The sequence below is a fragment of the Hordeum vulgare genome, chromosome 4H (assembly GCF_904849725.1).
Source record: "Hordeum vulgare subsp. vulgare chromosome 4H, MorexV3_pseudomolecules_assembly, whole genome shotgun sequence".
Taxonomy (NCBI): domain Eukaryota; kingdom Viridiplantae; phylum Streptophyta; class Magnoliopsida; order Poales; family Poaceae; genus Hordeum; species Hordeum vulgare.
This window is the reverse complement of record NC_058521.1, coordinates 162,581,776-162,653,864: the sequence shown is the minus strand read 5'-3', so window position 1 is coordinate 162,653,864 and position 72,089 is coordinate 162,581,776.

Sequence of the window (72,089 nt, the reverse complement as noted above, 5' to 3'; positions counted from 1 at the left end):
GGCAAACCATGACATTAGGAACGCCTAGCAGTCGCAGAGTGCTGACTACGATCTGGTTCAGTGCGGCATCCCTTACAGTTTAGAACCGAGGCTCCAAAGGCGTTTCGAGAAACATGGAGCATATGAGATGTTCGAGGAGCTTAAACTAGTTTTTCAAGCTCATGCCCGGGTCGAGAGATATGAGGTCTCCGACAAGTTCTTTAGCTGTAAGATGGAAGAGAATAGTTTTGTGAGTGAGCACATACTCAAAATGTCTGGGTTGCACAACCACTTGACTCAGCTAGGAGTTGAATCTCTGGATGACGCGGTCATTCACAGAATCCTCCAGTCACTTCCACCTAGCTATAAGGGCTTTGTGATGAACTACAACATGCAACGGATGGACAAGACCATTCCCGAGTTGTATTCAATGCTGAAATCTGTAGAGGTAGAAATCAAGAAAGAACATCAAGTTTTGATGGTGAATGAGACCACCAGTTTCAAGAAAGGCAAGGGTAAAAAGAACTTCAAGAAAGATGGAAAATTAGTTGCCGCACCCGGTGAACCAGTTGCCGGGAAGAAGCCAAAGAAAGGACCCAAGCCTGAGGCTGAGTGCTATTATTCCAAGGGAACCAGTCACTGGAAGCGGAACTGCCCCCAAGTACTTAGCAGATACGAAGGCCGACAGCGTCAAAGGTATATATGATATACATGTTATTGATGTGTACCTTACAAGCGCTCGTAGTTGCTCCTGGGTATTTGATGCTGGTATGGTTTCTCACATTTGCAAATCAAAACAGGAACTGCGGAATAAGCGGAGGCTAGCAAAGGACGAGGTGACGACGCGTGTCGCGAATGGTTCAATGGTCGATGTGATCGCCGTCGGCACGCTACCTCTACATATACCTTCGGGGTTAGTTTTAAACCTCAATAATTCTTGTTTAGTACCAGATTTGAGCATGAACATTGTATCGGGATCTTGTTTGATGCGAGATGGCTACTCACTTAAATCTGAGAATAATGGTTGTTCCATTTATATGAGTGATATGTTTTGTGGTCATGCCCCGCTGGTCAATGGTTTATTCTTGATGAATCTCAAACGTGATGTTATACATATTCATATTGTGAGTGCCAAAAGATGTAAGGTTGATAATGATAGTCCCACATATTTGTGGCACTGCCGCCTTGGTCATATCGTTGTCAAGCGCATGAAGAAACTCCATACAGATGGACTTTTGGAGTCTCTTGGTTTTGAATCATTTGACACATGCGAACCGTGCCTCATGGGAAAGATGACCAAGACTCCGTTCTCCGAAACAATGGAGCGAGCAACCAACTTGTTGGAAATAATACATACCGATGTATGCGGTCCAATGAGCGTGGAGGCTCGCGGTGTCACATCCCTAACCCTTAAGCAAGATAGCATTGTGCTCATGTCTTCTTTGCATTTGCATCTAAGAAGATTCAACAAAAACAACAAAGTGGCAAAGGAAAAACTCAAAACCCTAGCCACCATTTCAATTAAAGGAAATTTCAACTAGTTCAAAATCAATGAACCCAAAATGGCCTCAAGAAATGTTCAAACTTTCTGATAAATCATGAAAGTTAATGAGCATTGGAGAAAACTATTTTCTTGACACTTTAAGCATTTTAAATAAATGCAAAAGCTACTTGTTTCAAATTTAAAAATTGAAATCAGAAACTATAATTTTCCAAAAATGTTGAAAATCTTGGAAATGAGTGGGGATATTATAACAAATATTTCAGGAGGTCTAAAATAGTTTTTACTTTTTGTTTTGGAGCTGAATTAATTAGCAAAACAATAATTAGCAAAACAGAAAAAAAAACAGAGAAAATGGAAAAAAAAAACTTACCTGTCGCCTAAGCCTGGCCCGGCCCATCTCCCAGCTCGTCCCCTCCCTCGCGCCAGTAGGCAGCAGGAGGTGGCCGCCGCCCCCTCCGGCACGGCCACGCACCTGCGTGCCTGCCTGGCCGCCGCCTCGCGCTGGCGACGACGGGGATAAGCTCCCCAGAGCTTCCCCTATCCATTCCCCGCCTCGGTTCTCCTCCTCCTCCTGGATCTCCTCCTCCTCCTTGCTGCCGCCATTAGAGCCGAGCTCGAGCTCGAGCTGCCCGTGCCTCTGGCCATAGGATTCCCTCCGAGAGCACGCCATTAGCTCTGCCTCGTCGCCCTGGTCGTCTCTGCAAAAGCCGAAGCCTCCTCGAGCCCTGCAACGCCCGCAACACCATCGTCTTCCACCTCCGGCCGCCGGACCTCTCCCGTCGATTCGACGCCCCCAGGCCTTCCCCGAGCCGTCTAAGCTCTGCTCTGCATTCCCCGTGAGCATGCGGTCGTTTCCCCTAAGTTTCCCCCGTCGATCCCATCCTCTAGCTCTAGTTTCACCGGAGCCCGACGAGGACCGCCGCTGCCGCTCGTCGCTGGTAGCCCTCCGATGTTCAGCTCGTCCTTCCGAGGGCACCAGCAGCTCCAGGATGACGCGTAGATGCCGTAGCAGCTAAGAACCGAGCGTAGATCCCCTGATTCAAAGACCCCGAGGACGCCCGAGCTTCGGCCGCCGCTCCGGCTTGTCGCCGACGCCTCTTTCGGCGACCCTAGCCTCCGAGTTGGTCCTGCCAGATCGGCCACTTCGCGAGCATGCTGTAGCTGCCAACCGCGTGCGTTTTGGTGCTGTGCAGCACCGTCTAGGTCGCCTCCGGCGAGCCCTCCGCCGCGGGTCTGGTCGCCGGCGACCACCCTCCGGTGGGCGTTGACGTGGCCGACCATTAGGGCGTAATCGCCCTCCCCTCAGTCGCTGCCACAGGGCCCCACGCCTGGTCAAACCCCAATTAGGGGTTGGTCAGCGCGGGATTAGTCCCAGAGAGGCTGACCAGTGGGGCCCTCCAGTCAGGTTTGACCTGAACAGGTCGGCTGACCTGCTGACGTCAGCCTGATGCAATAAATAGAATTTCCAGTATAAAACTAATTCAGGAAATTGCTAAAAATTGTAAAAATCATAGAAATTAATCTGTAACTCCAATGAAAATAATTTATATATGAAAAAGTATCAGAAAAATTCAAGGATTCTGATTATGCTATTTTCAACTATGTTTGAAAAAGTTACAGAACCCTAAATTGTGAAATAAGGAATAATTCAATTCTTTTAATCACTTTATAAATGGAATTTGCAAAAATATTCAAATTTCATTATATATGCAATGATCACACACTGCCCTAATTAAAAATCAGTATCATAACATGACATTCATGCATGTTAACACCAAGTTGATCTGAGCATCAGGTCGAGTCAATTAAACCGGTATCCGAGAATACCCCGTTGAATTGCTATTCGAATGTGATTCAAATCAACTCTAAACCTAATACATGTTGAAAATAATAACTTATCACTTGTATTCTCATGCCATGCTCATGCATCATTTTGAGTGCATATGATTGTTATCGAATGTTGCCATTCTTTTCGGTAGGCTCCGCACCCCCGGATTCCACTGAATATCCGTCTGACGGATATCGTTCCTCCTCTGAGCAACAAGGCAAGCAACCCTTTTGATCATCCTTATAACTCCTATGTTCTTTCTCCTGCACCTATTTATTGCATTAGGATCAAATGCTTCAACTGCTTTTGCCACGATAGTTGGACCCACTTCCTTTGCATGACTTATCCTTGTCACAGTAAATAGCCGAACCTTGCAACCTAGCATACCTGGTAGTTGCTTGAGCTATGATGTGCCTTATCCTGCTATGCATGCTATGCTTAGAGTTGTGTATGGTCTGTCATCTGGGAGATGAACAGAAATGTGGAATGTGTTCGGTGAGCACAGGTTGTGTGTTGAACTTGATTTGGTAAAGGTAGCTGGTGTCCCAGCTACGATTTGGCCCTACGTCGGCTCTGTAGTATAGTCAGGCCATGTGCCTTCTAGTTGTCCTGTCTGTACCCAGACAGTTTATAACTCCTCCGCTGGCTTGTATTTGTATGACTGCTATATGGGTCGAAAGACCTTAATGTGTAATATTATGTGTGTAGCTCTTCCGAGCCTCTTGAATAAAGGTTGTATGTTTATGGTTATGTTGTGATGCCATCGATGTATCTATACATATCGGTATGCCATGCGTCCGTGTGTCATACTTGATATGTATGGGGTTCGAATACCTAGTCGTGAACTTTAGTAGCACTCCTTACAAGGAAATGCCCCTTTGTGATCCAACGAGCCTTGGTAGTCCGCTACTGCTCCGGACACATTGGTTGACCGGCATGTGTCCTTCTTAGCTGCTGTGTCTGTCCTCTTTGGGGAAATGTCACGCGACGTAATGGAGTCCTTGTTGCTTGCTACGACTCGTCTACGTTCGCTGATGACCGACACCTGCTTTGTTGGGTCATGTATGCCTGTCCTTCTGCGGAACTGCCACTTTGATTTATGACTAGACATGTCGATCCGGGTTCTTTGACATTGGATTGCTAGCGACACCTATCGCATACGTGAGTCAAAAGACGCAAACGGTTCCGGCTAAGGTAAGGTTGCAGCCGTGGAGTTAAGCGTGCGTGAGACCACAAAGGGATGCGATGTGTTACAGGCTGGATTCCTATGGCTTAGGATCGGGGTCCCGACAGCGTTGGTATCAGAGCCTGACTGACTGTAGGATTACTAAGCCAAACTGGTCGAAGTTGAGTCTAGAATTTCTTTAGTTATATATAAGGGAATTGTTTGTGGAAGGGAACGTAAGACTCTTGTTCTCTTCTCAAGATATTCTATTCTGGTCATCCTCGTCTCTTCTGCGGGAATTAAGGACTAGGTTACTCATCTTCTCCTAGGCTCGTGTTTCCGATCGGTAGCTTATAGGACTACGGGTCGAGAGATATTGGGTTTCTTTTATTCCTAGGAGGCAGGAAGTAAGTTTGGTGACCAAAGAGTTGAACTTGATAGTTGAGTGGTTACGCTATTCCACTTTGGGTTGTCTCAAATTTGTTTTGAGCATTTACAGCCGTTATGCTGCCCAATTTTGCATTCAGAGCTCTAATGCTTTTGCATTACTCTCTATTTACAGATGCCTGGCCGTCCTTCTCGTCACGTGGTACGTCTGACCAGGTGCATTGATGTACCGGGTCATACGGACATGCTGGTCAGGGTGATGTCGGTGTGCGGTTACCGCTGGTACCCTGAGTACACAGTGGAGGAACAGTACCGAGACTTCAACCAGAGCCCGTACATCTGCACTGTTAGGGTATTTCCAGACTACCCTGGAGCTGAGGAGCCAATCCATTGGTCCTATGGGTTGGGGGTCACTGTTGACATGGCAGTACAAGATGCTGCCTATTCAATGCTGACTATCATGAGAGCGAGACATGCACTGCTGCAGAATTCAGAGTTCTGCTATGTTCCGGCCTCTCAGCCTAGTGAAGAGGGATACCTCAGTGGAGTCTATTTTGATTCTTCTATGGAGGATCCACTTCTGCAGTCCACTGTTGAGATGCTAGAGAACAGAGACAGGGATGCTCGTGCTCTCCGCATGGAGCTTTATGCTACCCGTGCCCGCCTGTGGACAGCTTTGACGCAGCTGGCACCGGTAGTCCAGCCAGGGTATGGAGAGATGGAGATGCTGAACCCTGTTAGGAACCATCTTCCGGCTCACGTTGACTGGCCAGCTATAGGAGGAGTCACACCTCTTCGGGGACCCCTCTTACCACTAGTCAGGGGACGAAGACCACATCCGTGTCCTTATGGATCCCAGGGATCTCAGGCTAGAGTGTTTCCTGATCCGCAGGTTGAGCTTCCAGGTCATGGAGGTAATCTCTATGAGATGTTCTATGCGGATGCCTGAGCTGTGAGCGGAAGGATAGTATGGTAGTAGCCGTACGGTCACAGTCCTGCGTGACTTGTGAAGTATGGTAGTAATGTGAAACGAATTCCGGAGGCCTAGATAAATAATGTATAGGAAGCTTGTAAGCCTCTGATGAGTAGTTCCACCATTTCAGTAGTTTGCTCTTCGGGTAAGTTTGTACTGAACTATGTAAGGGTGTGTATGAACCATGGTGTATATATAGCAGTTGCTTGTTACCATGTTTTTCGGATATTCATTTCCGCATTCCGTGTGTTCAGTACATTCTTAATCCATAGCTAGTATTGATATGATATTGGTCTAAGCTATGATTTTGTTTGTCAGGATGGTGTTCACCGGGTTGAACCGTGCCCCTGCTCATGAGCAAGGTGAGGGTAGTCAAGCGTCGTAGGAAGACCTGCCTCACCCACCTTCTCTGGCAGAGGTGATGCTTGAGGCAGAAAGAAACAAAAGGGAGACCAGCCGACTGCTAGAGCGTATTGAGCAGAATACGGCTCGACAACCTAGGAATGCTGCAGTGTCCCTCAATGACTTTGTGAAGCTGAATCCTCCAAAGTTTCATCATTCCGTCGATCCCCTCGACGCTGATGACTGGCTGTGCAGCATCTCACGCAAGATTCGCTCAGGGAATGTGTCTGAGGCTGACAAGGTGACCTTTGCGGCGTATTTCCTGGAAGGACCCGCCAATCTGTGGTGGGAGAATTTTGAAGCTATGCGTCCCGCTGAACCAGTGGCCACATGGGCAGACTTCAGTGCAGCTTTTCGTCTGCACCATATTCCAGAGGGCCTGATGGACAGAAAGAGAGAGGAGTTATGTGCCTTCACTCAGGGCAAGTTGTCTGTGGATGCCTATAGCCGCGAGTTCGGTAACCTCGCCTGCTATGCAACAGAGGAGGTGTCTACTGATGCCAAGAAGCAAGCAAGATTCCGTAAGGGTCTGAGCCCTGAGCTCCGTCGTGACCTACGCCTCCATGAGTGTGCAAGTTTTCAAGCCCTAGTCAACAAGGCGATCAGTGCGGAGACTGCTCATTCTCACTACGAAGCCACAAGGAAGCACTCCCGTGACTTCAGCTCGTCTTCTGGTTCCGCGTTTCCAAAACGTAGGCTGTGGGTTCCAAACAGTTCTCTACCGCCAAGATACACTCCGAGGCCATCCTACGTGGCGCCTTAGACGAATCAGGCCAACCCTCCAGCAAAAGCTTATGGTGGTCCAGCTAGCAATGCGGCACCACGTGCCAACCAGGTGATATGTTACAAGTGTGGAGAACCAGGGCATTATTCCCGTGAGTGTCCTCAGAATGTGGGTGCCAAGCAACCCGGAAAGTCCATCGGGCAAGCCAGGTCGGGCAAACCGTTCTACGTGAAGCCAACTCCTGCACGTGGCCGTGTGAACTATGTGTCAGCAGAAGAAGCTGCACAGGATCCCGACGTCATGCTGGGTACGCTTCTTGTTAATCATCACCCAGCGTCCGTTCTCTTTGACACTGGGTCTTCTCATTCCTTCATTTCAGAAAGTTATGCACAGTTGCATAACATGTCATTTTGTGATATGCCAATCCCATTGGTTGTCCAAACCCCTGGTAGTAAATGGCAAACCTCTAGGATAACCTATGACAATGAAATTCTAGTAGACAGGCTAGTTTTTCTAGCCACATTGATAGCATTGAAATCTTCGGATATTAATATCATCTTGGGCATGGACTGGATGTCAGCTCACTATGCCAAGATTGATACTCATTCTAGAAATGTCCAGCTTACCCATCCCTCGGGTGAGATAGTAAATGTCTCTACTCGAGTTGCCAAATGCCAACTCTATTCCCTAAATACCAACCCTCTTCCGGAACTTGAAGACATTCCGGTAGTCCGTGACTTCCCGGATGTTTTTCCAGAGAAACTGCCAGGAATTCCACCTGACAGAGATGTAGAGTTTGTGATAGATCTTGTTCCGGGAACTGTTCCAATAGCCAGAAGACCTTATAAGATGGCACCCCTAGAGCTAGCCGAACTTAAGAAGCAATTAGATGAGGCCTTGAGCAAGGGTTTCATTCGTCCTAGCTCTTCTCCTTGGGCTTGTCCCGTCCTCTTCGTCAAGAAGAAAGACGGAACGGATCGGATGGTTGTAGATTACCGACCAGTTAACCTGGTCACCATAAAGAACAAGTATCCGCTCCCCAGGATCAACGATCTGTACGATCAGCTCGCTGGATCCTCAGTCTTCTCCAAAATGGATTTGAGGTTGGGATACCATCAAATCAAGATCAAGAACGGGGATATTCCAAAAACGGCTTTTGTTACTCGTTATGGCCAATATGAGTACACCGTTATGCCCTTCGGTTTAACCAATGCCCCAACCACTTTCTCTCGGCTGATGAATTCAATCTTTATGGAGTATTTGGATAAATTCGTCGTAGTATACCAAGATGATATTCTCATCTACTCAAAGAATGAACAAGAACATGCCGAGCATCTAAGGCTGGTATTGATGAAACTTCGAGAGCATCGCCTTTATGCCAAATTTTCAAAATGTGAATTCTCGTTACCAGAAGTGACCTATCTAGGTCACGTAATCTCTGGTAAGGGTATTGCTGTCAATCCCGAGAGAGTTCAAGCTGTCCTTGATTGGACTCAACCTGAATCGGTTAAGCAAGTTAGGAGTTTTCTTGGTCTAGCGAGCTATTGTCGCCGCTTCGTCGAGAATTTCTCCAAGGTTACAAAGCCTCTAACTGAACTCCTCAAGAAGGATAAAAAGTTCGAGTGGACACCACAGTGTGAGCATAGTTTTCAGGAACTGAAAAGACGCCTGACTTCCGCACCTATGTTGCTACCACCAGATTTTTCTAAGGACTTTGTTATCTATTGCGACGCCTCGCGACAAGGATTAGGTTGCATTCTCATGCAAGATCGTCATGTGATCGCATACGCATCTCGACAGTTGCGTCCACATGAGGATAATTATCCCACACATGACCTTGAGCTTGCAGCTGTGGTCCATGCACTAAAAACCTGGCGACATTATCTTTTGGGTAATCGTTCCGAAATATTCACTGATCACCAAAGTCTGAAATATATCTTCACCCAGCCGGATTTGAATCTCAGGCAAACACGGTGGGTTGAGTTGATCTCGGATTACGACATAGGGATAACTTACACCCCGGGGAAGGCCAATGTTATGGCCGATGCACTCAGTCGTAAATCTTATTGTAACAATTTGATGCTACAACAAGGTCAACCAGATCTCCATGAGGAATTTCGGAAGTTGAATCTTCATTTTGTTCCTCAAGGATTCCTTTCTACCCTGGTGGCGGAGCCTACTCTTAAGGATCAAATTATAGCTGGCCAAAAGCACGACAAGGGTATATCACGGATCAAGGAGAATATTTTTAGCGGAAACGCTAAAGAATTTTCCATGAATGATCAAGGTGTTGTGTTCTTCCAGAATCGTTTAGTGGTTCCTAAGAACCCACATCTAAGGCAGTTAATCCTTAAGGAGGCTCATGATTCTCCTCTCACCATTCATCCCGGTAGTACCAAGATGTATCAGGACCTACGCAGAGGTTCTGGTGGACTAGGATGAAGAGAGAAATTGCTGAGTTCGTTGCTAACTGCGACGTTTGTCGTCGAGTTAAGGCAGAACATCAAAGGCCTGCTGGCACCCTTCAACCTTTAGCTATTCCTGAATGGAAATGGGATAAAGTTAGCATGGATTTCATTACCGGATTTCCCAAGACCAAGAAAGGAAATAATGCTATCTTTGTGGTCATTGACCGTCTTTCCAAAGTGGCTCATTTTCTTCCTGTTCGTGAGAGTATAACAGCTAGCCAACTAGCAGAGTTATACATCTCTCGAATAGTGTCTCTTCATGGTGTTCCCCTGGAAATTAACTCGGACCGTGGAAGTATCTTTACTTCTCGCTTTTGGGAAAGTTTTCAGAATGCCATGGGGACTCACTTATCTTTTAGCACTGCCTTCCATCCTCAATCAAGTGGTCAAGTAGAAAGAGTGAATCAAATCCTAGAAGATATGCTCCGAGCTTCTGTTATTTCGTTCGGCATGAATTGGGAGAAGTGCCTTCCATTCGCCGAATTCGCTTATAACAATAGTTATCAATCAAGCTTGGGCAAAGCCCCTTTTGAAGTTCTCTATGGACGAAGATGTCGAACCCCTCTTAATTGGTCAGAAACCGGAGAGAGGCAACTCTTTGGTCCGGACATGATCCAGGATGCAGAAGAGCAGGTTCGCATTATTCGTGAAAAGTTGAAAACAGCCCAGTCTCGTCAAAAGAGCCAATATGATCGTCATCATAAGGCTGTGACCTTTGAAGTTGACGAGAAGGCTTACCTTCGGGTTACACCTTTGAAGGGTACCCATCGATTCGGTATCAAGGGCAAATTGGCTCCTAGTTACATTGGACCTTTTCGAATTCTTGCCAAACGAGGAGAAGTTGCCTACTAGTTGGAACTTCCTCCGCATCTTTCCAAGATTCATGATGTTTTCCACGTCTCGCAACTCAGGCGTTGCTTTTCGGATCCTATCCGTGAAGTGGACCACGAAACGCTTGATCTACAAGATAATCTTTCTTACCGAGAATACCCCGTGCGTATTCTTGATCAAGCTGAGCGTACCACTCGACGTCGAAACCTCAAGTTTCTTAAAGTTCAATGGTCAAATCATTCTGAAAAGGAGGCAACTTGGGAAAGAGAGGATCGTCTCCGACTTGAATATCCTGCGTTATTCCCGACGACTTCTAAATCTCGGGACGAGATTCTTTTGAGTGGGGGTGAGTTGTCACATCCCTAACCCTTAAGAAAGATAGCATTGTGCTCATATCTTCTTTGCATTTGCATCTAAGAAGTTTCAACAAAAACAACAAAGTGGCAAAGGAAAAACTCAACACCCTAGCCACCATTTCAATTAAAGGAAATTTCAACTAGTTCAAAATCAATGAACCCAAAATGGCCTCAAGAAATGTTCAAACTTTCTGATAAATCATGAAAGTAAATGAGCATTGGAGAAAACTATTTTCTTGACACTTTAAGCATTTTAAATAAATGCAAAAGCTACTGGTTTCAAATTTAAAAATTGAAATCAGAAACTATAAATTTCCAAAAATGTTGAAAATCTTGGAAATGAGTGGGCATATTATAACAAATATTTCAGGAGGTCTAAAATAGTTTTTACTTTTTGTTTTGGAGATGAATTAATTAGCAAAACAATAATTAGCAAAACAGAAAAACAAAAACAGAGAAAATGGAAAAAAACTTACCTGTCGCCTAAGCCTGGCCCGGCCCATCTCCCCGCTCGTCCCCTCCCTCGCGCCAGTAGGCAGCAGGAGGTGGCCGCCGCCCCCTCCGGCGCGGCCACGCACCTGCGTGCCTGCCTGGCCGCCGCCTCGCGCTGGCGACGACGGGGATAAGCTCCCCAGAGCTTCCCCTATACATTCCCCGCCTCGGTTCTCCTCCTCCTCCCGGATCTCCTCCTCCTCCTTGCTGCCGCCATTAGAGTCGAGCTCGAGCTCGAGCTGCCCGTGCCCCTGGCCATAGGATCCCCTCCGAGAGCATGCCATTAGCTCCGCCTCGTCGCCCTGGTCGTCTCTGCAGAAGCCGAAGCCTCCTCGAGCCCTGCAACGCCCGCAACGCCGTCGTCTTCCACCTCCGGCCGCCGGACCTCTCCCGTCGATTCGACGCCCCCAGGCCTTCCCCGAGCCGTCTAAGCTCTGCTCTGCACTCCCATGAGCATGCGGTCGTTTCCCCTAAGTTTCCCCCGTCGATCCCCTCCTCTAGCTCTAGTTTCACCGGAGCCCGACGAGGACCGCCGCTACCGCTCGTCGCCGGTAGCCCTCTGATGTTCAGCTCGTCCTTCCGAGGGCACGAGCAGCTCCAGGACGACGCGTAGATGCCGTAGCAGCTAAGAACCGAGCGTAGATCCCCTGATTCAAAGACCCCGAGGACGCCCGAGCTTTGTCCACCGCTCCGGCTCGTCGCCGACGCCTCTTCCGGCGACCCTAGCCTCCCAGTTGGTCCTGCCAGATCGGCCACTTTGCGAGCATGCTGTAGCTGCCAACCGCGTGCGTTTTGGTGCTGTGCAGCACCGTCTAGGTCGCCTCCGGCGAGCCCTCCGCCGCGGGTCTGGTCGCCGGCGACCACCCTCCGGTGGGCGTCGACGTGGCCGACCATTAGGGCGTAATCGCCCTCCCCTCAGTCGCTGCCAGAGGGCCCCACGCCTGGTCAAACCCCAATTAGGGGCTGGTCAGCGCGGGATTAGTCCCAGAGAGGCTGACCAGTGGGGCCCCCCTATCAGGTTTGACCTGAACAGGTCGGCTGACCTGCTGACGTCAGCCTTATGCAATAAATAGAATTTCCAGTATAAAACTAATTCAGGAAATTGCTATTTTCAACTATGTTTGAAAAAGTTACAGAACCCTAAATTGGGAAATAAGGAATAATTCAATTCTTTTAATCACTTTATAAATGGAATTTGCAAAAATATTCAAATTTCATTATATATGCAATGATCACACACTGCCCTTATTACAAATCAGTATCATAACATGACATTCATGCATGTTAACACCAAGTTGATCTCAGCATCAGGTCGAATCAATTAAACCGGTATCCGAGAATACCCCGTTTGAATTGGTATTCGAATGTGATTCAAATCAACTCTAAACCTAATACATGTTGAAAATAATAACTTATCACTTGCATTCTCATTCCATGCTCATGCATCATTTTGAGTGCATATGATTGTTATTGAATGTTGCCATTCTTTTCGGTAGGCTCCGCACCCCCGGATTCCACTGAATATCCGTCTGGCGGATATCGTTCCTCCTCTCAGCAACAAGGCAAGCAACCCTTTTGATCACCCCGATAACTCCTATGTTCTTGCTCCTGCACCTATTTATTGCATTAGGATCAAATGCTTCAACTACTTCTGCCACGATAGTTGGACCCACTTCCTTTGCATGACTTATCCTTGTCACAGTAAATAGGCGAACCTTGCAACCTAGCATACCTGGTAGTTTCTTGAGCTATGATGTGCCTTATCCTGCTATGCATGCTATGCTTAGAGTTGTGTATGGTCTGTCATCTGGGAGATGAACAGAAATGTGGAATGTGTTCGGTGAGCAAAGGTTGTGTGTTGAACTTGATTTGGTAAAGGTACCGGTGAAAGGCTGTGTAGGAGTACATGGCGGGTTGTTTCATTGGAACCGTCCTTAGGAACTGAGTTCCGTGTATGTAATCCAAGACTAGATACTACCACATGCTGGGCCCTGAAATATGACCCCGCTGGGCCTATTAATCGCGTAGTACTCGGTCCAGGAGTTGCAAGTAGTTTCTGGTGTTTATAGTAATGCTGGAGGCCGTGCATGGTGCTGACCTGAGAGGTGGGCCGTAATGCGGTAGGCAGTGGCACGGTGTACCAAGTGGCACCCGGATGGTGGGCTTTGGAACCCTGCGCATATCGTTTGAGGCCGTGGCGGAAACCTCGGCCGGACTTCCGTACGGGTTACTCTCAGATAGGCGATAAACCTGGACTAGGTACTAGTGTGGTTAACGGTCGTGGCCGACTCCCTCGCTGGGCTTCCGCTTGAAGGTTGCCGAGGTGCATGATGTGCACGTGGCGATAAGTGGCGAGAGCGTGTGTGACGAAGTACACCCCTGCAGGGTTATGATCAATTCGAATAGCCGCGTCCGCGGATATGGACTACTTGGAGACATATGTTGTTCATAGATAACTTCAATGGCTACTCATAAAATTCTCAAGATAAGCATGAGTGTCGTGGACGGCATTTCCGTATGGAGACGGAATGATTCCACGATAGTGTATTGTTGTGGTGTTAGTGGACTCGTGTGCGAGAAATCAAGTTGTCAAAACTAATTTCAAAAGTGCAAGTTGTCTAGCCATGAGTCAAATGTTGGCTTCTCGCATGAAACCCCACAATACTCTTTGATACATTGCATGAGTAGTTAGTTCTCCTAAAGTCTTGCTGAGTACCTTCGTACTCATGTTTGCTTAATAAATGTTGCAGTGGTTGTTAATGACCCTAATGGAGGGTTCTTTGTAGACATCGACGACGACGAGTAGCTGGTGTCCCAGCTACGATCTGGCCCTACGTCGGCTTTGTAGTATAGTCAGGCCATGTGCCTTCTAGTTGTCCTGTCTGTACCCAGACAGTTTATAACTCTTCCACTGGCTTGTATTTGTATGACTGCTATATGGGTCGAAAGACCTTAATGTGTAATATTATGTGTGTGGCTCTTCCGAGCCTCTTGAATAAAGGTTGTATGTTTATGGTTATGTTGTGATGCCATCGATGTATCTATACATATCGGTATGCCATGTGTACGTGTGTCATACTTGATATGTATGGGGTTCGAATACCTAGTCGTGAACTTTAGTAGCACTCCTTACAAGGAAATGCCCCTTTGTCATCCAACGAGCCTTGGTAGTCCGCTACTGCTCCGGACACATTGGTTGACCGGCATGTGTCCTTCTTAGCTGCTGTGTCTGTCCTCTTTGGGGAAATGTCACGCGACGTAATGGAGTCCTTGTAGCTTGCTACGACTCGTCTATGTTCACTGATGACCGAGACCTGCTTTGTTGGGTCATGTATGCCTGTCCTTGTGCGGAACTGCCACTTTGATTTATGACTAGACATGTCGATCCGGGTTCTTTGACATTGGATTGCTAGCGACACCTATCGCATACGTAAGTCAAAAGACGCAAACGGTCCCGGCTAAGGTAAGGCTGTAGCCGTGGAGTTAACCGTGCGTGAGACCACAAAGAGACGCGATGTGTTACAGGCTAGATTCCTATGGCTTAGGATCGGGGTCCCGACACGCGGTGGATATCGTTATGTTCTCATTCTCACTGATGATTTAAGTATATATGGGTATGTCTACTTGATGAAGCACAAGTCGAAAACCTTTGAAAGGTTCAAGGAATTTAATAGTGAGGTAGAGAATCAACGTGACAAGAAAATAAAGTTCCTACGATTCGATCGTGGAGGAGTATATTTGAGTCACGAGTTTGGCACACACTTAAGGAAATTTGGAATTGTTTCACAACTCACGCCGCCTGGCACACCGCAACGTAACGGTGTGTCTCAATGTCGTAATCACACTTTACTAGATATGGTGCGATCTATGATGTCTCTTACTGATTTACCGCTATCATTCTAGGGATATGCATTGGAAACTACAGCATCCACTATAAGTAGGGCACCGTCTAAATCTGTGGAGACGACACCGTATGAATTATGGTTTGGCAAGAAACCTAAGCTGTCATTTCTGAAAGTTTGGGGTTGCGGTGCTTATGTGAAGAAACTTCAACCTGAGAAGCTCAAAACCAAAGCGAAAAAGCGTCTTTAGAGGATACCCTAAGGAACTATTGGTACACCTTCTATCTTAGATCAGAAGGGAAGATCTTTGTTGTCAAGAATGGATTCTTTCTAGAGAAGGAGTTTCTCTCGAAAGAAGTAAGTGGGAGGAAAATAGAACTTGATGAGGTAATCGTACCTCCTCCCGAACCAAAGAGTAGCGCAGCACAAGAAAATGTTTCTGAGGTGCCTGCACCGGCAAGAGATCAAGTTAATGAAGATGATCATGATAGTTTGGATCAAGTTGCTATTGAACCTTGAAGGTCGCACAAGGACACGTTCCGCACGAGAGTGATACGACAACTCTCTCATGAAAATCATGTTGTTGGACAACAGTGAACCTTCGAACTATGAAGAAGCAATGGCGGGCCCGGATTCCAATAAATGGCTTCAGGCCATGAAATCCGAGATAGGATCCATGTATGAGAACAAAGTATGGACTTTGGTGGATTTTCCCGATGATCGGCGAGCCATAGAAAATAAATGGATCTTTAAGAAGAAGACTCACGTGGATGGTAATGTGACCATCTATAAGGCTCGAATTGTCGCTAAGGGTTATAGACAAGTTCAAGGGAATGACTATAATGAGACCTTCTCAACCGCAGCAATGCTGAAGTCGGTCCGAATCATGTAAGCAATTGCCGCATTTTATGATTATGAAATCTGGAAAATGGACATCAAAATGGCATTCCAGAACGACTTTCTTAAGGAAGAATTGTATATGATACAGCCGGAAGGAATTTTCGATCCTAGCAATGGTAACAAGGTATGCAAGCTCCAGTGCTCCGTCTATGGGCTGCTACAAGCCTCTTGGAGTTGGAACATTCACTTTGATGAGGTGATCAAAGCATTCGGATTTGTACATACTTATGAAGAAGCCTGTATTTACAAGAAAGTGAGTGGGAGCTCTGTAGCACCTCTCATATTATATGTGGATGACATATTGTTGATGGGAAATGATATCTAACTATTGGAAATCATAAAGGCCTATTTGAATATGAGTTTTTCAATGACGAACCTTGGAGAAGCTGCTTACATATTAGGCATCAATATCTATAGAGATAAATCTAGACGCCTCATAGGTATTTCAGAAACCACATACCTTGACAAGATATTGAAGAAGTTCAATATGGATAAGGCCAAGAAGGGGTTCTTGCTTGTATTAGAAGGTGTGAGGTTGAGTACGACTCAATGCCCAACCATGACAAAAGATAGAGAAAATATCATTACCATCCCCTATGCTTCAGCCATAGGCTCTATTATGTATGCCATCTTGTGTACCAGACCTGATGTGAACCTTGCCATAAGTTTGGTAGGCACGTACCAAATTGATCCATGAGTATATCACTGGACAGCGGTCAAGAACATCCTTAAGTACGTGAAAAGGACTAAAGATATGTTTCTCGTTTATGCAGGTGCCGAAGAGCTCGTCATAAAGGGTTACATCGATGCTAGCTTCAACACATATCCGGATGACTCCAAGTCACAAACCGGATACGTGTATATTTAGAATAATGGGGCAGTTAGCTGGTGTAGTTGCAAGCAAAGCGTTGTGGCAGCATCTACATGTGAAGCGGAGTACATAGCTGCTTCGGAAGAAGCACAAGAATGAGTCTAGATGTAGGAGTTCATCACCGACCTAGGAGTCATTCCCGGTGCGTCGGGCCCGATGACTCTCTTTTGTGACAACACTGGTGCTATTGTCATTGCCAAGGATCCCAAGTTTCACAAGAAGACCAAGCACATCATGTGCGGCTTCAACTCCATTCGTGGATACATCCAGAATGGAGATATAAATATTTGTAAAGTACGTATGGATCCGAATGTCGCAGATTCGTTGACTAAACCTCTTCCACGAGCGAAACATTATCAGCACCAGAACTCTATGGGTGTTTATCACAATGTAACTAGATTATTGATTCTAGTGCAAGTGGGAGACTGTTGGAAATATGCCCTAGAGGCAATAATAAAGTGGTTATTATTATATTTCCTAGTTCATGATAATCGTCTATTGTTCATGCTATAATTGTATTAACCTGAAACCGTAATACATGTGTGAATATATAGATCACAATGTGTCCCTAGTGAGTATCTAGTTGGCTAGCTCGTTGGTCAATAGATGATCATGGTTTCCTCATCGTGGACATTGGATGACATTGATACCGTGATCACATAATGAGGAGAATGATGTGATGGACAAGACCCAATCCTAAGCATAACACTAAAGATTTTGTAATGTCAACTATCATTTCCTTCGACCATGAGATTGTGCAACTCCATGATACTGTAAGAGTGCTTTGGGTGTATCAAACGCCACAACGTAACTGGGTGATTATAAAGGTGCACTACATGTATCTCCGAAAGTGTCTATTGGGTTGCTACAAATCGAGACTGGGATTTGTCACTCCGTGTGACGGAGAGGTATCTCTGTGCCCACTCGATAAGACATCATCGTAATGAGCTCATTGTGACTAAGAAGTTAGCCACGGGATGATGTGTTATGTATCGAGTAAAGAGACTTTCCGGTAACGATATTGAACAAGGTATAGGGATACCGACGATCGAATCTCGGGAATTATCATACCAGTTGACAAAGGGAATTGCATACGTGATTGATTGAATCCCCGACATCGTGGTTCATTCGATGAGATCATCATGGAACATGTGGGAGACAACATGGATATCCAGATATCGCTGTTGGTTATTGTCCGGAGAGGTGTCTCGGTCATGTCTGCATGGTTCCAGAAACCGTAGGGTCTACACACTTAAGGTTCGATGACGCTAGGGTTGTAATGGGAATAATATGTGGTTACCGAAGGTTGTTCGGAGTCCTGGATGAGATCCCGGAAGTCACGAGGAGCTCCGGAATGGTTCAGAGGTAAAGATTCATATATAGGAAGTGGAGTTTTTGATCGCCAGAAGTGTTTCGGGATTCGTCGGTGATGTACCGGGACCACCGGAAGGGTTCCGAGGATCCACAGGGAGGGGCCACGAGCCCCAAGAGTCTACATGGGCCAAAATTGGATGGGAACCAGCCCCTAGGTGGGCTGGTGCACCACCACTAATGTCACAAGGCGCAAGAGAGGGCTTATGGGGCCAACCCCTAGGCGTGGGTGTTCCCTTGGGTGCCAAGCCCAACCTAGGGCGCCACCCCCTCCTCCTCCTTGGCTGCCGCACGTCCTAGGGTTTCCCTAGGGGTGGCCGTCCCTCCTCCTCCCTCCTAAAAATAGTGGAGGGTTTTGGGGCTGCAAAGAACGCAATTCCACCTCTCCACGGCGCATCTCTACCTCCTCTCCTGCTCATCCTCCATAGCCCTTGGTGAAGCCCTGCCAGAGTACCACGCAGCTCGACCGTCACCACCCGGTCGTGCTGCCAGAGCTCTCCCTCATCCTCTCCTCTCTCCTTTCTGGATCAAGGCGTACGAGACTTCACCGGGTTGCATGTGTGTTGAACGCGGAGGCACCGTTGTTCGGTGCTTAGATCGGAATCTTGCACGATCTGAATTGCTGCGAGTAAAACTCCATCAACCGTGTTTTAGTAACGCTTCTTCTTAGCAATCTTCAAATGTATGAAGATGCTCTACCCCTTTGCTAGTTGTTGGTTTCTCCTAGATAGATCCTTCTGAAGTGTAGGTTTTTTTTGAAATGATTACGTTCCCCAACAAGAGGCTCCCGAACGAAGAGCAGTGGCCAAACAAGGCAAGAGGAAGCAATATGCCGATCATTACGTCTCCTTGGCTTGTATGCCAAGTATCCGGGAGAGTCCAACATGATTTGAACACCACCAATAATTATCGAATGGTTTAGGATTCCGGCCCATGAGGACAGATAACCGGCCCGAGGACCCCTTATTCCCGGACTCCCTCACCTTCCACGATCTAGGTCCATCGCTCCCACCGTCAGTCAGCTCGAATCAACGAAACATTCATGGCTGCTCAGGTCCGTTGCTTACACTCCATGTTCGATGATGATCGAACGAAGGGACCGACACTATGCACTCGTACATGGGTGAGGCAAACAGAAAAAACGGCAGGAAGCGAACAACAAGATGTCCGCGTGTATCTGAGTTGGCCAATGGGTGAACGACGCTGACATGCGGACCAGCTTGGCCCCCACGATGTTGACAAGGTGACACGGTCTCGCACCGCTCACGTGAAACCAAAAACACGACACAGAGGTGGCCCTGGCCACACCCGTGCTCCATGCATTACGAACCCTCGGAGGAAATAGGTCAGGTCTATGGTGCCCGGGCTGATTCGCGTCCGGGAGATTACTAGGAAGCGAGCCATGGAGGCTCTCAAGATATGAAGGGTGCACACGACATTATCTCCACCATAGACTCATCAGCGCGAGGTGTGATACTTCTCCAACTCATAGATAATTTATGAAGTATTCATGCCATGTCTGCCTATGTTTACAATACTTTTATATGGTTTTGATGCACTTAATATGATTTATTTAGAACTAGCCTGATCAGACGCTGTTTTCGGCACAATTACCATGGTGTTGTTTTGTGTAGAAATGGAAGTTCTCGGAATCGCCCGATGTTTTTTATAATTTTTTCTCAAAGAAATCAGCAATATCGAAGCAAAGAACCACCGGAGAGGAGCCACCAGTGGGCCGCAAGCTAATAGGGCAAGACCCCTAGGTCGTGCCCTCATAGCTTGTGAGGCCCACGTGGCCTCGTTTGGCATAATTCCAACGCTGAAAAATCTATATATAATGGAAACCCCGGAAATAAAGAGATAACTTCCACTCCACCGCTGCAACTCTCAGTATCGATGAAAAATGCATGTGGAGCCTTTCCAGTACCCTACCGAAGAGGAGAAATTATCTTCCGTGGCCATCTTCATCATCCCAGTGGAGGCCATTGCAAGGAGGTAGTAGTTCACCCTCGGGGTTGAGGTTTTTTACTAGTAGCTATGTGTTTAGTCTCTCTCTCTCTATCTTGTGTTCTTGAGATTTCACGATCTTGATGTATCACGGGCTTTGTTAATATAGTTGGATCATATGGTGTTCGTCCCTTGCTATTTATGTGATGGATTGTATCTTTTTCTTTGAGATATTGTTGTGTTGGATTGAATATTTTGGTTTGAGAACACTTGATGTATGTATTGCATGCGGATACGAGTAGTGACATTGGGGCATTCAAGTGATTCACTTGATATATGTTATGGCATCAACTTGCAGATTCCAGTGACCTAGGGGATCTACGCATAGGGGTTGATTGCATGTTTTCATACTACGTTCTCTCATACAAATCTTTGGGTGCTCCTTGAAGTTATTTGAGTTGCATTGAATATGATAGATCTGAAATTATTTGATGCATGTCGTATAGTTTACCCACGGATACTTGAGGTGACATTGGAGTATCTAGGTGACTTTAGGGTTGATTGATATGTATCATGGGTGTTATTCTTGTACGAACTGTAGGGGTGTTTGTGACACTTATAGGAATAAATCAAAATATTGATCACAAAGAATAGATTTGAGGTGGTTCTACTAGCTACACCAATTTCAGCTTAATGTTCTCCGCTAGATAGGAACATTGGAGTGATTCATTGTTGCACGTTGAGGGATGATCATATGATTCTACTATGTTGGCATTGTTGAGAGATTGCACTAGTGAAAGTATGAACCCTAGGCCTTATTACCAAGCATTTGTACAACGTTTTGTTCACTAGTTTAAACTTGCTACCTTGCTGTTTTTTTAGATTACAAAAACCTCTATCCACTTACCCATACTACACTTGTATCACCATGTCTTCGCCGAACTAGTGCACCTATACAATTTGCCATTGTATTGGGTCTATTCAGGACACAAGAGATTTTTTGTATTTTTTCTAGGGTTGTTTGAGAGAGACCAGCTTCATCCTACACCTCCCATGGATTGATAAACCTTAGGTCATCCACTTGAGAGAAAATTTCTACTTTCCTACAAAACTCAGCGCTTGGAGGCCCAACATAGTCTACAGGAATAACGTTGTGTAGTAGACATCAAGCTCTTTTCTAGTGTCGTTGCTGGGGAGGTGAGTGCTTGAAGGTACATATTTAGATCTTGCAATTAATTTTTTTAGTTTGTTGTTTTTCACTAGTTTGGTTTATAAAAGAAAACTACAAAAACTGGAATTTAGGTTGCCTCATTTGCTTCGTCTTTAAAATGTCTTTCCTAAAAATTATGGTTCAGAAAATTGTGCTCAATTTCTAGAGAAGAAATTTACAAAAATGCTAAATGTGAAATCCTTGAATGGTGAGCATGATAGTAATATTGTTACTATGAATTCTGTGAACATCCATGATACTAATGATATGCAAACCACAATATTGGGGATGCTATGTTTAATGAAGATGCTATTTTTAGTCCCCCAAGTTATGATGAGCAAATTTATCATGATGTAATTATGCCTCCTATATATGATGATTATCCTGATGATGTGTATGCTATGGAGAATAAAGATAACCATGAAAATTGTTATCGTGATTTTAATGTTTACATGGATTATATCAATCAAGTATCTCATGATAGTTATTTTGTTGAGTTTGCTCCCACTACTATGAATGATAAGAATTTTGCTTTTGTGGGTAGCAATAAAAATTCTATGCTTGTGCATCATGAAAATAATGCTTTATGTGATAGTTATTTTGGTTGAATTCCTTCACGATTCCACTAAAAATATTATTAGCGAGGAACATATGCTTGTAGGAATTGCAATAATATCAAGTTTCCTCCCTATGGGTTCAAAGTTTTTAAGTCATGCTTATTTTTCCTTCCTATGGAAGTTGACTATTACTACAATAAATTGTTTCCTTGAAAAATACCTATGCATAGGAAGTGGGTTAGACTTAAATGTTCTTGTCATGTGATTGATGATGCTCTCTTGCATGCCTCAGTTACTACTTTTTATACGAGCATCATTGAAATCATCATGCCTAGCTAAAAGGCATTAAAGAAAAGCGCTTGTTGGGGACAACCCATCACTTTTACTTTATGTTTTTGTGTGTTCACACGGTTAAGCTATTGTAGTAATCATGTTTAACAACTTTTATTTCAATAAAATACCTAGTAAAGCCTTTGGGATGGTGTGGATACTTTCTTGTTTGATTCTGTACAAAAACAGAAAAATTTACGTGAGTGCAGAATTTCTTTGATTTTAGTAGAGGTTCAACTTTTTTAATTTTTTACACAGTTTTTGTATGCAAATTATCTTCTATTTCCTTTTTTTAAATTAGAGTCAGGGAAGTATGGTGTCCATTCAGATCTTCACAGATTGTTCTGTTTTTGACAGATTCTATTTTGCATGCATAGTTTACTTATTTTAATGTTTCCATAGCTTATATTTGGTGATATAAATTATGGGAATTATAGAATATAGTAGGTATCATGTTGGAACAATTATTAATCTTGTCTTGATAGTACCTACCTGAATAATTTATTTTTATTATATTAACCCGTCTCATAAGGAGGTGCATAAGGTTTCAAGTTCTGTTACGTTTGTGTCATTAAAGTTTTCAAGTTTTGGGTGAGAGACCGACATGAGGTGCATAAGGAGCATCAAGAACCAAATATTGGGGATGCCCAATGCACCCCAATGTAATAGTCCAAGGAAAACTGAAGCGTCTAAGCTTGGGGATGCCCCGGAAGGCATCCCCTCTTTCATCTCCAACATTATCGGTATATCTTACTTGGAGCTATATTTCTATTCATCACATGATGTGTGTTTTGCTGGAGCACCATTCTCCCTTGTTAGCTGTTATTTATAATCTTGTTTTTAATAAAAAGTTCCAATAATTTCCTTTAGAATGCTTGAATTGCGCGTGTGATGTGTGCTGTACAAAAATAGAAACTTTTATTGTAGTATTTGAATTATCAGATTTTACTGGAACATGGGAAGTTTATGAAAATTTTAAACAGATCTATGATACAAATTATTTATTATGTCCTAAAGTTTCAGTATTTTTTGAGTTACAGAGGTACAATTTTTGAATTAAATGCTACATATTGTCCTGTTTAGACAGATTGTCGTCATAGTTTTGCAATCTACTATTCCTATTGTTTCCATAGCCTATATTGGTAGATATAAATTATGGAAATTATAGTAAATAGTAGATAATATTTTAAAATTATCATGCAACTTGTCTCGGCAGTACATGAAGTGTGGATTTATTCTCATGTGTACTAACCTATCTCGGGAATTCTTTTCAAGTTTTGTGTGGATGAAGTTTTTGAGATTTAGGTGAAACCGGGATATCAGACTATTGAAATTAATAAAAAAACTCAAGCTTGGGGATTCCCAAGGCACCCCAAGTAAATTGTACAAGAAGTCTCAAGCATCTAAGCTTGGGGATGCTACGGATCCCACCTCTCTTCGCCAATAACTTTTGGTTAGCCTATGTTGATTCTATGTTATTATTTGTCCACATGATATGTGATATTTTTGGAGTGCCTTTTTATTTAGTTTTCTGTTTAAATAAAATACTCAGATCTAAAAATATTTATTGAGAGAGAGAGAGAGTCCTCACATAGCTACTTATTTGTTTGACTATGCATTGATCTTCACTTATATCTTCTTGAGAGTAGTTTGATATTGACCCTTGCGCTTCACTTATATCCTAAGAGTAAGATGTGAATGAATGAAATATCGTAATTATGAAATTATCAATGTGATTTATGCTTAGTTGTACATTCACATATTTTTTATAAAGTAAAACCTATTGAAGTTCAATAATCATCAAATTGGTCATACAAGCAATTCATGAATGATTAGTATAAGAAAAAGAACTTACACATACACATATTTATCTTGGGCATCTTTTATGATTATGAATACCCATTAATTATTTCCAAACTTGATCAAATAGTTGAAGTTTGACAAGGAAGACAACATAATGGTTATGGTTGGGTATATTTGCATAGAAGTTATATTGTTATGGATCCTCCAACAAGTGGTGCTTGTTTAGAACCTGTTGCTAGCCAAAACTTCATACTAAGTAGTGTGCATCCAAATCCTTGAACTAAAATTTGTCCATGAGAGTCCACCATACCTACCCATATATGGTATTTGACTTCCATTCCAAGTAAATTTGCATGTGCCACCTCTAAACATTAATACAAATATCCGTTTTGTATGCGTGTACCGCACATGGAGCGACGGGCGGTCATTATCTTCCATGCCAAGCGAGTTATTCTCAAGATGAGTGTTTATTCACTTGTCATTGCACGAGATATGCTGCTGAAAAGGATTCCCAGTCTTGCATAATAAAAAATAAAATAAACAATAACCCCCTAGAAAGTTGATTGTTTGGAGGGCACTAGTGGATACGACTAGCCATGGAATGTGATCTAATGGTGGAGGGGGAGTAAATTTTCTATTCTATTTGGGAACCGCCAATAATGTGATTATCATGGAAGATGTTGAAAACTCTTGTCATAACGTTAACATGAAAGGCACACTACCCAAAATTACATATTCATTTCTATTTTAGAACAACAAGCTCTCGCACCTTTGCAAATCCCTGCTTCCCTCTGCGAAGTGACAATTTATTTACTTTAATGTTACTTACTTTTCATGCTGAGTGAACTTCTTACTCCAAACTCAATCTATTAGTTTCCTAGCACCTTGTGGTGGGGAAAGATCCAAACATATATATCCAGTCAAATATATTTGATCATGATTCATTATTGTTGACAATTATCTTTATGATAAATATGCTGGGAGGCAAAACTATAAGCCCATATCTTTCTATGTGTATGATGTATGTTGTTTGTTTGAAAAATATGCCTCTAGTATTAGCAATCATAGAAGACTATATGATAACTAAGTATGTGGAGCTCTTACTTAGACTTGATGATGCATTGAAATTGTTTGATGACTAAGAACATATGATGTTGATTTTCAAGAGAATGCATTATTTGAACCATGACTTGTGAATTGATTGCTACTCAACCATGATAATTTTTATGAAAATGTTGCTGGCTATGATGCTATAAAAAGCTATTAGAATTATCATTGACCAAACTTACTATGCTAGCATTCATGTTTCATAAGTTATTTCTTTTATCATTTACGTACTCGAGGACGATTACGAATTAAGCTTGGGGATGGTGATACGTCTCCAACGTACCGATAATTTATGAAGTTTTCATGCAAAGTTTGACTATGTTGACAATAATTTGATAGGGTTTTGATGCACTTTATATGATTTATATAGAACTAACCTAGAACAACGCTCTTTTAGCAAAATTACCATGGTGTTATCTTTGTGCAGAAAATGGAAGTTCTCAGAATCGCCCGAAACTATTTATATATTTTTCTAGTGGAAATAAGCAATATTGGATCGAAGAACCACCAGAGGGGAGCTACCAGTGGGCCATAAGATTACAAGGTGCGACCCCCCTAGGTCACGTGGCTTAGTTTGGTGTGATTCCAACGCTGAAAAATCCTATATATAGGATAAAACCCAAAAATAAAGAGAGAACTTCCACTCCGCCGCCGCAACTCTCTGTATCTATGAAAAGCCCATCTGCAGCCTTTCGAGTACCCTGCCAAAGAGGGGAAATCATCTCCAGTGGCCATCTTCATCATCCGTACGGAGGCCATGACGAGGAGGGAGTAGTGCACCCTCGGGGCTGAGGTTTTCTACTAGCAGCTATGTGTTTAATATCTCTCTCCTGTCCTTGAGATGCCACGATCTTGATGTATCACGAGCTTTGCTAATATATTTGGATCATTGTCGATGCGGGTGTGCACACGGTCATCTGTGGGACCTTTGGGACCATTTGTGGTTCGGCGGGGAGGTCGTATCGCACAAAGAGCAGAGAGTACGAAGCAACACGATGATGAGACTCAGGGGTTTTACCCAGGTTCAGGCCAATGTCAAGCGTAAAACCCTACTCCTGATTTGGTGGATTAATTGGGAAGATGAAGTTTTCCCGAAGCTCTACCACGGCAAGGGTGGCTGGGGAGAGCTAGCACGCGAGTACACTTACATTTGGGTCTAATCCCCTAGGGATCAAATCTACCAAGTGTCGAATCTCCAAGTATTAGAGTACCCAAGGATCTAAATCCTCTGCTAGATTGCCTCGGGCCTCATTTTATAGCTCAAGGGGCATTCACAATGGCAAGTGACATGATCAGATAGCTAATAGTGCTATCATACCTAACTTTGTCTCTTAAGATAGAGCACCATAATGCGGTCATGGCTTGGGGTCTTGACACGCCTCTGGATGGGTGTCAACAGGTTGTAATCTGCCTTCCAACGTGGCACCATGTAGCCAGCGAGAGCCACCTAGCCACCTAGGGGCTCGACACGTCATCGACAAGTGACTGGTGTAGCAATGAAGTGGACCTCTGGCTGGTTGGCTCACACCTGCCGAGGAGGCGCCTTGCCGGGTCTTGGTGAGGATGATTGTGTCTTTGCTCCCGACAGGTTCCAGGGGTTCTTGGCACATCTTGGGCTGTTGGTGTTGGTGGTTTCTCTTGAGAGGTGATGCTCTCAATGCTTGTGCACAAGTCAGGGGCACTAGGTACCCCATTATTAGTGCATCGACGTTTGCCCCCGGGCCTGGCCCATACGCGGTCGCCTAGCTCTGTTGGGTCAAGATCAAAGTTCGTGCATGAGTGTGCAATTCGCAAAGTGGCAACCGCCATCCCACTATTCCACACCTACCCAACAGCTCATGCCGTTTCCTCCACGCGCGCCGCATGCATTGCGGGAATCTCGCGGCGGGTGCACTGGCTTGAAGGCCTAGTCATGGCAGAAGTTGCAGCGTTGTGGATTGGGCTGATGGGGAGGTTACATGTTCGCCTGTGATGGTCGGCAACGACATAGGTGGAGATGGGCGGTGACATTTGAGCCCTCCCTGTAAAAGTGGGAGGGGTGCGGTAGATGATGCTCATCCATTCTTCTCCTCTTCTCCAACCTAGGGTTGCCTGGTTTGCTTTTCTCTTCTTGCTGTTCGAGGTGGCTTTGGTTCTTGGCCATGGTGGGGAAGCATGGGTGTCCCCCATCTGCCGTGGGGGGAGCAAGAGCTTCCCGTACGGATCATGCAACCGCTTTAGTTGTGGTGCCGAAGGTCTGCACCAGCGCTCAAGGCGGGGGCGTTGGAAGGGCCCGGGGCTGCCGAGGAGCTTGCGGCACACGGGGATGGAGCGTTATGCGTGACCCTCCTCCGGTGACACCGGTGCTGCCCCTGCCGGGGCGAACGGAAGGCATGGTGTTGGAGTTCGTCGCCAGGATGCATGGTACTCTTTGCGATCGTTTGTGCCTCCCTCAATCTTTCGTCAATGATATGGAGGTTGACAAGCCATAGGTAATGTGGCTCCACGTACATGGTTGCCGCAACAGTGTTGTGTACGCTGAAGCTGAATATCCAGCACCCCGTGTCATGCTCTTGAGGCGTGGGTGAAAGACCTTCGCACATGCTCATAACTTCATGGCGGGGCATGTTCTTCGCATCAAGCTGGTGGAGGCACACATTCCTTCCGCCGGGATCTCTGGGCACTAGGGAGCTCGTCTTGGCTGCTGCGAAGAAAGCTCGAGTGATGCTGAAAGTTCCTCCTCGAGCGACAGTGCTGACGGGGATGGCGATAGCGAATCTCCGGCCATCAAGTCCGAGTACGACGGTTCGGGCTCCAGCTCACCGGTGTCGACCGGTCACACCATTATTGTTAGCTCACGCCTTTCCCTACCCGACAAGATGGTCTTGCCGATGATCGGTGGGCCAGACGCTGCCTCATCTTCTAGCTAGGCCCCGACATACCTCATGGACTTTGGCTTCGTCTTCACCACCGGTGGGTACGACGAGCCTCGTCCATCTGGTCCTGGCGGGTGAGGTTGGGCTTCTGTTCGGGCCTCTCCATGCCTTCTTCTTTTCATCCATCCAATCCCTGAGAGGAGAGGGGCAAGAAAGGCATTCTGGGGAACTTATCTTTTTATAAATAAAAAGGTTGTAGTCCTTTACTAAATTTTTACTAGTGGAATTGTAATCTATTTTATCCATGTTTTACTGAAAAAATGGATAAATGATCGTCGTTCATCTTCCTCAAGTACTATCCCTTCGTCCTTCTATTCACATTGTGTCGTATGTTTCTGCCACACGGGGTTTCTTCCCGGGTTGGCGCGAGGCAGAAGTGTCGAAGGAGGAGCAAGCCCCCTCGCGACACACGATCATCGTCCCCTGGAAAGGTCCCTTGTCGGTATCAGCGCGGTCCTCCCCCCGACGTTAATGAGCGACAAGAGACGAAAAGGTGGCTTGTCCCGAGAAGGGCCCCTATCATGCACACAGTTACAACGCACACAACTGAAAAAGGAGTGGCAAGGATTTTCTCAAAGGAAAGAATGGAACTACACTTCAGATAAGGTAGTTTAAACTAATCTCCTTAGGAGAAAGCCCCCTTGAAGGTGCGATGGTTCCTTGTTCTTGTCTTTGCGTTGTCTCCCGTTCATCGGGAGGCGGAACATACAGAGCAAAGGAGAGGCTCCGTCCTCTTGAAGAGAGGGTAGACCCGGTAACAAGGACAACAAGTCCATCAAGCACTCTTAATAACTAGTAAACTAGGGCAATAGTGAAATCATAACAAAATAAATGTGTAATGCATGATGCATATGCAAATGATGATAGGATGCAACGCCTAGCTTTGTTTATGCACAGGGTCTGCGCCTGGCTTTGTGCAAAGGGTTACATGCACCTTCGACAAGCCTTGTACAAAAGGTGGTTGCCAGGGATTGATGACCCACAAGTATAGGGGATCTATCGTAGTCCTTTCGATAAGTAAGAGTGTCGAACCCAACGAGGAGGAGAAGGATCTGACAAGTGGTTTTCAGCAAGGTAATATCTGCAAGCACTGAAATAATAGGTAACAAGTAGTTGTATGGTGAGATGATTCGTAGCAAGTAGAAAGTAACTAAAGTAACAACGGTGCAACAAAGTGGCCCAATCCCTTTTGTAGCAAGGGACAAGCCTGGACAAAGTCTTATAGGAGGTAAAACGCTCCCGACGACACACGGGAATTTCTGTCATGCTAGTTTTCATCATGTTCATATGATTCGCGTTTGTTACTTTGATAGTTTGATATGTGGGTGGACCGGTGCTTGGGTACTGCCCTTACTTGGACAAGCATCCCACTTATGATTAACCCCTCTCGCAAGCATCCGCAACTACGAAAGAAGAATTAAGACAAAGTCTAACCATATCATTAAACTAGTGGATGCAAATCAACCCCTTACGAAGCAACGCATAAACTAGGGTTTAAGCTTCTGTCACTCTAGCAACCCATCATCTACATACTACTTCCCAATGCCTTCCTCTAGGCCCAAATAATGGTGAAATGTTATGTAGTCGACGTTCACATAACACCACTAGAGGAAAAACAACATACAACACATCAAATTACCGAACGAATACCAAATTCACATGACTACTTATAGCATGACTTATCCCATGTCATCAGGAACAAAAGTAACTACTCACAAAGTGTAATCATATTCATGACCAGAGAGGTAATGACTAGCATCAAAGATCTGAACCTAAACTCTTCCACCAAGTAATCCAACTAGCATCAACTACAAAGAGTAATTAACACTACTCGCAACCTTACAAGTACCAATCGGAGTTGCGAGACAGAGATTGGTTACAAGAGATGAACTAGGGTTTGGAGATGAGATGGTGCTGATGAAGATGTTGATGGTGATGAGTCCCCTTCGATGAGAGGAGTGTTGGTGATGACGATGGCGACGATTTTCCCCTACGGGAGGGAAGTTTCCCCGGCAGGATCGTCATGCCGGAGCTCTAGATTGGTTCTGCTCAAGTTCCGCCTCGTGGCGGCGGCGAATCCTCTGAAAAACCTCCTCCTGATTTTTTCCAGACCGAAACCCTTCTTGTAGCAAAAGAGGGGGCCAGTGGAACAGCAGGGAGCTCACAAGCCCCATAGGCGCGGCTAGGGGGGTGGCCGCGCCTAGCAGGCTTGTGGCCACGTGCTGGCGCCCCTCTGGCACTTCTTCGGCCCAATATTTTTTATAAATCCCAAAAAAATCCACGTTGATTTTCAGGGCTTTTCGAGTTGCGCAGAATAGGCATCCCAAACTTTCTCCTTTTTCAGGCCAGAATTCCAGCTGCCGGGATTCTCCCTCTTCATGTAAACCTTGCAAATTAAGAGAGAAAAGGCATAAGTATTGTACCTTGAAGTGTAATAACAGCCCAAAAAGTGATAAATATCAACATGAAAGCATGATGCAAAATGGACGTATCAACTCCCCCGAGCTTAGACCTCGCTTGTCCTCAAGCGAAAGGCTAGATCAATAAACATGCCCACATGTTTAGGGAGAGAGGTGTCGACAAAACAAGATGCGAACATGCATGCATCATGATCATGATCAGAACAGCAATACCAACATATAACCTCTCATGCTAAAGTGATAATTCCTTCACAAAGTAAGGTATGGATCAAGAACCTTACCGAGAATTAACAACCGATAGCCTTTAGTCATTGAAGCAATTGCAATTTATCACAACATCGGACAGAGTCAAATAAGAGCTTGTAAAGAAAATCCACATACTCAATCATCCTTTTGTCTTCTACAATTGCTACAACTCACGTGGTACTCATGAGATCAAAGTTTCAGTCAGACACAGAGAAAGATAGGGGCTTATAGTTTCGCCTCCCAACTGCTTACCTCAAGGGTAATGTCAACAATAATAATTTATGAATACTTACTTCCAAGTTGACAGATGTATATAGATCTTTCCCAAGCATATTACGTTTAGCCAAGATAAAGGCAAAATAGGGAATTGGTGAAGATCACCATGACTCTTTCAAGGGCAAAAAGTAAAGGTACAAAATAGGCCCTTCGCAGAGGGAAGCAAAGGTTGTCTTGCGCTTTTGAGGTTCGGATGAGTGTCCTCTTAGTGCGGAGGAACGTCACTTTATATTGCCTCCTGTGATAAAGAACTTTGTTATGCAGTATGTTGCTTTTATGTCTTCCTCATCACAGGTTCGTACAAAGCTTATTTTCCACACACTAATAGATCATACATATTAGGGAGCAATTTTTATTGCTTGCATTGATGACACCTTACTTGAGGGATCTTATTCAATCCATAGGTAGGTATGGTGGACTCTCATGGCAAAACTGGGTTGAAGGTTTGTGGGTGCACAAGTAGTATCTCTACTTGGTGTGAGAGTTTTGGCTAATATGAGGTGGAAGAAATCGTCACATGCTAAGGGATCTCTAATCATATAACATTGTTCAGAAGCAAGCAAACACAATTCATTATGTTGTCTTCCTTGTCCAACATCTACTTCTAAGCATGTAATAGTTTAGTGAGTGTTCCCAATCATAGATGGTGTCAAAGATGATATATTTATATGTGAACCTCTACTTCTGTATCACTTCCTATTAATTTCAACAATGACCAAGGTCTACGTTTGTCTACCCTCAACAAGTTTCAATCATCATTCTTTTTATATGTGAAGCCATCACTTCCCATAAGATCATTACATGATTTGTCATGCTTTTGTTCTTTTCTCATCCGTTTGATCATGGCATGAGGCAAGGCCCTTAACTAAGACACTCTTTATTATATGGCTCACGAGCTCGAATACATCGGGGTGACACAAAGCAAAACTCAAGCCTAAAACACTAAGACCTTTAATCTACTAGAGAAAGAGAAAACTGAAAAGGAACAAACTAAAACAAAGGTAAAGGCAAAAGATGTGATGGCGATACGATACCGGGGCAACTCCCCCAAGCTTGGAACAAGCCAAGGGGATTGCCCATACCCATGCTTAGTTGTCTCCCTTTGGAGGTGATGGTGATGGAGTAGTTGCAACCTTTGATTCCAAGAGGGCCATCAATCTTTTATTTATACCTTGGAGATCTATGATATGTTTCTCCAGCAAAACAACTTCACGAGTGAGATAAGTATTGCGAGCATGAGTTGTTTCACAAAACCTCAAGAGTTCGATCAAGGATGGAGATAGTAGGTGCAGGTAGGGTTGGAGGAAATCCACCTCTTCAACTTCTTCCTTGTTGAACACAGATTGTACTTCGTCCCACGCCTGATTCTTCTCCTTAGTTTTGCCCTTGGTTTTGTTAGGTAGCCTTTCCCTGTCCTCCATGACCTCCATTCTTTTCGGATCAGCATTTACTTCTCCATAGACTTGAGGGAGATTGTTCTTCCCCACAGATTCCTGAGACGAAATCTTGCTCTAAATCCGCGGCAGAAAACAAGCTCGAAACGAAAACAGAGGAAATTTGTGTGATACGAGGGTCAGACCTTTTGGGAGAATATATAATGATTTTTTTCAAACCAGAAGGAGTACTCCACACGAAAACGAAGACCAGGAGGCACACGAGGTGGCCACAAGCCCCCCAGGCGCGGCCAGGGGGTGGCCCACGCCTGGCAGGCTTGTCGCCTCCTCGTGCGCTTTTCGGACTACTTCAAATTTTTCTATTTTTCTAAATATTCCAAAACGGAGAAAAATTTCTACTGGAAAAGTTCTGGAGTCTGTTTTCTTACCGAATCACATACCTCTTCGTTTCCGGAGTCTGAAACAGGCTGATAAATATCCCTTAGATATTCTTCCGGAGTTATGGTATTGAAAATATTACTTTCAACATTTATGGGACTACCTGAGATATAATGCTTGATTCTCTGCCCATTTACCACTCTCGGAAAATTACCTTCTGTGTTGTTGATCTTGATAGCACCGGAACGATATACTTCCTCAACAATATAGGGAACTTCCCATTTAGAGAGAAGCTTGCCTGCAAAAAATCTTAAACGAGAATTACATAGCAAGACATAATCACCTACATTGAACTCGCGCTTTTGTATCCTCTTATCATGCCACCTCTTAACCTTTCCTTTGAACGACTTGGCATTCTCATATGCCTGAGTTCTCCATTCATCAAGCGAGCTAATGTCAAATAACCTCTTCTCACCAGCAAGTTTGAAATCAAAGTTGAGCTCTTTGATTGCCCAATAAGCTTTATGCTCTAGCTCAAGAGGTAAATGACATGCTTTATCGTACACGATTTTGTACGGAGACATGCCCATGGGATTCTTATAGGCAGTTCTATAAGCCCACAGTGCATCATCGAGCTTCTTAGACCAATATATTGACAGTCTTTTGCATAATTAGTTTAATCTCTCTATTACTTAGCTCTACTTGACCACTGGACTGAGGGTGATAGGGAGACGGAATTCTATGGTTGACATCGTACTTAGCAAGCGTTTTATGGAAAGCACCATGAATGAAATGTGAACCACCGTTGGTCATTAGATATCTAAGGACTCCAAATCGAGGGAAAATAACTTCTTTAAGCATCCTGATAAAGGTGTTGTGATCAACACTACTAGTGGGGACAGCTTCTACCCACTTAGTGACGTAATCATCAGCAACTAAGATATGAGTATACCCGTTGGATTTTGGAAAAGGTCCCATATAATCAAAGCCCCAGACATCAAATGGTTCAATGACAAGTGAATAGTTCATAGGCATTTCCTGACGTTTACTGATATTACCTATTCTTTGACATTCGTCACAAGACAAGACAAACTTACGGGCATCCTTGAAAAGAGTGGGCCGATAGAAACCTGATTGCAATACCTTGTGTGTAGTTCTATCACTACACGAATCAGCTATTTTGACGACAGGTATAATCTTTGCCGTCAGCAAATCGTCGGGATTGACGGCAAACGGGAAGTTTGCCGTCATGGGCAGACGGCAAACAACTACTACCGCCAAAAATCATAGAAAGCAGACGGCAAAAAAAAACACGGCAAAAAATAGTTTTGCCGTCAACTATTTGGATAGATGACGGCAAAGGCACGATTTTTGTCGTCTACTTACGCTATGGATGACGGCAAAAAGATGTCCACGGCTGCGGCTAACTGACCTAAATGGCAGGCTGTTTTGCCATCTTGCATTCGCGAGGGCAGGCGACAAAAATTAATCTTTGCCGTGTGGTACGTCGTATAGAAGACGACAAAGTGTAAAAAACAACCAGCGCGCTACCTCTCGCGAGTGAAAAAAGACCACACTGGATAAAAAAACACCACAGCTAGCGCGCACCAGCGCCCCTCCCTCTCGCGACTGAAAATAGCTAGGGTTCGACCGCGAGCCTCCCAGCCGCCGCCGGTGTCCTCCGCCGTCGTGAGCCTCCTAGCCGCTGTCGCGAGCCTCTCCGCCGCCGCCGGTGCCCTCCGCCGTCGCGAGCCGTTGCCAGTGCCCTGCCCGGCTGCCGCCACCGGTGCTCTCCTAGCCGCTGTCATCCGTCTGCAGACACCATGGAGCCGGCGGTGCGCGTGCAGCTGGCAGGGCTCGGTGAGGACAACCGTCAGGAGGGGCTATGTAGGCGGCCGTCGCCCCATCCGCTCCGTCCTCTCCTCGAGGCCCAGTTCGAGCAGGCAACATGGAGATCCCAAATTCACGGCGGATCTGGCTCGACCACCTCTTTCCCCAGGTACATCCCCCTTCTCTTGCTCCCCTCCCCTCCCCTCCTCTCTTATGTGTGAATCCGCCTCCGCCTCTGCCTCGTTTCGGAAGTTCAGGGTAGGTGGTGGCACTGACTCGTTTGTGTGTGTGTGTGCACGCGCGCGTGTGTAATTGACGTAGGTGCAAGATGTTCCCCGACGTTGAGGCCACCACCGGGGCCGCCGCCATGGTCATGCCCAGCGCCTCCCACAAGGGGTACGTATGAGCTTTCAACTCCCCCCGTGTCCTTTCTGTACGCTCCATCTTAACTGAAAATTGAATGGCCACCTGTTGTTGATTGGCGTACGTACGTGCAGGAGCTCCGGTGGGTTCGAGATGGCCGGCGGGGAGACCGGCGGCTGCGACTGCACCACGTGCAAGTGTGGTACCGCGTGCGGCTGCTCCTGCTGCAGCTGCAACTGAGCCGGCGCCTAGGAGGCCGGCCGGCAGAGGTGAGTACGAGGATGAGAGGAGGACAAGCAACCAACCAAGCAAGCACCATCACCAGTTCGCCACCAAACCAATCTCAATTTCACTACCCTCAGTCGCACGTTCTGTATGCAGGTAGCCTGGAGTACACAACAACATTTTTTTGAATCATGCATCTAGTTTCTCATCCTAACGAACCACTGTGAATATCGGCAACACTACGCAGGTGCTGAAGGAGTGCATCAAGATCAACTGCGCGGTGAACGATGGCATCATCAACCTCGTGGATGTGGTGCGTTATTTTCGTGTGGTTTTTGAATATTTCTCATCTTCTACCGGTTCATCATTGAGCTCTCCCTATGACCGGATTATCTTTATAATGCTAGAATGATTTCGTTTTCCCTGTGTTTTCTTCAGCCACCGGCGTCGTTTCTTGAGACGATGGAAGAGTACATCAGAGAAGCTCTTAGGGCTGGTCAGGTTGCAAACAAGACCATTGTGAGTCATTAAGCATAACAAATGTTCAATAGATTTTTGAAAAATGCCACGTTGCAAATATGACCATTGTGAGTCATCAGAGAAGCTCCCGGAGCAATTATTTCAATAAAATCTTCTCTGATCTCAAAAGTGCTTATGAGCAAAAAAGGGTTCTCAGTGTCAGTTACCGCTGAAACTGAAAAAATGTCACTAAATTCGGTTTTTAATTGAATCTTCTTTTCTTTGGTTTTAGGTTGTGGCAGGAACAACCATATCTGGTCTGCTGGCCAATTTTAATGTGTGTCTGCTCTTGCTGTCATAAGACTTTTGCCCTCCGAAATTGCTTGATGAAAGCCTGATCCACTTATCCATATTTGGTTTATGCAGTTCTTGTTTATGCGAAGAAGCGCCGAGACAGCTCCTAGTGTCCTTTGTTGTTGGCAGTTGTGAGCATCTTCTTCTCCATATTTGTGCTTGTTCAGAATTGTTGGCTAGAAACACCTGAACATTCATTTTGGAGTACTCCAATAGCAGTAGTAAATATCACCATTTTGATTCAAATTCAGTTGACAATAACTTGTTCACATTACTGCCAAATATTGAGAGAGTTGTTGCCAAATTCAGGTTGATGAGATGAATGTGGGCATCAACCGACCTCAGCAGCAGCTCCAAGAATAGCCTTCACCTGGGTGTGCCGTGTGCAGCACCACCACCACTAGTAGCAGCAGCTCTAGGATAAGGCCTAGAGGTGGAGTGGAGGAGTGTCGTGTGTAGCAGCAGCACCACCAGTAGTAGCAGCAGCTCGGGAGAGGAGGATCGCCTGGGCCTAGAAGTGGAGGCGCTTGGACCTGGGTGCAGTCTTGGAGGTGGAGGCGCCAGGATCTAGGTGGAGGTGGATGTGGAGGTTGAGGACAGGGCCGGAGGTGGAGGTCGAGGGCGAGGCCGGACCACCAGAGGTGGGAGGTAAAGGTGGAGGTCGAGGGCGGGGCCGGAGGTGGAGGTCGAGGGCGAGGCCGGACCGCCGGAGGTGGGAGGTGGAGGTGGAGGTCGAGAACGAGGTCGGACCGTTGGAGGTGGGAGGTGGAGGTGGAGGTTGAGGACGAGGCCGGACCGCTGGAGGTGGGAGGAGGAGGTCGAGGGCGGGGCCGGAGGTGGAGGTCGAGGACGAGGTCGGACTGCCGGAGGTGGAGGGGTGGAGGCGGCGGTGCAGGGCGAGGACGGGAGCCCAAGCGGAGGTGGACGACCCTGAGGAAGAAGACGGACAGATTAAGAATTTGAACTGGGGGCATAAATGTCCATTTACCCTTTTTCACCTGGTCGGAACATAATCCCCAGCGACTTATAATTCGGAACGGAGGGAGTATTATGTAGTAATGCCAAATATTATGACATGGATGTGCTATATATATAATGGGATATGGATTATGTTATATGATGTATGAATGTGCTATGGATTATGTTATATGTTGTATGTATGTGTTATGGTGGGTGTTATATGCTATATGTATGTGTTATGGTTTGTGATATATCTGTGGATTATGGATGTGTTATGGTGTGTGCTATAGTGTATTTATGTTGTTATATTATCTATTTCTGCTGCTGAATTGTCTATTTATGTTGTTAATCTATCTGTGTTGTTGTTTATTTAGCAGCCTCTTTGCCGTCATGTTCATGACGGCAAAATAATACGATTAATTTGCCGTCTTGTACACGTTCGGCAGACGGCAAAGATATCGTGTGGTTTGCCGTCTTGTACAAATTTGGCAAACGGCAAAAATCTTAGGTGTTTTGCCGTCTTGTACACGGTCGGCAGACGGCAAAAATGACTAACATCGTCCGTTAGCTATGTCGTTCCGTCTTCCTACCGAATATTTGCCGTCTACCAGCCAAGAAGATGGCAAAATAATTTCACTAACGGCAAAAAATTTGCTGACTGCTCTCCCAACCGCTGACGGCAAAGACACCCTTTGCGGGCACATAGGCTGACGACATTGTTTGCCGTCATGGGATGACGGCAAAAAATTTGCCGTCTGTAATTCTTTCTTTGCCGTCTGTAGCGTCCTGACGGCAAAATGCCCGATTCCTGTAGTGTATCTCCCGCATGGTGTCCTCCGTAGGCCTCGAAGTGACACTTCTATAGGATCTGTCCCTGTTCATGTTCAGGTACACAACGTCTAATAACACCATCTTCTCCTTCCTTATAAAGGTGAGGATCATCCCAAAAGTAATGTCTCAAGTCAAAGAAGAATTTCTTCTTTTGCTGGTATGTGAAACTAGGTGGTATATATTTGGCAACGATATAATTTGCGTAATCAGCATACCACGGTACACTACGTTGTGGGTCATCAAGAACATTCTCCAACCTAGACAAGTTATCTGCTACGGGGTTATCAACACCCTTCATGTCGACAACGTGCAAATCAAATTCTTGTAGCAAGAGAACCCATCTGGTAAGTCTAGGTTTAGCATATTTCTTCTCCATGAGGTACTTAATAGCAGCATGATCAGTGTGAATAGTGACTTTCGAATCAACTTTGTAAGATCTGAACTTTTCACATGCAAACACAACTGCTAAAAATTCCTTTTCCATAGTAGCATAGTTTCTTTGGGCACTGTCTAGAGTTTTATTAGCATAGTGAATAACATTCAACTTCTTATCAACTCTTTTCCCTAGGACAACACCAACAACATAATCACTAGCATCACACATGATTTCAAAAGGTAAGTTCCAATCAGGTGGTTGAACAATAGGCGCAGTTATCAAGGCCTTCTTAAGTATTTACAAGGCTTCCTCACAATCATCGTCAAAAACAAAAGGAACATCCTTTTGCAAGAGATTGGTAAGAGGCCTAGAAATCTTAGAGAAGTCTTTAATGAACCTTCTATAGAAACCAGCATGACCAAGGAAACTTCTTATACCTTCGATATCTGTGGGGTATGGCATTTTCTCGATTGCATCAACCTTAGCCTTATCGACTTCAATACCTCTGTCAGAAATTTTATGTCCTAAGACGATGCCTTCATTAACCATAAAGTGGCACTTCTCCCAATTCAAGACAAGATTGGTATCATTAGATCTCTGCAAGACTCGATCAAGGTTGCTGAGGCAATCATCAAAAGAAGACCCATAAACGGAGAAGTCATCCATGAAAACCTCAACAATCTTTTCACAAAAGTCAGAGAATATAGCCATCATACATCTTTGCAGGGTGGCAGGTGCATTACATAAGCCAAAAGGCATACGTCTATAAGCAAAGGTACCGAAAGGGTAGGTGAAAGTGGTTTTCTCGTGATCAGCTTGTGCAACTGGTATTTGGGAGAAACCAGAATAACCGTCTAGAAAGCAGAAGTGTGTGTGTTTCGACAGTCTTTCTAGCATTTGGTCGATAAAAGGCAACGGGTAATGATCTTTCCTAGTGGCTTTATTCAATTTCCTAAAAATAAATCACCATCCTATAGAGTGGGACTAATGCCCTTAAGATCATCAAGAGTATATCCAATAGCAGCACGGTGCTTCCTCAGAATTTTTAGTAAATTCATTTCTTCATGCTCTGAGAGGCTAGCACTAATAATAACAGGATATATCTCTTTTTCATCAAGATAACCATACTTAAGAGTATCTGGCAACTGTTTAAGCTCGAACACAGGATCACCCTTTGGTGGGGGTGGATCCCCAAGCAGTTCAACAGGCAAATTATTCTTAAGTATAGGATATTGTTCTAAGACAACTCTATCTATCTCATCCCTTTCATCCATATGCATATCATTTTCATGCTCAAGCAAGTATTTCTCTAAAGGATCAGTAGGAGGCACGGCTATAGAAGCTAAGGCAATAGTTTCATCCTTACTAGGCAACTCTTTTTCATGAGGTTGTCTACCAAACTTGGAGAAATTGAACTCGTGTGACACATCTTCAAAGCCAACAGTGATAGTTTGCTTCCCACAGTCAATATGAGTATTGACAGTATTGAGAAAGGGTATACCAAATATGATGTGACAAAAGCTATCTAGTGCGGTAGCAAGAACGAGGAAATCAGCAGGATACTTCATTTTACCACACAAGACTTCAACATCTCTAACAATTCCTAGAGGGCTGATATTATTTCTATTGGCAAGCTGAATAGTGAGATCAATAGGCTCTATCTCAATAGGTGCAGTCTCGTCTTTGATGTCATCATATAAGGATTGAGTTATTGCACTAACACTAGCACCCACGTCACATAAACCATGATAACAATGATCTCCTATCTTAACAGAAACAACAGGCGTGGCAACAACAGGCCTATGTTTGTCTCTAGCGTGTGGTTTACCAATTCTAGCAGCATCTTCATAGAAGTGAATATCATGGCCATCAACATTGTCGTACAGGAGATCTTTGATAATACCAATGCTAGGTTCAACTCTAATTTGCTCAGGGGTGTAGGTGTTCTAATGTAGCATCTACGTATCACAGTTGAAGCTTTAGAATGATCCTTTCTCCTAACACGGAAAGGTGGTTTCTCAATGTAAGCACTGGGAACAATAGGATCATTATAGGCAATGACTTTCTCTTCATCTAGATTGGGTTGAACTACATTGACTTCTAAGGGAGGATGACATTTAAACCACTTCTCTTTGGGGAGATCAATATGAGCAGCAAAAGATTCACACAATGAAGATACTATCTCAGAGTCAAGTCCATACTTAGCGCTAAAATCACAAAAAGTATTTGTTTCAACAAAGGATTTAACGCAATCAAACTTGAAATACATACCTGACTCCTTACCTGCATCAAGCTCCCAATCTTCAGAGTTGTGCTTAATTCTCTCCAATAAATTCCATTTGAAGCCAATATCTCTCTTCATAAATGAACCGGTACAAGAAGTGTTAAGCATGGTGCGATCATCATGAGAAAGCCGAGGATAGAAGTTCTGAATGATAATTTCTCTCGAGAGCTCGTGGTTGGGGCATGAATATAACATTGATTTAAGCCTCCCCCAAGCTTGAGCGATGCTTTCTCTGTCACAAGGCCTAAAATTATAAATATAATTCCGATCACGATGTACTAGATGCATAGGATAAAACTTTTGATGAAATTCCAATTTCAACCGATTGTAGTTCCATGATCCAGTATCATCACATAGCCTATACCATGTCAACGCCTTATACCTCAAAGATAAGGGAAAGACCTTCTTCTTGACCTCATCCTCGGGCAAACCCGCAATCTTAAATAAACCACAAACTTCATCTACATAGATTAGATGCAAGTCTGGATGTGATGTTCCATCCCCTGTAAAAGGATTAGCCAACAGTTTCTCAAGCATACCCGAAGGAAATTCATAGGAAATATTTTCAGTAGGTGCAACAGGTTGAGGAGCAACTCTTTGTGCTTCCGTTCGAGGAGAATATACACCGAACAAGCCCCTCAAAGGATTAGTTTCCATAGTGACAAGTGACGATTTCAGCACACTATATGAATGTTTCCTTACCAAGTTCCACTTACCAAAGGCGCTTCACTCCCCGGCAACGGCGCCAGTAAAGAGTCTTGATGACCCACAAGTATAGGGGATCTATCGTAGTCCTTTCGATAAGTAAGAGTGTCGAACCCAACGAGGAGCAGAAGGATCTGACAAGTGGTTTTCAGCAAGGTGATATCTGCAAGCACTGAAATTATAGGTAACAAGTAGTTGTGTGGTGAGATGATTGGTAGCAAGTAGCAAGTAACAAAAGTAACAACGGTGCAGCAAAGTGTCCCAACCCCTTTTGTAGCAAGGGACAAGCCTGGAAAAAGTCTTATAGGAGGTAAAATGCTCCCGAGGACACACGGGAATTTCTGTCATGCTAGTTTTCATCATGTTCATATGATTCATGTTCGTTACTTTCATATTTTGATATGTGAGTGGACCGGTGCTTGGGTACTGCCCTTACTTGGACAAGCATCCCACTTATGATTAACCCCTATCGCAAGCATCCGCAACTACGAAAGAAGAATTAAGACAAAGTCTAACCATAGAATTAAACTAGTGGATCCAAATCAGCCCCTTAAGAAGCAACACATAAACTAGGGTTTAAGCTTCGTCACTCTAGCAACCCATCAGCTACTTACTACTTCCCAATGCCTTACTCTAGGAGCAAATAATGGTGAAGTGTGATGTAGTCGACGTGCACATAACACCACTAGAGGAAAAACAACATACAACACATCAAATTACCGAACGAATACCAAATTCACATGACTACTTATATCATGACTTATCCCATGTCCTCGGGAACAAAAGTAACTACTCACAAAGCATAATCATATTCATGACCAGAGAGGTAATGAGTATCATCAAAGATCTGAACATAAACTCTTCCACCAAGTAATCCAACTAGCATCAACTACAAAGAGTAATTAACACAACTGACAACCTTACAAGTACGAATTGGAGTCGCGAGACGGAGATTGGTTACAGGAGATGAACTAGGGTTTGGAGATGAGATGGTGCTGATGAAGATGTTGATGGTGATGAGTCCCCTCCGATGAGAGGAGTGTTGGTGATGACGATGGCGACGATTTCCCCCTCCGGGAGGGATGTTTCCGCGGCAGGATCGTCCTGCCGGAGCTCTGGATTGGTTCTGCTCAAGTTCCGCCTTGTGGGGGCGGCGAATCCTCCGAAAAGCCTCCTCCTGATTTTTTCCATACTAAAACCCTTCTTGTAGCAAAAGAGGGGGGCCAGTGGGCCAGCAGGGAGCTCACAAGCCCCCTAGGCATTGCTAGGGGGGTGGTCGCGCCTAGCAGGCTTGTGGCCACCTGCTGGCGCCCCTCTGGCACTTCTTCGGCCCAGTATTTTTTGTAAATCCCGAAAAATATCCACGTTGATTTTCATGGCTTTTGGAGTTGCGCAGAATAGGCATCTCAAACTTGCTCCTTTTTCAGACCAGAATTCCAGCTGCCGGCATTCTCCCTCTTCATGTATACCTTGCAAAATAAGAGAGAAAAGGCATAAGTATTGTACCTTGAAGTGTAATAACAGCCCAAAAAGTGATAAATATCAACATGAAAGCATGTGCAAAATGGACCTATCAGGGACTAGGCCCGGCAACCTTGCCTTATGAGTAGAAATTACAAAGATGCTCAATATTCCATGAGTTAAGCACTTTTATGCCATCTCCAGTCTCTAGACGGACTGCACCAGGCCTGGTGACTTGTACTACCCGGTAAGGGCCTTCCCACTTTGGCGTCAACTTGTTGGAACCCTTGGTGGATTGAGCGCGCTTAAGGACAAGGTCGCCTTCCTGAAAGCTCCGGGCATGGACCCTGTGGCTATGATAGCGGCGTAGGGCGTGCTGGTAGCGTGCAACATGCATAGTAGCCCAGAGACAATCTTTCTCGAGGAGCATGGCATTGTCATGCCGCATCTGTGGTTGCTCCACTTCATCATAGGCAAGCACTCGAGATGACCCGTATATGAGTTCCATGGGGATAAATTCCTCTGCCCATATACATAGGAGAAAGGTGTCTCGCCAGTAGCTCGATTTGGTGTCGTTCTGAGGGACCAAAGAACCACCGGCAGCTCATCAATCCAGCGCTTGCTGCATCTTCGCATTCTATAGAACGTTCTCATTCTGAGACCTCACAACACCTTCGCATTCATCCTCTCGACTTGCATGTTGGTCCTTGGGTGAGCAACAAAGGCAAAGGAGACCTTACTTCCAAGGCTTTGGACTTACTGCAAGAACGTGCGACACGTGAATTGAGTCTCGTTGTTAGTGATTATTTTGTTGGGTATTCCAAAACGGCACACCAGTCCATTCATAAACTTGATAGCTAACTGCTAGGTCACCTTGCTCACTTGCTCTACCTCAGGACATATCGTGAACTTGTCAATTACTACGTACAAGAACTCGAACCCCCGGCAACTCGGGGGAAGCGGCCGAGGATATCGAGCCCCCAGGCCGAGAATGGACATCATAAAGGGATCATTTGGAGGGCTTGCGGCGGCTGATGGATGTTCTTGGCATGAAATTGGCAGGCTTCACATTTGGTGACTAGCTGAGTCGCATCTTGGAGGGCTGTGGGCTAATAGAAACCCTAGCAAAAAGCTTTCCTGACAAGGGCCCTTGAACCTATGTGCGACCCACACATGCCTCCGTGAATCTCTGCCAATAGTCATAGTCCTTGTTCCCAGCAGATGCACCTTAATTTCACACCGTTGGGTCTTCTTCTATATAGAGTGTTGTCGTCAAACTGGTACGTACTAGACCAGTAGATTACTCTTTGGGCCTCTTCTTGTTCTTTGAGAAGTTCTCCTACCTGAAGGAATTGGACGATGTGCTACACCCAATGCGGAGCCCATGGCTCGATGGCAGGGACTAAAGAAATTTCCGTGTTTGTGAGAGCACTTGCCTCTATCGCGAGAACCTAGGGTTACGCGGGAGGGAGCAACTTACCATGCGGAACGGAACTGCCTCTCGCAACTTCTGTACTTGGGGCTTTAGGAAGCTCTACGGGGAAATGTTTGTCGGAGTTCAGGTTTCTTCTCTTCTTGGTCATCGTCGAGGGCGACACGAAGGGTTGAGTGAGGTGAAGGACAAAAACACCTGGTTCCACAGGACGCTTCTGCGCGACACACTTTGACAGATCATCCACAATGCTGTTTTCTACACGTGGCACATGTTCTCCGTGCAGCTCGTCAAAGCGTTCTTCCATCTTCCTGACTTCGTGGAGGCGTGCTTCCCAGAGTCCTTGTCGGTGTTTCCGCTAGACTTCTTCTCCTTCTTATGGCTTCTGGCAGGAGCAGATTCTCCTGCGGCTTTAGCTGCCACCGCGTCTCGATACATATGATCTACGCAAATGACGGCGTCCTTCTTATCGGATGGGATGGAGAATACTCCCATGAGGTCTGGCAGCTTCAGAACATTGTAAGCATAGTGGGATGCTGCCGTGAATTTTGCCATGGATGAGCGACCAAGGATTCCATTGTATGGTAGGGAGAGCACGACCACATCTAATATGACCTTCTCAGTCCGGTAGTTGAGCTCTCCACCAAATGTAACTGACAATGTTATGTTTCCCATTGGCTGGCCTATGCGGGGGTTGATTCATTGGAATGAACCCGTCGACTTGAGCTTGCTATCAGGGATCAGCAACATCTTGACCACCTCGAGGGAAATCAGATTCATCCCTACCCCATTGTCAACTAACATCTTGTGACCTTCAGGTTGCAAACAGTCGGGGAAACAAACAGTGGTAGACATAAGACCACAGTAACGCGGTCAGGGTGATTCTCTCTATCAAAGATGATAGGCGTGCGGGGCCATTTGAGTGGTCTTCGAGACCCTACCGCTGCCTCCATGGCATTAACTTCGCGCACCCAGTGATGGAGAGGAGTGCAAGGATGCACCCCCGTCAATGCACATGGCATCGGTTGCCCTCTGGAACTCCGTGTCGCTGGAATCCTCTCCATCGTTATCGTTGTCACTTGCGTCGTCATCTTCCTTCCTCTCGCGGCCTCTGGCACACCTTTACTTTTGTTGCGGGGCCTTGCCGCGGCGGCCCGCTTTGCCACCCCAGCCCTTCTCGATAGAATTATTATCTTGGCCATTCTCCTTGTCGCGCTTCTCGTATTCAGCCTTCTGCTTCTCAGCAAGCTGCTCGACTTGGTGGCATTCATGGAGACCGTAGCCCTTGGTGCGATGGATCTTGCAGTATGCCCCGTCAGACTTTCGGGCTTTCTCTGTCGCGGTGGCCTCCCGGCAATCAGCACACGTGGCAGCACCCTTGCTAGGGGTCTCGGCTTTCGCCTTCTTGCCAGCACTGAGACTGACACAGCCTACAACGGCTAGCACTGCCTTGCCCTTGTGCTTCTTCTTGCACTTCTGGTTCCTCCCCTTCAATCCAAGGGCATCGTCGTCGTCATCGGAGTTGACTTTGATACCTGCCTCCTCTCCGGGGAGTCACCTTCCTTCTTCAACGCATGCACACTTGTCCACCAACGTGTACATATCGTTGACAGTCTTGGGGAGTTTGACGATCATCTTGACCTGCATTCTCCTATTGCGCATGTTCGAGTGGAACGTGGCAATCACAACTGCGACGTGTATCGCTGGAATGTTGAGGTGCACTCTGCTGAACTCTGTATGTATTTCCCCAAGGTTTCGCCCTCCTTCGGCGGGAGGACCTGCAAGTCCTTGGGTTGTCCTGTGTTCTGGTGCCACCCGTGAAGGTGCCAACAAACTCGTTGCTCAGGTCAAGCCATCATGCAATGGAATTTTCCGACAGGTGCATCAGCCATGATCTCACATTTGGCTTGAGCTCCAAAGGGAAATAGTTGGCGAGTACCTTCTCATATCTTCCTCCGGCGGCGTGGACGGTAATTGTGTAGATGCCCAAGAACTCTGTCGGGTTGATCTTTTCGTCATAATTTTCCATCAATTCGGTTTTGAAAGCCAGACTCGATGGCCAGTGGACCCGATGTAGCTCACGGGTGAAAGGCGGGACACCCGACCTCGTAATGTAGGTTTCCACCAGCACTGGGCCCGGGGTTGCTAGCATTTACGTCGTCATGTTTGTTGGATTGACGGTGTGCTTCTCGGCGTCGTTCGATGGTGGTACGGGCAGCCTCTTTCTGTCGGTCTTCCAGGACACGTCGCTCTTCTACGACGGGGCGGCGCTGCTTGCTTTGATTTGCTAGATTTGGCGAAGCCAATCAAACTTTGGATGGTGGCTCTGCACCCGTGCATCTCGTCAGCCGCTGGTGGGAAGTTTATCAGCAGCTGAGCCCGTGCCATTGCCTCCGCGTCCGTGTCCGGCACGGGCAAAGAGGCGGACCACGACGTTGCTGGACTTCTGGTGGAACTAGGAGGAGCCTTGTCGCGTCCTTGTCACCGCACGCCGGTAACAGTGGTGGCCTGACATGGGGGATGCTGGGCTCGTGGATCCATGGGGCACGCGTCCATCTTGTTCTGGATGAGGCACGCGTCTAGAAGCCGTGCGTGTGGCCGGTGAAGCTAGTGGACCACGGTTTTCCTCGGACTGGGCACCGCTCTTGCAAGCACGGTTACTGATGCGGCGGATGCATGGGTCACGGGTGTCCCTTTCGCCCATAGCACCAGGGCAAGCTCGCTAGGATGTCGCTGTTGCTCGCCACCGGCGCCCCTCATTCCGGCTTCGACTGCACGGGACACGATGGCGGTGCCTCGCCCGCGGTTCCCGCGTTGCCTCATGCCACCGCAGCTCCAGTAGCGTCCGCAGCTGCAAGCGTCGTGGCCTTCGAAGTAGAAGGATGAGCGTCTACGCCGGTATTCTTCTTTGGAGCCATCATAAAAAAGGAAAGCAGCGGTGAATATTAGCATGCTGCTTGTATCCTTAGGTTTGCACGAACGAACCCCCCTGCCTGGCGTGCCAATGTTGTCGGTGCAGGTGTGCACGCGGTCACCTATGGGACATTTGGGCCCCTTTTTGGTTCAACGGGGAGGTCGTATCGCACAAAGAATAGACAGTACGAAGCAACACAATGATGAGACATGGGGGTTTTACCCAAGGTCGGGCTGCTACGAAGCATTAAACCTTACTCCTGCCTTGATGGATTAACTGGGGAATATGAAGTTTGCATGGAGCTATACAACGCAAGGGTTGCCGGGGAGAGCTAGCACACGCGTACACTTACACTTGGCTCTAATCCCTCGGGGTCCTAATCTACCAAGTGTCAAATCTCCATGTGTTCGAATACCCGAAGATCTGAATCCTTTGCTAGGTTGCCTCGGTCCTCCTTTTATAGCTCAAGGGGCGTCCAAAGTGGCAACTGACATGATCAGATAGCTAACAGTGCTATCATACCTAACTTTGGCACTTAAGACAAAGCGCCATAAATGTGGCCTAAGGTGGCGAGCTGGGGAGCGCTCCCTGCAGGCTTGTGCCACCTATGAGCTGGCCATGTGAAAGCACAATAACTCCCTAGGGTGGTACTAATAATTGATCACAACATATCCATCATTGAACTAATACGTTTTTCAAGTACATTTCAGAAAAAGTGCAAGATATGTTATGGATTAAGGTTTATGTAGAGATGCTCCTGGATGGAAGAAAGGAACAATGTTGGCTCAAGCTTCAAGCTAGAAGACTCTTCATTTTATATTTTGTGAGAAATCAATTTTGAGTCCAAAGGAAAGCCAATACTATTAAAAGGGGTGAGGTAGTACAATGAATTGATTGCCCAAATTCTCAAAGTTAGCCACCAAAAAACACAGTCATTTTCCCATATATCCACTCTGTCAAGATCCACATACACAAACTCGGTGTCAGCAATATTTCCATATCGGACCCACTAAGTTTGACCTCAGAGAGAAACCCTAGCTATTCACACCAAATCAGTGCAACCGAAACCAAGTCGGTGCTACCGAGTTCAGTGTGACCAACATTCTGTTGCTAGGATACCTAAAACCAAAATTTTCGAGTTTGAGTATCGGTGCAACCGAGTTTGGACATCTGACCGTTAGTCACCTTTTCATTGCCACCGAGTTTCATATATTGGTCTCACCGAGATTCAAAAGCTCACACCTTTGTGTTAATCGGTACCACCGAGTTTTCAACTTCGGTGTCGCCGAGTTTGCCCTTTTGTGTGTAACAATTGGATTCTGGCTGCTGTCTATATATACCCCTTCACCCACCTATCATTTGTGGGGGAAGCACTTAGAACACACACTTCACTGCCAGATCCATTTTCTGAGAGAGAACCACCTACTCATGTATTGAGACCAAGATATTCCAATCCAATCATTTGAAACTTGATCTCAAGCATCCCCAAACTACTTTCCACCAAATAAACATTTTCTGCCCATGCATATTCCTTGAGAGAGTGACTTGTGTTGAAGAGACTATCTTTGGAAGCACAAGAGCAAGGAGTTCATTGATCTACCTCATCTATTACCTTTTGGAGGGTGGTTCCTCCTAGATTGGTTAGGTGTCACTTGGTAGCCTCCTACTTCGTGTTGTGGAATTGAACCAAGATGTTTGTAAGGGCAAGGAGATCGCCTACTTCGTCAAGATCTACCCTGAGTAAGTCTAGTCCTTCGTGGAGGGAAGCAATGGTGGAATATACAAGTCCGCTTCTTTGTGGATCCTCCGTGGGTGGAGCCCTCCGTGGAGTCTCGCAGCCGTAACCCTCGGTGGGTTGAAGTCTCCACTAACATGGACATACGATAGCGCCACCTATCGGAACCATGCCAAAAATCGCCATGTCAACCTCATGCATTTTATGTCCCTACCTTACTCCTCTACTTTACACTTGCATGTTTTACTTTCCTCTACTATACTATTAGAATTACATGTGTAGGGTGTACTTGACATGTTATAACTGTCGTAGCTACCTCTCAAGTAAAATTGGGAAAAGGAAAAAAATATCCTGTCAAGTAGTCTAATCACCCCCCCTCTAGACATACTTTCGATCCTACACCATGGCTTGGGGTATTGACACGCCTTTTGACGGGTATCGACAGGTTGTAACCTGACTTCTGGCGCGGCTCCATGTAGCCAGCGAGAGCCACCTAACCACCTGGGGGCTGGACACCTCATCGACAAGTGACTGGTGTAGTAATGAGGTGGAGCGGTGGCAGGTTGGCTCAGACCTGTAGGGGAGGCGCCTTGCCGGGTCTTGGTGACTATGACTCTGTCTTCGCCCCCGGTAGGTGCCAGGGGTTCTTGACACATCTTGGGCTATTGGTGTTGCTGGTTGCTCTTGAGAGGTGATATTCTCAATGTTTGTGGACAAGTCAGGGGCACTAGGTACCGCATTATTAGTGCACCACAATCATACGGTGTTTGTCCCTTGCTATTGTTGTGATGAATTGAATATTTCTCTTCGAGATGTCGTTATGTTGGATTGAATATTTTGGTCTGAGAACACTTGATGTATGTCTTGCATGCGGATACCCGTAGTGACATTGGGGGTATTCAAGTGATTCACTTGATATATGTTATGGTATCAACTTGCAGATTCCGTTGACCTTGGGGATCTTTACATAGGGGTTGATTGCATGTTTTCATACTAATTCTCCGATATAAATCTTGTGGTGCTCCTTGAAGTTCTTTGTGTTGTATTGAATATGATAGATCTGAAATTGTTTGATGCATGTCATATAATTTACCCATGGATACTTGAGGTGACATTGGAGTATCTAGGTGACATTAGGGTTGATTGATATGTATCTTGGGTGTTATTCTAGTACGAATGCTAGGTCTGTTTGTGACACTTATAGTAATAGCTCAAAAGATTGATGAGAAAGAATAACATTGAGGGGGTTCTACTACCTACACCAATTTATCTTATTGTTGTCTGGTAGATAGGAACTTTGGAGTGATTCTTTGTTGCACGTTGTGGGATGATCATATGATTCTACTATGTTAGCGTTGTTGAGAGATTGAACTTGTGAAAGTATGAATCCTAGGCCTTATTACCAAGCACTTATACAACATTTTGTTTGCTATTTTACACTTGCTACCTTGCTGTTTTTTAATTTTCACATTACAAAAATCTATATCTACTATTCATACTACACTTGTATCATCATTCTTCCCCGAACTAGTGCACCTATACAATTTTCACTTGTATTGTCTGTGTTTGGGACACAAGAGATTTTTCGTATTTGATTGCATGGTTGTTTGATTGACACCATCTTTATCCTACACCTCCCATGGCTTGATAAACCTTAGGTCATCCACTTGAGGGAAAATTGCTACTGTCCTACAAAACTCTGCGCTTGGAGGCCCAACATAGTCTATAAGAATAAATTTATCTAATAGACATGAAGGTGCAACAAGATACGCTCCACACACACCACATCTGGCACTACCGAACCAGCCCGTTGGAGCAGAAGACGTCGACAAGCGGGTGCGGTTGGACCGTAGCGCTCGACTGACCACAAGACATCACACATGGCATGAAGAAAGCTATTGCATGTCGGTGCCACATCATCCGAGTAGATCAGACGGCACGGGGAGCCCCTTAGAGCCCTCCGTGCCATGCTACCACGAAATAGACTGCCCGGAGGACACTCTTGTCCGTGAAGCCCCCTGGGAAGCATGTACTACAACATACTTTATATGAATTATTTTTTGGTATTTTTTGTTGTTGTCATTTTACATCTTTTTGAAATTTTCATTTTTTTATTTTTAATGATATTGTATGAAAAGTTGCTTGAGCTTTGTAAGTTTCACAGGAGACACTTCAGTTCTTATGTACACCACAAATTTCCATAACTCTGAAATTTTTACCACAATATTTATGAGTCATAGCACAACATGCCAAGCATTATATTTTTCGGACTTCATTTAGATCTTGTAAAAATGAAAAGGCCATTTACCTCACTATAACCAGATAAGAAGAACATCGACACAAACTCACTATACAATTGAAAGAGGCAATGTAGCAAAGAACAAATACATAGGTTGTAGGCATGGTTGGCCTGCGCCCGATGGAACTTGGTCTCCTTATCCTCCACCGGCATGTACGTGAAGTGCACACGGACCTCGGCAATGGTGAGGCCAGCATGCACCATCAAGGAGGGTGGTGTCGGCTCGTTCTCGTCCACGTTCTCCACTGGGACCTTATCGGCCTTTGCATGCTGGCAGCAATGGCCACCGTCTCCCTTTTCTTCTCGGATGAGAGGTTGCCCAACGGGCTTTGGAGCGCAATGAGGCCATGGTGGCATGGTGCCGCAAGGAGAAAGGAACCGGAGGTGGATGATTGTTGATGTGGTCGGGGATGGAGTTTATATAGCGGGAAAATGTTAATGGACAGGTGGCGTCGTGGAAGGTTTCTCGGCAACCGCATATCATTAATTTGAGGGGATGCATCAACGTGATATCATTTGAACATGGAGGAATCGCGTGCATCGGAAGCGATGCGGGCGGTGTTCTCTCGGTCTGTGTGCCGCTCCAATGCCGACATCAATGAGAGGTCGTGTTCGCTATGGTCGGATAGGCATCAACGAGAGGTCGTGTTTGCTCTCGTCCGATATGAATGCGACACTGATGCTTTGAAGCGACACTGACTATTTCAGGGGGAAGTGCGCACCGGCGAGAGAGGGGATTAATGTTGGGCTAGGTGAGGCAGAACGTGGGCGTGACAATAGCCCGGACGCTCGCAACCCCCCTCCCCCTCGACACACACACGCCAATTTGTTTCCAATTTATGAAAAAATGCATCCGCACCGCCAAACAGACCGATAGGGAACTGCGTTGAATGGTTGCAGGAATCCGGACCGAACGGTTCTAATGTATATAGATGGTTTTACGCATTGATGATTCGATGAGGCATCTTTTGGAGTTGGACTAGTACATAGTACTTGGGCATCGGCTAACACGCAGTTGATGCATCCATTTGTTCTTGTATAATTACCGCTGCACCATTGTTCAATAGTAGTCATACACACATGATACAAGTAGAACGCTCGTGCGTTACTACGCGCTACAATGCCTATAATGAATCAAACCAATAATTAAGGTTGGTTCGAAGCTCATTTCTCTCTCTTTATTCTGGTTGTGTTCACACATGAAATAGGTACCCAATAGCCTTCTAAATATTCAACCATCTGAATAGTCCCGGTTCCCAAACATTGACGCGGGAGAAATATGATTGTTTGGACTATCCATCATGTTATCTCCATCATGTGATCCCAACTACACACCCCACAATGCACCCTTTTGTTTTTCTATCGGATATTCCTCGCCAGCGCCCTCTCCTTTTAAACCAGATGATGGCCATCTCAACCTCGTCTTGGCACCATCGTACTTTCCCATGGGCCATCAAGGAGGAGTTCCCCGCTAACCACCCGACTCTCCGTCCTGATCCAACCCCCCGATGGTCATGCCGATCTACCACTTTTTACAAGGGGGCGAGGCATGCACTACCTGTGATTCCCCCTTAGCCAAGATGGAAAATCTGATGCCTCCCAAGCCATTGTTATGTTGTAACATTACAGTTGAATGTCGTGCATTACGACAAAACAAAAATATGATCTATGTTGTTTGGCATGCAACTAATACGTCATTGTGTGTGTTATTAACTCCAACTATGAGAATCCACATAATACTTATTTTCTCCAACTATGAGAATCCTCATGGTGGTCCATCACAAATATGATGATAATTGGCCTTATGATTAATAAAATGATAAGGTAATTCAACTATTCAACCTAGTGCATCTTAGTGAAATCACATCTTTATTTGTCCTCTCCACTTTAATTAATATGTTCTGCTTTCTTCCTCTAACCAGCCAGCTGATCTAGATCTGCAAAAAGGAATAAAATTTAAAGAAATTTAACATAGCAACACATCACTCATATACTATATATATTTGCGAAAACATTTGATCATGTGCCTAGAGTATACCTTTGTTTGAGATACTTATTATTACACGTGCATTGCTCCATTCACTCAATGATAAATGGATAATATTTTCAAACAAAAATGCAAGTTGTGAACTACAAAGTGATCAAAGATGGAACAACCATGAATATTGTATAAATTTATAATATTGCTACTAACTTAGTAAATGTAACTACCATGAATACTAATACTCGCCTTGACACTTGTCTATAGCTAAATAACGGTATCACCTTTATCTTCATTATAAGAATATATATGTAAGATCGGTTTCGTGCTATATTGAATAATTAAATTGGCAATGTTCCTCAATTAAACTTGAACATAAGGCCTTTAATTAAAGTTGGTCCTCACTTCTTGTTTATGGTCTTTTTATTTGGACGAACACAAAAGCTTTGAGTGAGTTTACTAAAGAACACTAAGCTAATAAAGTTTACACATAAAATCCAAATTGCAAAGAAAAAATGGACAAGCATAGAGGTGGCATGTTACAAGGTTTCTTTTGCAAACTTAGACGCTGGCAATGGTTATCCAACAATGAATAAAAAAGATAATATAATCATATAATATTACGCGAGAAGGAAGCTCGTTGCATGACAATTTGTATTACAAATCTTGTTTAGTACCCAAGCAACTTTATACTATATTCCAAATAAACTCTTAGAGAATAATCAAATGGCGAGGTGAACAAGATCTCTAGCTCCTACCAAGAATCAATGTTTTATGGGTATGTACATCATCTAATGTACATGCCCAATGCCCCCTTTAGAAAAAAAAACTCTATGTTTCTTGTTCCGTGGTAGGCCGTTGACCAAGAATAATTCACCTAGAAGGATGGCATATATTCATAAAATGGTTAATACATTCAATGGAATAGGGAAAATTTAATGTCATAGCATGATAAATGTAGGTATCAATTCGGGAGGAAGAAGTACAGAGATGGATCTACATGACAAGTAATATTTTTCTCGGAGTATATGTAGAAATAGTAAATAACATGAAAAAATAGTTCTGTCATGCAATTTTGAGAAAGCTATTACAGGTTTATTGCACTGCTGACTACAATATTGTTTCGAAGGTGCCCCCACATGTTTATTGGACTTCTGAATAATTTATTTGAAAACTTATAGAATCTTCTAAAGCGTGTTTAGTGAAATATTTGAATCTCAAACGTATAGAAATCTACTACTGCTGCCGAAGTTGACAAACTACCACTACTAGGGAAAAACTTATACATAGAAACTAATCAGTAGCGCTGGACAAAACAAAGCGCTACTGATACTTACCAGTAGAGAGGGAAAATTAAACGCGCTACAGCTAGTACAATACTAGTAGCGTGTTCAGAGAGAAAAGCGCTACTACTAAAATTCTCACAATGTTGCTGGTAGGCTAGGCATAGTAGTAGCAAGCTTAAACAAAACACACTATAGCTATGTGAGTTGTAGTAGCGTGTTACAATGCGAGAGCACTACTATTAAAATTCCCACACTATTGTGGGTAGGCTAGGCATAGTAGTAGCTATCTTAAACAAAACACGCTACGGTTATATGAGTGCATCGCTATAGCTACTTCCAATAGTAGTAGCGTGCTTTTTTAACCAACGCTATAGCTAAGGTAGCTATAGCGCTTTTCAAAACGAGCGCTATTGCTAAGCTTGAGATAACCCCCTCGCGGTTGCCCTCCTTTTTCCCACAATTCTTCCCCGAGTCACCGTCTTCGCCGTCTCCCCTGCAGTCGCCGTAGCCGCCATCTTCCATGTAGTCCCCGTCACCCAAGCCCAGCCCCGACCCCGACGCCGTGGGCCCCTCCCTCGTTGTGAGCCCCTCCCTCCCTCATGCCCCGATCGAAGCCCCAGCTACGTCGCCGTTGCCCCTGCCTCACCGACACCCCTCCCTTGTCGTCACCCCCGCCTCGCCGATGCGGACGCCCCTGCCTTGCTGACATCCCTCCTCCTACGTCATCGACGACACCTTCTACACCCGTCGTTGTCGAGCTCACCACCGTAAAACCCTCTCCCCTCCCTTATTCTCTATAGATTAGTTAGGGAAATTGTCAGTGCACTAAAGACTGGGGTCTTGAGTGCCCCGGACTAGTGCACGGACACCGGCAGGGCCCTCGACAGCAGCAAGGCGCGTCGCGGGAGCATAAGGCAGGAGCAAGGCTCGGAAGCCCACCAAGTGCAGACTACAAGCCCCGGCAAGCGCCCGCTTCTTGGGAATGAAGAAAAGACCCCGACAGGAGCTCCCCGTCAGGAAGATAGACACTACCAAGGCGAGACCCTCCCGCCAAGGAAGAAGGTCTAAGCCCCGGCAAGCCATCCTTGCCGGGAAGATTTACAAGGCCTCGGCAAGCCAGCACCTCCCTGCCGAGAGGAACGAGAAGATCCTGCGGCAAGGTGACCCTGCCAGGGAGGGAAGGAAGGCCCGAAGAGAGGCGCGGGCCCAGGGCGCCTTCGCGTCCTGTGATTGCCTTCACCAACGGATATGCCACCCCCGATGCATGGACCACGCGTATGCCCACACGCCAGCGCAACACCCCGAAGTTACCACATGTGGGTACTTGTCCAACTCCCCCTGACGAGGTCAGGAAATCTATCGAAGGATTTTATGCACTGCAGTAACACTGTGGCGGGCGGTCGCCGTTGTTCCACTCGTGAACCCACCGTTCACCCTCTGAGCCACTCTAGTGACCAATTCGCCTATAAAAGGAGGCCCGAGGCTCAGTAGAAAGGACTTTTGGCTTTTTGACCAATCAAAATGCCGTAAGAGGGACAAATCTACAGTAAATTAAAACAAATAACTAAATACATGCATGAGTAGGGTTTTACGCACAACGTGGCCCGAACGTGGGTAAAAACAACCTTGTCGGGCCCTGACTGTTGGTTCTGCTCTTGTCGCGACCCCTCTCCCCGCCAAACTAGCAAAAGGAGACCGTTGAGGCCCCCATAGGAGTCGATCCTTTCACCGACATCTTTGGCACGCCAGGTAGGGGGATCGCCGAAAGGAGGCCATCGTCAGCCGTCTCGATGCGACGAGTCGTTCGATGGCTCCACGGATCTCAGTTTGCCGCAGCGTCCTCCCGGAGCGGGAGGAGGCAGTGGTTACTCTTCCCGCGCGCGAGAGCACATTGCACCTCCATTGGTGCTATGCGAGCATGGATGGAAGGAGCGGAAGCCCCGAGCTCTGCATCGCCTGGACGAAACATCTCCTTGGAACGCCCGCGTTGCTGTCGAAGGCGTGACAGGGGGCTTCGGCCAGGCCTCCGACGCTTGTTCCGGCCATCGCACATCTCCGGAGTGTTACATGATCATCGAGGACGCGTCCGAGGCCCGAACCGCCCCTTTATGCACCCTCCGGCTCGCAATTCACCTTGGAGCTTTGTGACGCCAGAAAGATGCGCTCGGGGGCTCCACCAGCAAACCTCTTGCAAAAGAGATGAGAAAGTATTGCGCCCCGACGTGCCTCTTTTCTTCGGTGTGGCCAAAATCCACCGGCGAGAACCTCTTCGGCAAGGAGGCTGCTGGGAGCAACGTCAGCTTGCCGGGGGTGCAAGATATTCTTCCCCGTAGCAACTTCACACACTACGACTAAGAATGCCACGACGCGCAAGATAAGTACAGCGGCAAACCTCTTGCCACACTCTTGGTAGACTAGTTGTATCCTTTTGAAGCATCGACTTTTGTATGAAAATATTGTGTGCAGATGGACCTTGCTAGGATCAGTGCATTCTGTCGGGACCCCGATCCTAAGCCATAGGAATCCAGCCTGTAACACATAGCATCTCTTTGCGGTCTCACGCACGGTTATCCCCACGGCTGCAGCCTTACCTTAGCCGGGACCGTTTGCGCCTTTTGACTCGCGTATGCAATTGTGTCGCTAGCAATCCAATGACAAAGAACCCGTATGGACATGTCTAGTCATAAACCAAAGCGGCAGTTCTGCACAGGGACAAGCATACATGACCCAACAAAGCAGGTGTCAGTCACCAGCGAGTGTAGGCGAGTCGTAGCAAGCTACAAGGACTCCATTACATCGCGTGACATTTCCCCAAAGGGACAGACACAATAGCTAAAAAGGACACATGCCGGTCAACCAATGTGTCCGGAGCAGTACGAACTACCATGGCTCATTGGAATCACAAAGGGGCATTTCCCTGTAAGGAATGCTACTAAACTCTACGACAAGGTATTCGAACCCCATACATATCAAGTACGACACACGTACGCATGGCATACCGATATGTATAGATACATCGATGGCATCACAACGTAACCATAAACATACAACCTTTATTTAGAAGGCTCGGAAGAGCCACACACGTAATATTACAAGGTAGGGGTCTCACGACCCATCATCACAAGTCATACACACAGTTCTTACAAACCAGCGGAAGAGTAAAGCTATCTGAGTACAGACATATGGAAAGATAAAGGCACATGGCCTGACTATCTACAGACCCATCCTAGGGCCAGATCGTAGCTAGGATACCAACTACTTGTTGTCGTCGATGTCTAGGTAGAACCCTCCATTAGGGTCATTAACAACCTCTGCAACAATTTATTAAGCAAACGTGAGTACAAAAGTACTCAGCAAGACTTTAGGATAAGCTATCTACTCATGCAATGTATCAATAAGGAATTGTGGGGCTTCATGCGGAAAGCCATCATTTGACTCATGGCTAGACAACTTGCATTGTAAAACAGTTTTGACAACTTTGATTTCTCGCACACGAGTCCACTAACACCACAACAATACTCCATCATGGAATCATTCCGTCTCCATACGGAAAAGTCGTCCACGACACTCACGCTTATCTTGACAATTTTATGAGTAGTCATTAAAGTTATCTATGAACAACATATGTCTCCAAGTAGTCCATATCCGCGGACGCGGCTATACGAATAGATCATAACCCTGCAGGGGTGTACTTCTTCACACACGCTCTCGCCACTTATCGCCATGTGCACGTCATGCACCTCGGCAACCTTCAAATGGAAGCCCGGCGAGGGAGTCGGCCACGAAAGTTAACCAGCTAATACCTAGTCCAGGTCTATCGCCTATCTGAGGGTAACCCGCACGGAAGTCCGGACGAGGTTTCTGCCACGGCCTCAAACGATGTGCGCAGGGTTCTCAAGCCCACCATCCGGGTGCTACTTGGTACACCGTGCCACTGCCTACCGTATCCTAGCCCACCTCTCGGGTCAGTGCTATGCATGGCCCCCAACATGACTATAAACACGAGAAACTACTTGCAACTCCTGGACCGAGTACTAAGCGGTTAATAAGTCGAGCGGGGTCATATTTCAGGGCCCAGCATGTGGTAGTATCTCGTCTTGGATTACATACACGGAACTCAGTTCCTAAGGATGGTTCCAATGAAACAACCCGCCATGTACTCCTACATAGCCTTTCACCGGTACCTTTACCAAATCAGGTTCAACACACAACCTTTACTTACTGAACGCATTCTCACAATTCTGTTCGTCACCAAGATGACAGACCATACACAACTCTAAGCATAGCATGCATAGCAGGATAAGGCACATCATGGCTCAAGCATCTACCAGGTATGCTAGGTTGCAAGGTTCAGCTATTTACTGTGACAAAGACAGGTCATGCAAAGGAAGTGGGTTCAACTAACGTGGCAAAAGCATTTGAAGCGTTTGATCCTAATGCAATAAGTAAGTGCAGGAGCGAGAACCTGGGATTTATCGGGATGATCAAAATGGTTGCTTGCCTTGTTGCTCAGCTGAGGGACAATATCCGTCAGTCGAATATTCGGTGGAATCCAGAGGAGCGGGGCCTACCGGTAAGAACAATATCAATCAATAACAATCATATGCAACAAGATGGTGCATGAGCATGGCATGAAAATGAAAGGTGACAGGCTAATGTGACTACCATTTCTTAAGTTGAAGTTGATTTGAATCAAGATTCAAGTATCACTTCAAACAAGGTATTTTCAAATACCCTTTTAATTGATTCGACCTGATGCTCAGGTAATCTTGTTTTAGCATGCATGATGATGGTATGCTGGGTTGCTCGTTGTTCTTGATCATGGTTTGGTCATAATATTTGGGGTGGAATTCAAATGGATTTCAAATTCCAAATCTATATTATTTCATAAGGTTATCCTAATCATCATTTAATCTGTTTGGTGATGTTAACATTTTCAAACATGTTTGAAAATATCAAAATCAGATTCCTTGGATTTTTCTGATACTTTTTCATATATAAATTATTTTCATTGGAGTTACAGATTATTTTCTATGATTTTTAGAAGTTTTGGGAATTTTCTGGAATTCTTTTAAATCAGAAAACTCTTTATTGCATCAGCATGACATGAGTAGGTCCAACTAGCCGTTGAAAGTCAAACTTGACCAGTGGGACCCATTGGTTAGTTACTCTGGCCAGTTTTTAGTTTAAATTTCTCTTAATAGATTAATTATCAGTGCTGGAACTACATGTGAGTGACTGTTTATTTTTCTATTTAATTAATTATTTTTACTAATCCTAATCTTAATTAACCAGAGGCTGGCCCCACCTGTCATAGACTTAGGGGGTCAGAACCACCGGTGGCGAGGTCATCCTCGCCGGCGGTGAGCCTTTGGCGACCACCAGAACAGCGGAGGGGCTCGGAAATCTCATTCCGACGACCATTTGCACGGCAGAGGGCACCATACTGACCAGCGTTCACCCGTCGTTCCATTTTTGCACAGAACCGAGGCTGATCTGGCCGGAGATGACGCCGGCGACGAGCTTGGCGGCGGCCGAAGCTCGGGCGTCATCGGGGTCAAAGAAACAGGGGGCTTCACGGACGGGGCTAGGCTCCTATGGCATCTACACGACGTGCTGAAGCGTTTGCAAGCCTTAGATCAACGAGCTGATCACCGGAGAGCCACCGGCGATGAGCTACCGCGGCGGTCATCATCGGGCTCCGGTGGAATCAGGTGCTAGGGCTCGGGATCGAGAGGGGAAATAGGGGGAAAAGGATCTTGAGCTCACGAGGAGTGCAGTGGCATTGAAAGTAGGCTCAGGGAAGGCCTGAGGAGGAAGAACGACGGCGATGAACGTCGGTGATCCGAGGAGGAAGAAGATGGCTTCTCGGTGATTCACTACGTCTCGATGTCGAGCTCGTGGCTTGGGAGCTTCAGGGGACCCTGGCGGTTCCTCTGCGCGGCTCAGGAGGGATGGAGGCAGGACAGAGCGACGGCGAACTCGAGCTCTGCTCGGGCTGCAATGGCGGCCGAGAGGAGAGGTAGTGTTGGGGATATTACCTGTTAATAACCCGCCCCAGTTGGGCCGGGTCAGCAAATCAGGCGATTCACCTAAGCATGGTTTGGGCCTTGGCCTGGCAAGACCAAAGGTTGTATGGCGGTTTATAATTTCCGAAAGGTCTCCAAGCTTTAAAGGATGGCGACTTAGAGACCACAGAGGTCACGATTTGTAGGAAGGAAAGTATCCTTGTAAAACCCTAGGGGTTCGACCTGTATATAAAGGCGAGTCCCAGGGAAGAAGAGGGCAGGTTAGAAATCATCGAGTGCTAGGTTTGGCGAGTTACGCCCTCCTTGTAATCAGAACCACATCAATACAACTCAAAGCAGGATGTAGGCCTTTACCTCCTCACAAGGGGCCGAACCTGGGTAAATCGCCGTGTCTCTCCCGCTCAACCCCTTTGAGTCGCCACCAAGGTGTGATGGCTCTAGTACTAAGTCCTTTCACGAGGACATCTGTCGTGACAAAACCACGACAGGTAGCCGGTGGGAGAATGGGGAGGGGATGAGCTCGGGCACGCCTCGGGGAGCTTATCCCCTACCTCGCCAGCGCGATGCGGCGGCCAGGCAGGCACGCAGCTGCGTGGGCGCGTCGGATCGTGCGGCGGCCACCTCCTGCTCCGATTGGCAGGGAGGAAGACGACACGTAAGGTGGGCTGGGCTTCAGGTAAGCGTAGGATAGCATTTTTCCATTTTTTATGTTTCTATTTTATTTGCTGACATTGATTTCTATTTATTTTGGCTTCAAAAGCAGACTTCAAAATAGTTTGAAAAATGTTGGGGTGTTAGTTGGAATATTTCCAATCACCCATAAAGTTTTCAGCATTTTTTGAAATCTATATATTTTTGAATTCAAATATAAGTTTGAATTCAGAGACTTGCTAGTTTAAAATAAAATGCAAAAAGTGATTTGAAAATAGTTTTCTCCCGTGATAATTTGTTTTCAATATTTATCAGAAATACTGAACTTTTAAGAAGGCTATTTTGGGTTCATTGATTTTGACAAGATTTGAATTTTCCTTGAATTAGAAGTGGCTAGGGTGTTTGGGTTTGAGTTTCACCACTTCTTGGAGTTTGTTTCAATTTCTTGAATGCAATGGAAGAAAACATGAGCACAAATACTAAACCCTAGTTAGGGTTCGAGGGATGTGACACATTTCGACTTCGTTTCGAGCCTGTTCAACGACTTGCGCGGCCATAGAGCGCCCTCATCTCGTTTAGAACTTGTTCAACATTTTGGACGGCTACGTAGCACCGTATTTCGCCTCGAGCCGCGCTCGACAATTTACATGGTTGCACTGAGTACAGCAAGGAGTCTTGCCGATGACGACCTTCTCTGTACTCGCGGCAGGATAAGTCAAGCCGGCAAGCATCCGGAAAGTGCAAAAGAATAATCATACAAGATGAGAGTCGAATAAAGGATGCATCTATTCATTCATTTGTCTGGATACATTTGATACCACTTACAAAGAATTATTGTCCTAACCTAAAGACTCTGTCTTTTGACGAGGGACGACCTATGCGAAGGAGTGAAGTTCAAAAAGAAAAAAAGCGGGCCGACCCCCGACGCCACCCAAGCTGGTCCCTCGTGGACCAGCATTGCGCTGCGGAGAACGTGCCCATCCAGAGATTGTGGGCACGAGCGAAGCTCTTCCACCCACAGCCAAGGAACAGGAGCCGGGGACTCGGATGCTCTACGGCCACTGGTACAGCACCGTTGCCACAACCGTTTACCCGTAGCCATAGCATCTGGGGTTTTTCTTCCTCCATCACCTTGGCAAATGTGTGGGGGAGTTGCAGCCGGGTCCTGATATGTCCTCGCAACTAGACAAGGAACTCCAATGGGGTCCTTTCGACGTGAGTTCCTGCTGGGACAAGCCCAGGGGAAGGCGGAGACGCTAGAGTAGCACTCCACCTCCCTCGACCACGTCCTCGGCGTCTTCGGCCCCTCGATCCTCTCCCGCCACGGTCGACGGGGCTGCCGCTGGCTGCGGCCCCAGAAGCTGTCGATACGTTCATTTTGAATCATGTTTTCATGTTGATATTTATCGCTTCTTGGGCTCTTATCTCACTTCACGGTACAATTCTTATGCTTTTTCTCTCTTATTTTGCAAGGTTTACATGAAGAGGGAGAATGCCGGCAGCTGGAATTCTGGCCTGAAAGTGGAGCAAAGTTGAGATACCTATTCGGCGCAACTCCAAACGCCGTAAAAATCAACGAGGATTTTTTTCCGGATTTATAAAAAAATACTGGGCCGAAGAAGCGCCAGAGGGGCGCGAGCAGGTGGCGACAAGCCTGCTTGGCGTGGCCACCCCCCTGTCCACGCCAAGGGGGCTTGTGGGCAGCCTGCTGGCCCACTGGCCCCCCTCTTCTACTATATGAAGGGTTTCGTCCAGGAAAAAATCAGGGAGGAGCTTTTTTGTGGATTCGCCGCCTCCACCAGGCGGAACTTGAGCAGAACCAATCTAGAGCTGCGGTAGGACGATCCTGCCGGGGAAACTTCCCTCCCGGAGGGGGAAATCGTCGCCATCGTCATCACCAACACTCCTCTCATCGGAGGGGACTCGACACCATCAACATCTTCATTAGCACCATCTCATCTCCAAACCCTAGTTCATCACTTGTAACCAATCTCCGTCTCGCGACTCCGATTGGTACTTGTAAGGTTGCTAGTAGTGTTGATTACTCTTTGTAGTTGATGCTAGTTGGATTATTTGGTGAGAGAGTTTATGTTCAGATCCTTGATGCTACTCATTACCTCCCTAGTCATGATTATGATTATGCTTTGTGAGTAGTTACTTTTGTTCCCGAGGACATGGGATAAGTCATGCTAATCGTAGTCATGTGAATTTGGTATTCGTTCGATATTTTGATGTGTTGTATGTTGTTTTCCTCTAGTGGTGTTATGTGAACGTCGACTACATAACACTTCACCATTATTTGGGCCTAGAGGAAGGCATTGGGAAGTAATAAGTAGATGATGGGTTGCTAGAGTGACAGAAGCTTAAACCCTAGTTTATGTGTTGCTTCGTAAGGGGCTGATTTGGATCCACTAGTTTAATGGTATGGTTAGACTTTGTCTTAATTCTTCTTTCGTAGTTGCGGATGCTTGCGAGAGGGGTTAATCATAAGTGGGATGCTTGTCCAAGTAAGGGCAGTACCCAAGTGCCGGTCCACCCACATATGAAACTATCAAAGTAACGATCGCGAATCATATGAACATGATGAAAACTAGCATGACAGAAATTCCCGTGTGTCCACGGGAGCGTTTTTCCTCCTATAAGACTTTGTCCAGGCTTGTCCCTTGCTACAAAAGGGATTGGGCCACTTTGCTGCACCGTTGCTACTTTTGTTACTTGTTGCTCACTACGAATCATCTCACCACACAATCACTTGTTACCGACAATTTCAGTGCGTGCAGATTTTACCTTGGTGAAAACCACTTGTCTGATCCTTCTGATCCTCATTGGGTTCGACACTCTTACTTATCGAAAGACTACGATTGATCACCTATACTTGTGGGTCATCAAGACTCTTTTCTGGCGCCATTGCCGGGGAGTGAACCGCCTTTGGTAAGTGGAACTTGGTAAGGAAACATTCATATAGTGTGCTGAAATTTTTTGTCTCTTGTCACAATGGATACTAATCCTTTGAGGGGCTTGTTCGGGGTATCTTCACCTCGAACGGAAGCACAAAGAGTTGCTCCTCAACCTGCTGCACCTACTGAAAATATTTTCTTTGAATTTCCTTCGGGTATGCTTGAGAAACTGCTGGCTAATCCTTTTACAGGAGATGGAACATCACATCCAGACTTGCATCTAATCTATGTAGATGAAGTTTGTGGTTTATTTAAGCTTGCAGGTTTGCCCGAGGATGAGGTCAAGAAGAAGGTATTTCCTCTATCTTTGAAGGATAAGGCATTGACATGGTATAGGCTATGTGATGATACTGGATCACGGGACTACAATCGGTTGAAATTGGAATTTCATCAAAAGTTGTATCCTATGCATTTAGCACATCGTGATCAGAATTATATTTATAATTTTTGGCCTCGTGACAGAGAAAGCATCGATCAGGCTTAAATCAATGCTATATTCATGCCCCAACCATGAGCTCTTGAGAGAAATTATCATTCAGAACTTCTATGCTCGGCTTTCTCATGATGATCGCAACATGCTTGACACTTCTTGTACCGGTTCTTTTATGAAGAGAGATATTGACTTCAAATGGAATTTATTGGGGAGAATTAAATGCAACTCTGAAGATTGGGAGCTAGAATAAGGTAAGGAGTCAGGTATGAATTTCACGTTTGATTGCGTTAAATCCTTTGTTGAGACAAATACTTTTTGTGACTTTAGCGCTAAGTATGGACTTGACTCTGAGATAGTAGCTTCATTGTGTGAATCCATTGCTGCTCATATTGATCTCCCCAAAGAGAAGTGCTTTAAATATCATCCTCCTATAGAAGTCAATGTAGTTAAACCCAATCTAGTTGAAGAGTGAGTCATTGCCTATAATGATCATGTGGTTTCCAGTGCTTACATTAAGAAACCACCTTTCCCTGTTAGGATAAAGGACCATTCTAAAGCTTCAACTGTGATACGTAGAGGCTACATTAGAACACCTACACCCCCTGAGCAAATTAGATTTGAACCTAGCACTGCTATTATCAAAGATCTTCTGTCCGACGATGTTGAGGGACATAATATTCACTTCTGTGAAGATGCTGCTAGAATTGCTAAACCTCGCATTAGAGACAAACATAGGCCTGTTGTTGGCACGCCTGTGGTTTCTGCTAAGATAGGAGATCATTGTTATCATGGTTTATGTGACGTGGGTGCTAGTGTTAGTGCAATACCTCAATCCTTAAATGATGAAATCAAAGACGAGATTGCACCTGTTGAGATAGAGCCTATTGATGTCACTATTCAGCTTGCCAATAGAGATACTATCTGCCCTGTGGGAATTGTTAGGGATGTTGAAGTCTTGTGTGGTAAAACGAATTATCCTGCTGATTTCCTCGTTCTTGCTACTGCACAAGATAGCTTTTGTCCCATCATATTTGACAGACCCTTCCTCAATACCGTCAATGCTCATATTGACTGTGAGAAGCAAACTGTCACTATTGGCTTTGAAGGTCTGTCACATGAGTTCAATTTCTCCAAGTTTGGTAGACAACCTCATGAAAAGGTGTTGCCTAGTAAGGATTAAACTATTGCCCTAGCTTATATTGCCATGCCTCCTACTGATCCCTTAGAGGAATACTTGCTTGAGCATGAAAATGATATGCATATGGATGAAAGGGACGAGATAGATAGAGTTGTCTTAGAACAATCTCCTATCCTTAAGAATAACTTGCCTGTTGAACTGCTTGGGGATCCACCCCCACCAAAGGGTGATCCTGTGTTCGAGCTTAAACAGTTGCCAGATACTCTTAAGTATGCTTATCTGGATGAAAAAGAGATATATCATGTTATTATTAGTGCTAGCCTCTCAGAGCATGAAGAAAAGGAGTTACTAAAAACTGTGAGGAATCACCGTGTTGCTATTGGATATACTCTTGATGATATTAAGGGCATTAGTCCCACTCTATACTAGCACAAGATTAAAACTGATCCTGATTTCAATCCAGTTGTTGATCATCAAAGGATATTGAATCCTAAGATGAAATAAGTAGTAAGAAAATAAATACTAAAGCTCCTGGAAGCGGGTATTATCTGTCCTGTTGCTCATAGCGATTGGGTGAGTCCGGTGCATTGCGTCCCTAAGAAGGGAGGATTACCGTTGTCCCTAATGATAAGGATGAATTGATCCCATCGAGGATTATTACTGGCTATAGGATGGTGATCGATTTTAGAAAACTGAATAAAGCCACTGGGAAAGATCATTAACCTCTGCCTTTTATCGACAAAATGCTAGAAAGGTTGTCTAAACACACACACACTTCTGCTTTCTAGACGGTTATTCTGGTTTCTCCCAAATACCAGTTGCACAATCTGATCAGGAGAAAACCACTTTCACGTGCCCTTTCGGTACCTTTGCTTATAGACGTATGCCTTTTGGCTTATGTAATGCACCTTCCACCTTTCAAAGATGTATGATGGCTATATTCTCTGACTTTTGTGAAAAGATTGTCGAGGTTTTCATGGATGACTTTTCCGTTTACGGGTCTTCTTTTGATGATTGCCTCAGCAACCACGATCGAGTCTTACAGAGATGTAAAGACACCAATCTTGTCTTGAATTGGGAGAAGTGCCACTTTATGGTTCATGAAGGCATCATCTTAGGACATAAAATTTCTGAAAGAGGTATTGAAGTCGATAAGGCTAAGGTTGATGCAATCGAGAAAATGCCATACCCCACAGATATCAAAGGTATAAGAAGTTTCCTTGATCATGCTGGTTTCTATAGAAGGTTCATTAAAGACTTTGCCAAGATTTCTAGGCCTCTTACCAATCTCTTGCAAAAGGATATTCCTTTTGTTTTTGACGATGATTGTGAGGAAGCCCTCGAAATACTTAAGAAGGCTTTGATAACTGCACCTATTGTTCAACCACCTGATTGGAACTTACCTTTTGAAATCATGTGTGATGCTAGTAATTATGCTGTTGGTGCTGTCCTAGGACAAAGAGTCGATAAGAAGTTGAATGTTATTCACTATGCTAGTAAAACTCTAGACAGTGCCCAGAGAAACTATGCTACTACGGAGAAGGAATTTTTAGCACTCCTGTTTGCATGTGAAAAGTTCAAGTCTTACATAGTTGATTCCAAAGTCACTATTCACACTGATCATGCTCCTAGTAAGTACCTCGTGGAGAGGAAGGACGCTAAACCTAGACTTATCAGATGGGTTCTCTTGCTACAAGAATTTGATTTGCATGTTCTTGACAGGAAGGGTGCTGATAACCCAGTAGCAGATAACTTGTCTAGGTTGGAGAACGTTCTTGATGACCCACTACCTATTGATGATAGCTTTCCCGATGAGGAATTGAATGTCATCAATGCTTCACATAGTGCACCGTGGTATGCTGATTATGCAAACTATATCGTTGCCAAATACATACCACCTAGTTTCACGTACCAGCAAAAGAAGAAATTCTTCTTTGACTTGAGACACTACTTTTGGGATGATCCTCACCTTTATAAGGAAGGAGTAGATGGTGTTATTAGACGTTGTGTACCTGAACATGAACAGGGACAGATCCTACAAAAGATTCACTCCGAGGCCTACGGAGGACACCATGCGGGAGATAGAAGTGCACACAAGGTATTGCAATCAGGTTTCTATTGGCCCACTCTCTTCAAGGATGCCCGTAAGTTTGTCTTGTCTTGTGGCGAATGTCAAAGAATAGGTAATATTAGCAAACATCAGGAAATGCCTATGAACTATTCACTTGTCATTGAACCATTTGATGTTTGGGGCTTTGATTACATGGGACCTTTTCCGAAATCCAACGGGTGTACTCATATCCTAGTTGCTGTTGATTACATCACTAAGTGGGTAGAAGCTATCCCCACTAGTAGTGCTGATCACAACACTTCTATCAGGATGCTTAAAGAGGTTATTTTCCCTAGATTTGGAATCCCTAGATATTTAATGACTGACGGTGGTTCACACTTCATTCATGGAGCTTTCCGTAAAACGTTTGCTAAGTACGATGTTAACCATAGAATTGCGTCTCCCTACCATCCTCAATCCAGTGGTCAAGTAGAGCTAAGCAATAGAGAGATTAAACTAATTCTACAAAAGACTGTCAATAGGTCTAGAAAGAATTGGTCTAAGAAGCTCGATGATGCACTACGGGCTTATAGAACTGCCAATAAGAATCCTATGGGCATGTTTCCGTACAAAATGGTGTACGGTAAAGCATGTCATTTACCTCTTGAGCTAGAGCATAAAGCTTATTGGGCAATCAAAGAGCTCAACTTTCATTTCAAACTTGCCGGTGAGAAGAGGTTATTTGACATTAGCTCGCTTGATGAATGGAGAACTCAGGCATATGAGAATGCCAACTTGTTCAAAGAGAAGGTTAAGAGGTGGCATGATAAGAGGATACAAAAGCGTGAGTTCAATGTAGGTGATTATGTTTTGCTATAAAACTCTTGTTTGAGATTCTTTGCAGGCAAGCTTCTCTCTAAATGGGAAGGTCCCTATGTTGTCGAGGAAGTATATTGTTCCGGTGCTATCAAGATCAACAACACAGAAGGTAATTGTCCGAGAGTTGTAAATGGGCAGAGAATCAAGCATTATATCTCAGGTACTCCCATAAATGTTGAAAGCAATATTATCAATACCATAACTCCGGAAGAATACCTAAGGGATATTTATCACCCTGTCTTAGACTCCGAAAACAAAGAGATATGTGACTCGGTAAGAAAACAGAGTCCAAAACTTTTCCAGTAGGAAATTTTCTCTGTTTTGGAATATTTGAAAAAATACAAAAAATGGAAGTAGTCCGGAAAGTGTGCGAGGAGGTGACAAGCCTGCACGGCACGGGCCCACCCCCTGGCCGCACCGGGAGGGCTTGTGGCCACCTTGTGCGCCTCCCGAACTCCGTTTTCGTACAGGGTACTCCTTCTGGTCTAAAAAAATCATTATATATACTCTCGTTTGGTTTGACCCCTGCATCACGCAGATTTCCTCTGTTTTTCATTACGAGCCTGTTTGTGTTGCAGATCTAGATCGCTATGACTTCCCCAAAAGCTCTGAAGGACAAGATCTTCGAGAAGGTCATCAATCCCTACCTCACGGGTGTGCTGCAACACCCTCAATCTATCGAGATGTGTGAGGGTATGTTGCACATCCGTGATGTTGTGGGACTAAAGAAGACCGGAAGCGTGGAGACGAGGCTCGAAGCAATGGAGCAACAAGTCTTCAAGTGCCAAGGGATGGTGGAGCGTGGACTCAACGCCAACCACATGATGATCACAGAGTTCACTAGCAAGCACATGATTGATGCCAATGACATTGGGAAGCACCTCTCCAGGCTCTATGACAGGATTGATCAACTCCAGGCCCATATCTATGACCTGGAGAACCAAACTGTGAGTATGAGTATAGATTTAAATTAATACGGTTGGCTACAAATTTTATGATTCCGGAGACTCGTTCATCTTTCCATGATGGAGCACCTTTGCCTTGGAAGATGGAGGATCAAGCCCATCTTGCAACAACTCCTCCACCATCACCACCAAAGGAACACAACTAAACATGGGTATGGGCAACCCCCTTGGCTTGTGCCAAGCTTGGGGGAGTTGCCCCGGTATCGTATCACCATCACATCTTTTTCCTTTACCTTTGTTTTAGTTTTCCTTTTCAGTTTTCTCTTTCTCTAGTAGATTAAAAGTCCTAGTGTTTTAGCCTTGAGTTTTGCTTTGTGTCACCCCGATGTATTCGAGCTCATGGGCCATATAATAAAGAGTGTCTTAGTTGAAGGGCTTTGCCTCTTGCCATGATCAAAAGAGTGAGAATAGAACAAAAGCATGAAAGATCATGTAATGATCTTATGGGAAGTGATGGCTTCACATATAAAAAGAATGAGGATTGAAACTTGTTGAGGGTAGGAAAACGTAGACCTTGGTCATTGTTGCAATTAATAGGAAGTGATAAATAAGGAGAGATTCACATATAAATATATCATCTCTCACACCATCTATGATTGTGAACACTCACTAAACTATTGCATGCCTAGAAGTAGTTGTTGGACAAGGAAGACAACATAATGAATTGTGTTTGCTTGGCTCCGAACAATGTTATATGATTAGAGATCCCTTAGCATGTGACGATTGCTTCCACCTCACATTAGCCAAACCTCCTGCGCTAAGTAGAGACACTACTTGTGCATCCATAAACCATCAACCCAGTTTTGCCATGTGAGTCCACCATACCTACCTATGGATTGAATAAGATCCCTCATGTAAGTTATCATCGGTGCAAGCAATAAAAATTGCTCTCTAATATGTATGATCTATTAGTGTGTGGAAAATAAGCTTTATACGAACCTGTGATGAGGAAGACATAAAAGTGATAGACTGCATAATAAAGTTCTTTATTACAGGAGGGAATATAAAGTGACGTTCCTCCACACTAAGAGGACATGCATCCAAACCTCAAAAGCGCATGACAACCTCTACTTCGCTCTGCGAAGGGCCTATCTCGTACCTTTACTTTTTGCCCTTGAAAGATTCATGGTGACCTTCAACAATTCCTTATTTCGCCTTTATCTTGGCTAACGTCATATGCTTGGGAAACATCTATATTCATATGTCAACTTGGAGGTAACTATTCATGATTTATTATTGTTGACATTGCCCTTGAGGTAAGCAGTTGGGAGGCAAAACTATAAGCCCCTATCTTTCTCTGTGTCGAGCTGAAACTTTGATCTCATGAGTACCACGTCAGTTGTAGCAATTGTAGAGAATGAAAGAATGATTGAGTATGTCGATTTGCTTTACAAGCTCTTATTTGACTCTTTCTGATGTTGTGATAAATTGCAATTGCTTCAATGACTAAAGGCTATCGGTTGTTACTTCTCGGTAAGGTTCTTGATCCATGCTTTACTTTGTGAAGCAATTATCACTTTAGCATGAGAGATTATATGTTGGTCTTGCTGTTCTGATCATGATCATGATGCATGCATGTTTGTATCTTGTTTTGTCGACACCTCTCTCCCTAAACATGTGGACATATTTATTGATCTAGGCTTTCGCTTGAGGACAAGCGAGGTCTAAGCTTGGGGGAGTTGATCCGTCCATTTTTCATCATGTTTTCATGTTGATATTTATCACTTCTTGGGCTGTTATTTCACTTCACGGTACAATTCTTATGACCTTTCTCTCTTATTTTGCAAGGTTTACATGAAGAGGGAGAATGCCGGCAGCTGGAATTCTGGCCTGAAATTGAGCAAAGTTGAGATACCTATTATGCGCAACTCCAAACGCCGTAAAAATCAACAAGGATTTTTCCAGATTTATAAAAAATACTGGGCCGAAGAAGCGCCAGAGGGGCGCCAGCAGGTGGCCACAAGCCTGCTTTGCGCGGCCACCCCCTGGCCGCGCCAAGGGAGCTTGTGGGAAGCCTGCTGGCCCACTTGCCCCCCTCTTCTGCTATATGAAGGGTTTCGTCCAGGAAAAATTCAGGGAAGAGCTTTTCCGTGGATTCGCCGCCGCCACGAGGCGGAACTTGAGCAGGACCAATCTAGAGCTCCGGCAGGACGATCCTGCCGGGGAACTTCCCTCCCGGAGGGGGAAATCGTCGCCATCAGCATCACCAACACTCCTCTCATCGGAGGGGACTCGTCACCATCAACATCTTCATTAGCACCATCTCATCTCTAAACCCTAGTTCATCACTTGTAACCAATCTCGGTCTCGCGATTCCGATTGGTACTTCTAAGGTTGCTAGTAGCGTTGATTACTCTTTGTAGTTGATGCTAGTTGGATTATTTGGTGGAAGAGTTTACGTTCACATCCTTGATGCTACTCATTACCTCTCTGGTCACGAATATGATTATGCTTTGTGAGTAGTTACTTTTGTTCCTGAGGACATGGGATAAGTCATGGTAATAGTAGTTATGTGAATTTGGTATTCGTTCGATATTTTGATGTGGTGTATGTTGTTTTTCCTCTAGTGGTGTTATGTGAACGTCGACTACATAACACTTCACTATTATTTGGGCCTAGAGGAAGGCATTGGGAAGTAGTAAGTAGATGATGGGTTGCTAGAGTGACAGAAGCTTAAACCCTAGTTTATGCGTTGCTTCGTAAGGGGCTGATTTGGATCCACTAGTTTAATGCTATGGTTAGAATTTGTCTTAAATCTTCTATCGTAGTTTTGGATTCTTGCGAGAGGGGTTAATCATAAGTGGCAGCTGTACCCA